Consider the following 68,179-nt stretch of genomic DNA (forward strand, 5'->3'; position numbering starts at 1 on the left):
CCAGAAAGAAGGGCCGGGGGGAGGTAACAGACTGTGCAGAGGGATGCCCCCGGGATGGTGGGGCCCAGAAGAGAGGTGAGCAGCGGCAGGAGTCAAGGGCCTGTCCCGTGGCCCTGGCAGGAGCTGACCTCCACTGGGGCCTGGTGGGGGGGGGGAGCGGGGGACTCCTGACCCTTGTCCCGCAACCGCCCATGGTGACAGGGCATGGAGCCTCAGGGGAAGCCCTGGACCGAACCGCCTGGCTGCCTTAGACCCCGGTCCGAGCCCCAGGCACTGCTGAGCGTGGACAGGAGGGCAGAGGGGGCACCAGGTGCCCGGCCTCACCCAAGGTCACTGCTTGAGCTCCAAGGAGGCCCGGAGGGGCAGCTGGAGGCCGGGAAGCAGTGAGCCCAGCATGGGACCCCAGGACAGGAGGCCGCTGTGGCTTCTCGCAGAAGCCTACCCCAGGCCTCAGTTTCCCATGAGCCCCAGGGGAACGGGCCGAGCCAGAAAGCACGCCGGGGCAGGTCCCACGTCTGCCGGAGCTGGGCCAAGCCGCTCCCGCCCTGGATCAGGAGCGCCCCTGACAGAGGCCAGCCTCCAGTGCGCGCAGGAAGGCTGAGGGGAGGCTGAGTGGCGGCAGGGAGCCAGCACCTGATCCCGCTAATTAATGGCTTCGAACTGCCCCGAGGAGCAGCCCCAGCCCAGGAGCGTCTGGCCTCCAGACAGTGGCGTCTCCTCTGAAGAACCCCTTTGTCTAACTTTGTTTTAATGTTTGGAAACCAGAGGCTAACCTCGCCTAATCTCTCCATCTCGTCCTCACGGGCAGTCCCTCAGCAGAGCTCAGTAACAGGTGGTCCGGGGTGGCAGGCAGTCACCCCCCCCCCGCTCCCGGGCCTCCCTCCCCTCGCCCCCGCCAGCCCCCCCTTCCGTTAGCGGCAGAGGCTTCCCCGAGTTGCCACAGGGTCGTTCTCAGCCGGCCTTGCGGGAACGCTCTCCACCCCACTGCTTCACCCTGGGCCCCGCCAGCCCTGGGGTCCCCACTCACACGGGGGTGTCTCCCCTGATCCCAGGAGGGCAGGGCGGGTGCCCTCAGCAGGCCCTCTCAAGCCCCGGAGAGGCCGAAGGCCCGAGGGAGTTGAACCCCAGGCTCAAGTTCAAAGTCTGAGTCCTCTGTGTATGAGACTTGGGGTCAGGTTCCTTTCTGAACCCGCACCCCACTTTTCCTCCCGCAAAACTGAGGTTGCTCATGGCTCCTGTCCCGAGGGGTGGCTGTGAGGGTCAGACACACGACGCGGCACTGGGATCCAAGCCACTCTAGCCGTTTTCCTTCAAGCCTGCCTTTTCGTTTACTGTGTGCTGATACCTGACTTTCCCCCTCAGCCAGTAGAAGCACAGTGCCAGACCCGTGGTAGGTGCTTAAGAGATGCTTGCTGGGGGGGGGGGGGGGGGCGCCTGGCTGGCTCAGTCGGTTGAGTGACTGACTCCGGCTCAGGTCATGAGCTCCCGGTTGGTGGGTTCGAGCCCCGCCTCGGGCTCTGTGCCGACTGCTCGGAGTCCGGAGCCTGCTTCCGATTCTGTGTCTCCCTCTGTCTCTGCCCCTCCCCTGCTCACACTCTGTCTCTCATTCTCTCAAAAATAAATAAATATTTTAAAAAATATATTAAAAAAAAAAGAAATGTTTGCTGGATAGATAGACGAATGGCAAATGGATGGAAGGATGTGGGTGGGCGGATGGACGGATGGACGGACGGAAGGGTGGACCGGTGGGTGGGCTGATGGGAAGGTGGATGGGTGGAGGGACCAATGCAAGGGACGCTCCCGAGGCAGTCCCTTTCTGATGTCTAATTGCAGCGCAGTCAGGGGCACCCGGCCTGGCAGGAGGCACGTCTCTTCCCCCCCACTGTGGAGTTTAGGGTGCCCTGGAGCACAGCTGTGCAGAGAAGGCTGTTCAGCCTGGGTTCCTGAGGGCCGGGGCGAAGGGAGCTCTGCCACGCCCCATCTCCCAGGCAAGGGGGAGGAGGTACAGATGGGGGCGGACGCTGGCAGAGTCCCCTGGGTGGGGACCGCCCTGCCTTAGGGAGGGGCATTTGCCTCTGCCGCCCCGGGTCGGGCCACTCAGGGTGAGTGCTGGTTGCCACAGGGCATCCTCCCTCGGCCTACAACCTGGTGCGCTTTGCGCCCCCCCCCCGGCCTCCACATCCCCCCCCCCCAGGATGCCCTTCACGCTGGAGTCACTCTTCACAGTTTTTGTGGAAAATCCGTCTATTGTCTTCATCGCTCGGAGAGCTATCATCTCGAGGCTGGGGCTTCCGAAGGCGTTGCCATGGAGACGAATTTTCTGTCATAAATAAAAGTATTCTGGGGTCAGGAGATCTCAAGCATAACTAGGACAGATTTTGAGGGGGAAAATGCCAGAATTCTTTAAGCACACGAGACGATGATTTGGGCTGCTTTTTTCCGGAGGGTGTTCTTTGGGCTGTTATGAATTGGCACGGGAGCCCAGCCTGCCTCGGAAAGGGGGGTCTGTCCCTCTGCTGTCCCCAGTCGGGCCCTCCCTCTTCCCACTGCTCGTGGACTGGAACCCCCACCCCGCCCCCGACCTGGTGTGAAACCCAGTTTACCTGTTCAGTGAGACCTGGGGAAGCCAAGAATGGGAGGGTCCCTGGGGGTCCCCCGGGCCTCCCTCTCCGGCCCTGAAGCTGTGACCGGCTCACCCTACGTTTCTTGGCACGTTCCTCAGCCGCCCTGAGGGGCCGGAGTCTGCTCAGGTGTTTCCCTGTGAGCTTGGGGCCAGAGAAGACGTGAGCGGGCGTGCTTCCCGAGGCCCCACAGACGAGCCCCCAGCCCACCAGCCCCGTGGAAGTTAGCTTTAGGGATTTCCTGTGTTCCGGGTCGCCGAAGGTCAGTGTTTCAGGAGGCAGGGGAGGCGGGAGCAGAGCGGGGGGGGGGGGGGGGGAGGGAGGGAAGGTATGCAGGGCTGAGGGGGTACAGACGCCACCCAGGCAGACAGACGGACGGTGCAGGCCCGCGGCCAAGGGCTGTTTGCCAACCCCCCCACAGCCCGTATTAGGTAAACAGAGTCTCCGCCCGGGCCCCAGCGCCATCCCTGCACAGGGCCCCCCATAATCCGGGAGCTGTGGCTGCTGCCCGAGGCTCCGGTCCCCAGGGTCTTCCCAAGGTAGCTCCAATCCCTAGGAAGGTGGCTTCCAAATAATGAAGGAGGAGGAAGGGAAAGGGGAGGAGGGTGAGAAGGAGGGAGGAGGGGGAAAGAGGGAGAAAGAGAGTAGAGGGGAGGGGAGGAGGGAGGAGGAGGGAGAAGGAGAGAGGAAGGAGAGTGAGGAGGGAGAGGGAGAAGGGAGAGGGAGGAGGGAGGGGAGGAGGCAAAGGGAGGAGGGAGAGGGAAGAGGAAGGGGGAGGAGGAAGGGGAGGAGGGAGAGGGAGAAGGGAGAGGGAGGAGGGAGGGGGAGGAGGGAAAGAGAGGAGGAAGGGGAGGAGGGAGGGCAGGAGGGAGGGGGCAGAGGGAGGAGGGAGAGGGAGAAGGGGGAGGGAGGAGGAAGGGGGACAAGGGAGGAGGACATAGGGAAGAGTCCTGTTCTGGTGGGTCATGTCCCCACTCCCCCAGCTGAGAGGGTCTGTGTCACAGTGGGATGCTTGGCTAAGATGTCTGAAGTGAAGTCCTGAAAAACGTTCTCCTTAACCTGCAAATATTCTGTAAAACACAGCCCCAGATAATCACCAGGACAATCCTCTCAGGGCCCAGGGGCTGAGATCCAGAGAGGGGAGGACCTGCCCAGGGTCACACGGCCAGTCCTGTGCCCTGCACCTGTCCGGTGTCCCCAGACCTGCTTTCAGCCTGGGGTTCTGCCTCCCGATGAAGTATGACACTTCATGGATTCAAACACAGCAGGCTTTCAGGCCCCTGTGCCGTCACAGGCAGGTCTGCTGAGGCTACTCCCTGCCCCTCGGGCCAAGTGGGGCCACCCTAGCGGCACTGCCCCCTCACTGCCACACGCCCATGGCATTTCATTAGTGCGGGCCATGGGTCCTGGCACTTGCTTTCTGTTCAGGAGGGCTGGGCGTCCACGTGCTTGTGCAGGCCACAGTGTCATCCAGAGAAGGATGCCGGGGTGTACCCTGTCAGGCCAGGGCATGGACGCCCACTGCTGGGCCGGGCTGGCAGGATAGGACACGGCCTTTACCTGTGCTCCCACTTCTGGAAAGGCCGCATGCCCGGGAACTCAGCTAGGTCCCACAGCAAATGGGAAACAGGGGGTCACCTACGTGGCCACAGAGGGCCACCATCAGGTGGTGGTCGGAGCCCGGTGCCCACCCTGGAAGCCAGCAGAAATCACGGTTTTGAAGAATATTTAATAATCGGGAAGGGACTCTTTTCAGGAGTGGAAAGAAACATGAAGTACATACAAGGAGTACTCAAGGGAAACTAGAAAATTCTTTGAGGTGAATGAAAACTAAAGCACACACACCAAAACTCATGGTGAGTGCTACAGCTGTGCGTGGAGAGAGATCCAGAACTTGGAAACTCCTAGTCTGTAAAAAAAAAAAAAAAAAAAAAAAAAAAAAATCTCAAATCAGTAATTTAATCTTCTATCTTAAGAAACTGGAACTGAAAAAGCAAACTCAACCCAAAACAAGCAGGAAAATGAAATAACAAAAATTAGAGGGGAATAATAACACAGAGATAAGAAAACAGTAGAGACTGTTAACAAAGCCAAAAGTTGAATCTCTGAAAACAGCAACAAAATTGATGAAACTTTAGCTTTACTCATAGAAAGAGAACTCAGACTACTAAAAGCAGAAATGAAAAAGAGAACATCACTACTAACCTTACAGAAATAAAAAGAATTAAAAGGGAGCACTCTCAACAGTTGTAAGCCAAGAAATTACATCACCTGGATGAGATGGATGAACTCTCAGAACCCTACAAATTATGGAAATTGACTCAAAAAGAAATGACTCCAAGAAAAATGAAGATCCATAATGAGCAGAGAGAATAAATTCATTAAAAAACAAACAAACTTCCTACAGAGACAAGGCCAGCCTTCATGGGTGAATTCTACCAGACATTAAAAAAAAAAAAAAAAAAATTAACACCACGGCTTCACAAACTCTTGCAAAAAATAGAAGGGGAAGGCATTCATTCTCATGGAATCATTATTTTTATGTACTGACACCAAAACCAAGTGATCACAAGCAAAGAAGACCATGGACAACTACCATTCGTGTATAGACATAAAAGTCTTCAGTCTTCAAGGAATTATTAGCAGACCAAATCCAGCAACACATAAAGTGATGATACTCCACGACCAGCTGGGGTTTATCCCAGGAATGCAAGGTTGGTTTAACATACAAGAAACATATAATATTGTGTGTGTGTATAACATATATATATATATATGTATATATATATATACACATATATATGCATATATATAACATTAAAAGAATAAAGAAAAAAAAACATGATCACCTCAACTGCAGAAAAAAGCATTTTGACCACAACCCAGCACCATCTCATGATAAAAAAAAAAAACAAACAAAACAAAACAAAACACTCAGCAAAGGAGAAACAGAAGGGACCTTCCTCATTGGATAAAGGGTGTTGACAGAACAACACCATATTTAATAGTGAAAGACTTAACACTTACCCCCCAAGACCAGGATCAATACAACACTGTGTGCTCTTTCCACCTGTACTCAATGCTATACCGGACATTCTGGCGAGTGCAATTAAACACACACACACACACACACACACACACACACACACAAGGAATAATGCATTGGGTTGAGAAGGAAGAAATAACTACTCCTATCCAAAGGTGATGTGGTCTTGCACATAAAAAATCCTATGAAATCCAAACACACACACTCACACATAGCAGAGCTGATAAACGAGTCAGCAAAGTTGCAGAATACAAGATCAATACCTAAAGCCAGTTGTCTGCTGATCAGTAAGCCCTAGCAATAAACAATCTAAAAATTAAAGAAAACAATTCCGTTTACAATAGCATTGAAAAGAGTAAAATAACTTAGGAATAAGTGTAACCAAAGAATTGTGAGACTTGCATGTTAAAAATCACAAAAATATCACTTAAGAAGTTAAAGATGCAGTATTACGGCGGCAAACCCCAAACTGATTGGCAGATTCAGTCCCCATCCAAAATCCCAGCTGCCTTTTTTGAGGAAATTGACAAAGCTGATCCTAAAATTCAAATGGAAGGACAGTAGACCCAAAATAGCCAAAACAACATTGGCCAGGAAGACCAAAGTTGGAGGGAGGACTCACACTTCCCTCCATCACCCTTCAGTCACAAGGAGGGACAAGTCAGTGGAACAGAACTGAGAGTCCAGAAATAAACCCTTACATTCATGGTTAGTTGATTTTCAAGAAGGGTGTCAAGCCAATTCAATGGGAGAAAAATAGTCTTTCCACGAATGGACAACTGGACGTCCATGGGGAAAAAAAAAAATTAAAGTAGACCCCTACCTCACACCATGTACAAAAATTAACTCAGAATGGGTTAAAGACCTAAATATAAAAGCTAAAACTATAAACTCTTAGGAGAAAACATGGCCATAAATCTTCACCACTGCATCCCCTAAAATCATCCTGTTCATACAATTTGGGGCAACTCTGGTGTACTATAATCTCGGGGCACAGGTGAGACAACCAAGGCCCAGAGAGGGGGCAGCCCTGTGTGTAACCTGTGACTTCTTCAAGGAACTCCCTTGGTGTGCACTCTCTCCAAGACAAGGACAGATGGGTGGGTGGATGGATAGACGGATGGACGGATGGATAGATGGATGGACGGATACATGGGTGGACAGATGGATGGATGGGTGGATAGATGGCTGGACAGACGGATGGACGGATGGATAGATGGATGGACGGATAGATGGATGGATGGATAGATGGCTGGACAGATGGATGGACGGATGGATAGATGGATGGACGGATACATGGACAGATAGATGGACGGATGGATAGATGGATGGACGGATACATGGACAGATAGATAGATGGCTGGACAGATGGATGGATGGATGGGTGGATGGATGGATGAAGAACTTCCAGAGATCTGGCGGCCACAGCCACGGCCCTCCAGCTCTCTAGAAGTTAGGGCTGGCCGGCCCTGAGGACGTCTGGGTGGGTGCTGTTCTGGGGGAGGGGGCAGTGGCAGCTGGCACCACCAGGCTGTGCTGGGGGACAGGGTGGAGGGCCCTGGACCAGCAGAGGATTGGAAGGCAGCCCCGGGGTCAGGCAGAGCTCATGGCGGGTGCCACAGTGCTGAGCTAGGAGACCCCGTGTCTTGGCAGCCGCCTCTCTGGGGGCACAGTTTCCAGTAGGTCTACAGCAGCCTCTTTCTCGCCAAAAATGCAGCTGTAGGGAAAGGCCCAGAGCCTCTGTCTGGGGTCCCCGAGGGCAGGCACCAGGGGATGTGGCGGGGACAGCTGCCTGCTCTCCCTGGGCAGGTGGGACTGAGCAGGGACCAGGAAGGAACTTGAGGGCAGCTGGACAGAAAGACCAGGGTCCCTGCGCCTGTCCCCAGCTATCCCGAGTGGAAGGCCCCTTCCAAGCACCTAGAGAAGATGCCTCTGTCCCCCGGGTCCCCTGGAACTGCCCCGGGGCCATGCCCACCCAGGCCCATGCACAGCCCAAGAGACCAGCAAGCTTCTCCGGTGCAGCAGGAAAGGTCAGAATGGGCGCCCCACCATCGCCCTCCGACGGGCACTCCCTGCGAAGGGCACGGCCGGCCCAGAGCCCAGAGCTGGTGATAAGCGCAGGACTGAGCCGCTGGCAGAGCTTTGGGGAAACTGTCCAAGGCCGGCCGAGCTCTGGGGTCCTCGTCCCCTGCCAGCCAGGATGAGGGGCAGTCTGGGAGGTACTCTTAAGGGCCTCGAGTCCCGCAGGTTAGGTGAGGGGACTCAGCCCATGTTCTGTGGCCAAGGACTGGGGCCGGCCCCCTCGGGGAGGCCGGGAGCCCCTGCCCACACCTGAAGCCTGCAATGGACGCCCCACCCGGGGACCGTCCAGGAGGAGCTCAGAGGGGAAGCAGTATTTCTGTCCGTCTGTCTGTCTGCTGTCCATCAGAACCACAAAGGGCCTTCTGGGCAGCACAGCGCCTGGTGGAACCCCCGTGTGGCATGGCTATGCCAGCAAGGGCCACAGGCCGCCAGCTCCAGCCCAGGAGCCAAAAGGGCCGGGCGGGGGTGCCTCAGCCCCCGGGGCTCCGGGCAGGGCCTCACTCGGGCGGCGGGGCGCAGGCCCCAACAGGGACCGCGTCTGCTCCCTGGTCCTCCCAGGAACACTGCCCACTGATCAGCAGGCTGGGGGCCAGATAGCGAATACTCCACATTTTTTGGCGGCTCAAGGGCCTGGTTGGAAACAGTCACTGTTTTATTCTGCAGAAACCACACGCTTTGCGCCCCGTGCCCTGCAGGGAGTGGGGGTGGGCACTGTGGGGCGGCAGGCCAGCTCCTGCACACTGCTGTCACCTCTGAGGCCAGGCTGAGCGCGGGCCCCCGGCCCGGGGGTGAATCCGAGGGCGCCTCCCTTGGTGCTGCGAGGACCATCTGAGACGGGGACCCTCAGGGGCACGAGGACGCGGGCTCTGCCTGGTGCCCCAGGGGCCACCAGGCCTCCCTTCACGGGCTGCTCAGGAACCTGGAAGCACGGACTCCTATTCCTGCCTCTGAGAGTCCCCGGCCGGTGAGGAGAGACAGCCTGGGACCCAGAAGCCACGTCAGCTGAAGAAGGTGTGAGCAGCGTGAGGTGGTCCCGCTCGGGAGGGGCAGGCAGAGAACCTTCCAGGCCCTCACACCTGGAGGCCACCTGGCCCAGCCTTCACCTCCTCCACACACTCTGTGCCTGCGGCGTGGGAAGGTGGACGGGTGCGTGAGTTTGTACCCTCCGCCCTCCCTGTGTGAGAAGCCGCCTGGGTGGGTGGAAGGCGGGTTGGACAGTTTTGGGGCCTGGGGCCACCCCCAATCATGCTCCCCTGGCCTGAGGGGGCAGCTCCTCCCCTATGCCTCCTTTGTGTTTCGAGGACCCCGTGACTCCACTCCGAGGGGCTGCTGCAGGCTGAGCCCCTTGGGTACATCGGGGCGACCCGCACAGACGGCCAGCAACGGTTTTCGAGAGCGAGAGGTGACTCGCCGGAGTCATCCGGTGAGGACACCCAGGGTCACACGGCTAGGTCGTCCGAGGTCACGTGGTGAGACACCCAAGGTCTCACTACCAGGTGGGTCCAGGGCACGGAGGAGCCCCACAGAGCCACATTCTCAAACCCCACCCTCGGCTGCCTCCAGCCCGTGGACACGAACGGTCCACAGATGGATAGAGCCGGGGAGGTCGGTGGAGAGCAGGGGGCAACGGGTCCCGGCCAGGCAGGGCCTCAGGCCCACCCCTGGGTGCATCCTTCACGTTAAGTGGCACGGAGGTGGGCACACTGGGAGGTCTGGGCCGCAGACGGCCGCGGCACGGAAACCCCAGATCAGCCCCGAAGCCGCGGAGACACGGCCCCACAGCCCCATGGTTTCCGTGGCCACCCACAGCTGGGCGCCCACTCCTTCCCTGCCAGCACCCCCACTCGGCCCCACGCAGGCGTCTTCTCGTGCCAGGAGGGAGCCCGTAGGACCATACGCTCACACGGGCGCCCCCTTTCCCGGGGGAACGACTCCCAGAGACGTTTGCAAGGCCCCCGGGGTCCCACGGGAAAGAGCAGAGGTGGGTGGTGCCCAGGGCGTCTCCCTGCTTCCAGCCCTGTGTCTCTTCTCCAAGGAGCTACCTGCCCACCAGCCCTCCTCAGGCTCTGCTCTGGGGAGCCCAGGTTAAGGCACCACAGTCTGAGAACACACGGCCGTCCACCATCCCCCGTGAGCGCGGCCTGCCCGGAAGCCGGGCCCGGCCCGGGAGTCCCCTTGGTCCTGCCACTCAGTCCCGCGGGCCAGGGCTCCGCTGCCGGGCACCCCTGCTCCACCTGAACAGTTAACTGAAATCAACAGTCTTTTAAAAAACTGAAGTGCACATCGCTGACAAAAATGAACAGTCGCGGCACCGGGGCCAACTGGATTCCTAGTGCATCGCTGCTCAGTGAGCACGGACCCTTCCGGGCCACACTGGCACATGCCGAGCCCCAGTCTGTGCCTCTACAAAATGGGCCACGCGGCAGGCAGGGTGGACCGAACCCAGAGGGCTTTGGGGGCGGGGCCTGGAGCACCCACCGCAACCTTGCCGGGTGCTGATACCCGGAGCCCCAGGACGAGACCCGTCGCGGAGCAGCCGGCAGGGGCGGGGCCGGGACAGCAGCGGGCGCCCCAAGGGAACTGCAGCTGGGACCCCAAGTGGACGTGAGCGGGGCGGGGCCAGCCTCAAATCCCACCTCCAGCTACTGCCTCGGGGGGGACGCCTGAGCATCGGAGCCTCTGTCCCCGTCCGTCCGCACAAGGACGCCACACGCCGTGCGGACGCCACACGCCGTGGCAGACCACAGAACGTGACACTCACCAGGGACCAGGCCCGGGGACCAGGCGTCTCTGTTCCACCCCGGGTGAAGCAAGACAGGTGGAGGACAGCCTAACTGGCCTGGAGCTTCAGCTTGGCTGGGAGCAGCTGGGACCAAGGGCCGGCCCTTCCCACGCGACGTGGTGAGGGCTGCGGTGACAGGGAGGAGGAGATAAAAACTCAGCGCTGCTGGGGGTGGGGGGCGGGTGAAACAGGGGAAGGGGATTCGGAGGCACAAACTCCCAGTTGGGACACAAGCAGGTCGCGGGGAGTGGGAAGGACAAGCGGAGGGAAGAGTCACCAATGTGATGATGTCGTGCAGGGACAGGCGGGGGACACGAGTAACGGAGAGAATGGTGCCACCGCTAACTACACTGTGCGCGTCACATCGCCGGCCAACCACACGCACTTGGGTAAAACGCACTCGGGCTGCACCAGCCGGCGGCACGTGGCAGGAAGGACTCGCCGTGGCGCCAGGTCACAGGTCAGGGCCTGGGGCCCGCCTCCACGGGGATGGGTTGTGGGTGGGGAGAGGACTATGGGAGGCCTTGTCCAAGCCCCTGACCTTCTGGGTCTTCTCCTCTCCTTCCTTCTCCTCTGACCCTGGGCATGTTGCACTCGCTGGGGGTCCGGGCGGCCGCCATCCCCAACCCTGTTCCACAGCACGTGAAGGCCCTCACCCAGGGCCCGGCCACAGCCACGGCACTGCAGAGAGAATCCCCTGGCTCACGTGTCCCAGGGAGGCCGAGGCCAGGCTGTCTGCTGTGCCCCGCCCCCGGAGAACGTGGCCCCCTCTTCCGAGGGCCAAGGGCATGTCAAGGGCGCAGCGCCCCATCCTTTGTCCTCACCCCCAGAACACAGTGGTCTGGGCCTGGCCCAGGCTGGAGAGCAGCGTGTGGAACCCCACCACACAAGCCAGGAGCACCCGCTTCATGGACCAGGGCGGCAAGTGTGGGCGGGGGGCGTGGGCTGCCCAAGCTGGGAGGAGGGGCCCTGGGCAAGGACAGGTGACTGTGGCTCTCCGGACAGTGCGTTCAGTGGAAGGGAAGCCACCCAAAGCTTTGCTCCGCTGCAGCGTCGGGCCCAGAAGCCGAAAGGACAAGCCAGGGGGCGGGGGCGCCGTGCTTCTGCACAGGGAGGTCCCTGCTGGGGTCCCCGCGCGCATTGTACAGAACCCTTGCCGTATGCCAAGCTGCGGTCCCCACGGTGCAGATGGACAGAGGCCCGTGGCTCAGGGACACAAGGCTTACAAGATTGCAGAGCACCAGCCCCGAGCAGACGCACCCAGGTACGGGCTAGGGTGACGGGCTGGGAGGGGCCCAGGCAGGCGCAGAAATGCCAAGAATTTAGGGCAAAGCCGCAACAAAGCCTGTGGGCCGCGTAGGCCTGCGATCCAGAAACAACCCAGCCACAGACCGCGGCCTCCGCCGGGTGTCAGCCCCTTCCTGGCTGGGTGTGGACGCCAGCCTGTCCGCCCCCGCTCCACCCAGCAGCACAGGCCCTCAGCAGGGAGACAGGCGGCCAGGTCTCCCCCCCCCCCCGCCCCCCGCAACCCTCCCCTGCTGCCCCGGGCCCTCTTCCCGCCTCACCCCCTCCCCAGGAGGGCACCAGCTTTTCTGCTCCAGCGCTAAGGGACAGATCCTTCGTCCGCCGGCTTTGGGCAAAGGGAAGAAACCGGGTGGTATCATCAGCATCTCACGGAGACATAAACACATAAATCACCATCGTCCATCTCCCGGCAGACCCACTGCCAGCGCACGGGGTAGTGAGCGGCGCGGGCTCGAGATGCCCGGCATGGGGCCCAGGACGGTGTCAGCTGCGCCTGGGGCTGGGCGCGAACAAGGGGCCCGTGGCCACCTGCCCCCTCCGCCCCCCCACCCCCACCCCAGCCTCCCTTCGCTCGTCCTGCTGACCAAAAACTACACCGTGGAGATGTGCTGCTGGAGAAATTCCTTTATAAAAGTCCTCCCACGAACACACAGATACCGGAGACACTCGCTCTCGCGCTGGAGTCCCTGCCCACAGCAAAGGGATCTTGACGGCCACGTAGCGTGTCCACTCTGGGGACACGGACGGCAGGCCACGGGCGACGTGGGGCTGCCTGCCTTCACTGGCTCGCGCACGCAGGGACAATCAAGTCAACTCACTTCCAGATTAAACCCATCGTCTGTTTGGCCGCGCCCCTGGCCCGATGGCTCCGTTGGCCCATCCCCGCGAGGCTCCGGAATCTCGAGCGCCGGCCTCGCTCCTCTTGTGGCGGGGAGGGCGCGGGGCTCCTCCAAGTGATCGTCCGCAGCTCCAGAAACCGCTCCGCGGACACGTGATGGGAGACGGGTCTAGACTCGGTTACGCAACCAGAAAAATGGACCACAAAGCACTTTTCCCGTGTATGGGTTTTGTTGGTGAGTTTTTCTTTTTCCTTTTGGTTCAAAAAAAAAAAAAAACATAGCAGGCTCTCAGGTATATAAAAGTGGTAATATTAGATAAAAATACAAACTTCACCTTTACAAAACAAAAACACAACACACACACACATTTCCGTTGAATACATGTAAAGCGTAACATCTTCCCAAAAATAAAGAATTTAGATTCTGTCCAAACACTGGCACAGGGGCGACCTGGCGGCGGCCAGGGCGGGGAGCCCGGGATCGGCAGGCCGGGACGGACTCGATTGGTTCACGCAACTGTTCTCTCGAAATGGCTTAAATTAAAAAGTAAGATGAAATGGGGCCGGGGAGAAACACGTAAAGCCAGAAACATTTAGGAAATGATGCATAGGTGGGTATACCATTTTATTTTAATACATCTCGTTTGTTTGCATCCTGCGAGGAGAAATACCGTCCCACTGTCCTGACTTACAGCAGCCTGGTGTTATAGGTGTCAATGCCATCCAAGAGATCATTTAAAAAAACAAAAACAAAAACAAAAACAAAAACACTAGCCAAAGAGTAAAAAGGAAAGCTTAATAATCACTTTATGGTGTAAAAAAAAAATCCACTTAAGGCTCTCGGGAAGGTTTCTGTATAGACTTAAACACTACGGCAAGGAGATGTGTTTCTAAGTCCCGTGGCGGTTCTGAGACACTCCTGGCTCCCGCGTGCCCCACAGGGCCCTCGGCGCCCGCCCGGAGTCCTCCGGAAAGCAGGCGCTGTGTCCCCGGCAGAAGCACCTGTGACCACCCTGGACAGAAATCCAGTCCACCGAGGCGCAACACGTCCGGCCCACGGGGCGTCCCTCCATTCCGACAACTGTGTAGATATTTGTGTGAGTCAGTTTTGTTTGTCATGTTTCGTGGTTGTTTGCTCGCTCTCTGTCTTTTTTGTTTGACGAGGAGGCTTCCTATTGTTTCACCGAGCGCTACAATACTTGCTTTGATGTCGCACTGAACAAACGTATACTGTCTCTTTGTTCTCCAGAGTGCGCGTGGAGACAGTTTTTCACGGAGGACAAAGACCACACACTGGCAGTAAGCACCGCACATAGTAGGTTCAGGAATGTAACACGCCATGTACATCCGTGTCCCGGAAAAGGGCCGCTGGCTTATTCTCACCTCACATCTGCAGGGAGAGAGGACACAGGCAGACACTGAGGGGGGGACCGAGCGCGCTCGTGGGTGGGGACCGCCGCGGAACGATGAACCTGAGCGAGGGTACGCACTCACTCACGCACGCACCACGACGAGTCTCGGGATTCGAGGGTTCGGTGGAATTTTTCAAATCAGATGCACCTCATTACCCTTGCCGTAACATCCTGACCAGGATTGGGGTTAGACTCTTGGGATCTCACAGAACATTCCTTAGAGCAAGCCCCCATTCTCCCATTGCACAGATGAGGGGAACTGAGGCCCAGAAAGTTGTGTTTTTGTTTCGCTGGGTTTTTTTTTTTTTTTTTTTTTTTTTTTTTTTTTTTTTTTTGCCTTTTTCCTCCGACCTAGGGCTTCCCGTGATTTCTGGAGCTCTGGCAGCCATCCTGGGCCATGAGACCACCCTAAAGCTGGACCCCACCAGGCATACAGGCAGGGTCTCTGTGTCCAGGCAGATACTACGCTGAGCTCTGAGCTAAGAGCCACTCTTCCCTACCCATGTTACCTGTTTGCCGCTCATCTCAACACCTTTACCGCCCACACGCTAGCAGGGCCTGGGGTGGCAGGGACACCCCCGGCCTCTCACTCGGGGTCCTGTCATCGCTGGCCCATGCAGGCCAAGCCCAACCAGCGGCGTGCCGACCGGATGCGCAGGGAAGCGTGGAACCGCACCCCTGGGGAAAGCAAAAGCCTCAGCCAGGCAGTTGTTTTGAGGCTGCTTCAGGAACCCCCACATGGACCTTTCCTCCCCAGAGGATTCTACCGAATGGCCCTGACCCTCGGGCCCCGGCACTCCTGACCTGGCAGCTTTCTGCGCTCACTCCACCAGAGCCCGGGCTCTTGGACACCACCTCTAAGAATTTCTCCCAGAGCCACCTGTTTTGGACGCTGCGGGCTCCCCCACGCCAGGGGGGTTCTCCAGAGCAGACAGGCCACCAACACGGAGCAGAAAGGCTGGAAACGGCCTCCGTGAGGGCTGTGCCTGCTCAAACCCCATCCTCCTCTGGGAAACGGTACACCTCTCTACAAGACTACACTTCCCGGGCCCCAGCAGCCGAAGGACAGCCAGGGTATGAGAGCACCAGTCCCCAGGGGGCACTTCTCCGAGAGGGTTTTTCTGCCCCTCTCCCCACCTTACTCTTCCAGCCTGGGGTGTAGATGTGATTTCCGGAGCTTCAGCAGCCATACTGAGGACACACACCACCAGTCCCAAACGGAAGGGGGTCCTTCCCGATGATACCCGGAGAAGGCCACGCCTACTCTTAAATGCCTATCTTATCTCAGCCCTGTTTTCGGTGTGGTTACTAGCAGCCAAACACAATTTCCAACACAGTAGCCCACAGCCCCGTACGTTTATGAAACGCTTTCAGGCAGGACCTACTCAGTCTTTGACTACCCTAACCTACCATCCTGTAAGCCTCAATTTCTCATCTGTCAAATGGGGCGGGTAACCTGCCGGACGTGGTGATCCCAGCTAACGAACGTCGGAGCTACCCCAGGGCTGTTCAGGAACCCAAATCACTCCAGTCACGTGATGCTGGGGCCTCCCCAATCAGCGGAAGAGGCCAAAGCCAGAGCAGGGGCTCCAGAGCAGAAGGGAGCCGTGGATCAGGCTCCGTGTGCGGCAGGAGGGGGGAGCCGGGGACGGGAGCGAGCAGACCCACAGCCCAGCCAGGCCCCGGAAGCTTGCAGCCGGATCAGGCCCAGTCAGGCCGCTGCGGGAGGGATTCGCCGTGTGATCAGCCAGCACACCTCCACCCGCAAGACCACAGTGTATCCACGGGCAGCTCCTACCTGGTTGGCTGCGTTAGGTGGGTTTTAACCTTTTTCTTTTCCGTTTTTTACCTGACTCCCTACGCCTTCCTGTTAACAGAAGGGCAGGGAGGGTGAGCGGGCCTAAGGGAGGGCTGCAAAGCTGCAGCAATAAATACCTCAGGTGTTTGTCTTTCTGGAAGAAAACTCGATTAGCTTTGGCACAGAGACACTTCCTGGTGCCCTGAGCCAGCCTGACACGGCGGGTCCCAACGCCACGCTGCTTCTGGGCAAAGTCTGCCCGGGACGGGGGAGGCCACCAGGTCCCCCGGCACACCCAGCGCCCACCTCCCGGGGGCAGGGCCTTTCTCGGCCACACGGCCCCCAACCCCCCGCGTGGAGGGGACGTCGAGCGTCTGCCCCTTCGCACTCCGGCGACGCCTGCGGGCAGCGGTGTCCCCAGCAGGTCCCCGGTCGGCCGCAGCACCAGACCCCACGGCAGAGGCAGCGCCTACCTGTCTCCTCCTCCCGGTGGTCCGGGGTCGGGCCGGTGGCCGTGCACGTGCACTCCAGATGCTCCTCCAGCCGCACCTGTACCTCCTTTAACTTTGGCTTCTTCCTGATGTACTCCACCTTGGCCACCTGCCGAGACAACCCCGCGTGAGCGCCTCGGCCGCGCCCCACACGAGTCACTGGGGGAGGGGGGATGTGCCCGGCCCCACCCGGGGCGGGCCGGGAAGGCGACCTCTGAACTCCACCCTCTGACCTCCTTCCTAGCGGAAGAGGCAGGAGTGCTGGCGGAAAAGGAGCCCTCGGCATCTGTGGTCTGGTCCACTTCACTCGGAACCCAAAGGCTCATTTGTGCCAGCCCGAAGGCGTGCAGGTGCCCCTTGAGGTAAGAGCTCTGAGGGACACAGGGCAGGGAAGGGGTTCGCTTCCAGGTCTTAAGGGCATCCGCGGCAATGGCCAGTTTCCAAACGCAAGCTAGCTTATTCAAGGGGAAAATCCCACGGCCGAGGAGCTGGCCTGCTGCACAGGGCTTGGGGGAGTCACTGTCCCCTCTGCCCATCCCGCCAAAGCCCCAGGAGGAGCGAAGCGAGCACAGCCCTAAGGGCCCACAGGAAGGCTGTCAGGTTTGGACGTGGATTCTGCTCTGCTTTGGACAGCAGATCAGGACACCACGGGCTCCAGGCCACACTGCCCACCCCACGGCCACCCCACGGCCTCAGTCCCAGCCTTGAGGCCTTCTCATGCCCCCCCCCCCAACACCCGCAGCCGCCCTGGGACTGGAGAAAGCCAGGCTTCCCGGAAACATGGGCAGGGACCCAGGGCCCTCCCGGAAGGGTCTAGAACTGAGCCAGCGCCTGCTCCATCCACAGGCCGTGTCGGCCCAAACCCTCGGCACGGAACCACAGCGCAGCAGGCCTGACGGTCCAGCCCGTGGGGCACAAGTCCGGGCAGCCAAGTGACCAAGTCCCCACGGGCCCCTTCTGTCATGGGAACACAGCTCCGCCCTCCACGTGGACACACACGTGCACTCGTAGCACACACACACGCACAAGCCGTGTCCTAGAAACAGAAACTGCTTACACACACACACACACACACAAGCACGCACGCACCTGGCATCAGAGGATCAGAGGGCACTTCGTACACACAGTGAGCAGGGTCAAGGTGGCCTCACTTCATCCCAGGGCACGGAGGAAATAGGTGACATGAGAAACAATCCTCCCCGCCCCTCTCTGCAGCCCCAACGGGCTCCCCCCACCACGTGCCTGAGCTCAATCCCCAGCAGGGGCAGGAGGGCCATCTCCCCGCCAGCCCTGAACCCTGCGGACCCGAGCACAGGACACACATTCCATCTGCACCAACACTGGGGCTGCGGTCTCAGGTCCTGGCAACGGCCCTCAGGGGTGTCCGTTCTATCCCCCTCTCTGTTGGCCTGGGGAAACTGAGGCAGAAAGGGAGCAGGGTCCACCCAGGCATGACTGACAGCAGAAACCCCCAGCCTGGGGACAGTCAGGAGGGGAGGAGGCAGGAGGGACAGTGTGGTGGTGGGGGGTGGGGGGGGGAGCGGGAGGGATGGCTCCTTTGCAGAGGCCTAGAGTCCAGAAGCCAGAGGACCCCAGGCAAGTGGGACAGCCCACCCCACAGGTCAGCTGGCCCCTGGCTTGTCCAGACCTGTGGCCGCGGGGCTGCATTAATGGTTAACCCGCAGCGCAAAGGGGGCTGGGTGCCCCGCGAGTGCAGGAAGAGGTGTGCAGCCTCAGGTGTGAATGTGGACGGCCAGGTGTGGGCTCACAGGTGGGGTGGGAGCCAGGCCACGTCTGGGGCCAGGCCTGGGAAGCCTCCTAAGTAGACAACAGAAAGAGAAAGGGGCTGGGGGCATGACCAACCACAGCCACAGGGCACGGTTAGCTCCACGGGCTGTTCTGGGAGCCAGGACCACACGGGAGGCAGGGAGGGAGGGAGAGAGAGGGAGAGAGAGGGAGGGAGGGAGAGGGAGGGAGGCAGGGAGAGGGAGGGAGGGAGACGGAGAGATCCTTGGACATGGGGCTCTTGGGCACAAGCGTCACAGCCCCCAGGACTTTGCACGCATAAAAGCACTGGGACTTGCAACGGGCACCTTCCGGAGCGAGCGGCCCCCTGTGCCTTCCCACAAGCGGCCCCCAGCCCTTAGGGCACCGGGAGGGTCCACCTCGCAGGGACCCCAGCCTGGCCCCCCTGCTTGCACAGCCTCTATTCAGCAAGCGCCTCACCTATTATGCCCCCTGGGGGGGGCAGATGCGGGGGGGGGGGCAGGCTTGTTCTCTCCACACGACAGACTGGCCACCACGGGGAGGGTGGGCACTCCACGAATCCACCCCCCATGGTCCCCTCGGCAAAGCACTCACAACCCCAGCCACTGCGGTCTGGGAACCCACTTTCTCCTCAGACGGGCCCGTCTTTATCAAAGAAAAACAAACAGTGATTTATGATTGCACCTGCTTCTGGGTATGTGAGGATTCCGGGCCGTTCCGCCACCTCTGTCTGGCCAGGAAATGGCTGCATTTTTTCCCCCCAAGAGCACACTGTCAGTGTTAAATTCTCAAAAGCGGCCTCCATGCTAGCCAATCCCCAGAACAAGACGGCTATGTCCTCGGGACCCTCATGGGGGCTGAGGCCCCCAGACCCATCCAGGAGCCCAAACGGGGCGCGGTGCCCCGCCCCTCCCTCCCTTCTCCTTCTGTCTGTCTCCTGGGGGCCTGAGCTGCACCTGATAAACAGGACACTCAGCTTTCCCACTGCAAGTCGGCCCGCCATGAACCGCCCCACACCCGCTCACTCCTGGGGCAAATCCACCCAAACACGTCACCCGGTGATGCCACGACCCCTTCCAGACGAAGGACGCTCAGCAATGACCTGAAGCTCCGTGCCCCCGCCCCCAGACTCCAGGGCGGGGCACCGTCGATGACAAACACCAGCATTTACTGGACCCCCGCTCACAGCTACCCCGTTGAGGGCACGGCTAGGGTCCGTTTACAGACAGGGAACCTGGGCGTCTCCTTTCGCTGGAAGGAGGCCTGGACTTGGAAACCGCAGAGGCCCTGAGCTCATCCCTTAACCGAGGGACTTTCTAAGTGGGGGAAACCTGTCCCGCTGGGCATGAGGACTCCAGAGCCCTGCTGTTCCAGACACGGGACTCCTGGTGTCCCTCTGCGTCCTCCACGTCCACTCCACGGGACTGAGCCCCAGGGTCACGGCACATGCTCTGACCGGGCTCAGCAGGCAGGTGGTGTGGAGCCCTCGTCCCCCCGCCGGCTGGAAAGGCCAGCACAGCCCAGGGGCAGTGGCTTCCTGAGGCCACGTCTAGGGCTCTCCCCAGGCAGGCAGGGGGCGGGAGCCTGGAGCCCCGCTCGCCGTGGGGAGGGGCTCGGAATCCCTTCACGGGAGACCCTCGCCGCTAGAGCCACTCATCTCTCCCCAAGGCCCCTGAACTGGACCCCCCAACTCCATCCGAGGCGCAGAGGCCTGTCCGGGGCACCCCAGCGAACACGCTCAGACCCCCTTCCGGAAGCCGGAGGTCTAGCAATGCAAAGCCACAGCCAGCTGCCCTGGACGTGGCCACAGAGCTGGGTCCTGGCCTCTGGACCCGGGGGCCTGACCGACTTAACGGAGCGACCAACTCAGCTGTAAGCCCGCGGGCTACCTGAAGAACACGGGAGCCCCCAACTCCCAAGGCCACCCCATAGCCGGCCCAACCAGCACGACACCACCAGAGTGGGGGCCGTGCTGTCTACACCACCTTCTCCTGGCCCACGAGGCCTGGGTGTGGGGGACAGAGTCAGATGCCTGCAGGGTCTGGGGTCAGCCCTCACTGGGGAGTAGAGGAAGGGCTCGTCCCTCCGGGATACCAGTCAGAGAGCATGCTTGGTGCCCCCCAAGAGCAGACCCCAAACACTGACCACGGCAAGCTGATGCAGGGACACGGCCCCCAGGACCACGTGCTCACCTCTCCCTGAGGTCTGATGGCAGCCGTCCCTAGCAAGCCCAGGGGGGCCCGCGGGGGAGCATGGGGTCCAGTCCCCCACCAAGGGCAGGTCCCGGAGAACGGACAAGGCCACGGCCCCAGAGAGTGAAGGCCCGCACCTGAAACCACGGTCGAGCTGGGGTCACAAGAACCCTCAGGCCACCCTCTATGGTGGTCACAGAAGAGAGCCACCCTCCAACGTCAGCGAGTCCTGACACTCAGGGCCTGGGGACCCCTGGCAGCCTCCAGCTGGGCACACTGGACAATTCACCGCCTGGGCTTCAAGGAGGTGGCCACTCCCGGCCTTCCCTTCCCTTCTCCACTCTGTGACCTTCAACTGTGATCAAAAGGCCATAAACCGGAAAACCAGGCACGTGCCAGCCCGGGGCAGGACCTCCCACCTGCCCGGCAACACGGTCCCCTGCTGGCCCCCAGCACCCCTCACGGACGCTCAGCCCGGGACTCTGCAGAGCCCAGGGCCACGAGCTCTGCCTCAAACCCCACGGACCAGGGACAGCTCGCTGGGCAGGCGTGGGGGCCAGGCTGGCCTCCACAATGGACCTCCTGTTCCCACTGACCTTTTGTCCCTTCTCGGCCAAAGCCCCCAGTGTCTGGGGCCGGATGTTTCCCTGCCAACCCTGTGATGGGGAGGCAGGGAGAGGGGAAGGAGGAAGGGGTCTGAGAGGAGCAGGACGCGGGACATGGAACCGGGCCACTGAGCTCCCGCTGCAGGACTAGCCCCTCTGTCCCCTTGGGTGGACCGCGACCCCATCAGAGCAGATGAAGGCCCATAGGGGGAGCCCTGGCCCAGTGCCACTCTGCCCAGCCCTTTGGGCCTGTGCCCAAGGCAGACATGGGCCGCACCCCCCACCCACCAACACACACCGTGCTGGAGGCCCCGCCGGAGCGTCTGGACCCCCACCCACCCACTCAGGTGGGCCAGGGAGAGGGCATCCCTGCCCGTCCCAGGACCAGACGCTCTGCAGTCCTTACCCCGTGGGAGGCAGGAGCCCATTTCATTCCCGCACCTCTGTATCTGCGAGAGCCCGACTGGGCACCGAAAGGCAGCCCCAGCGCCCACGCGTGGGGCTGTCCCATCAAGAGCACCATGGGGCACCCCGGTGGCTCGGCGGTTGAGCGTCCGACTTCAGCCAGGTCACGATCTCGCGGTCTGTGAGTTCGAGCCCCGCGTCGGGCTCTGTGCTGACAGCTCAGAGCCTGGAGCCTGCTTCGGATCCTGTGTCTCCCTCTCTCTCTGCCCCTCCCCTGCTCATGCTCTGTCTCACTCTGTTTCTCAAAACTAAATAAATGTCAAAAAAAAAAAGAGAGAGAGCACCACCATCCCCACGCCCAGGAAGGAAAGATCTCAGCACCTGGATTCTTGGGGCTCAGGCCCCCTCACAACATGGCACAGGTGAGGACACCGAGATCTGAGGGAGGCTGCACTGGCCACGGCCCCACAGCAGGTGCAGAATGCACAGGTCCCGTCCCCTCTGGCCTCTGTGTCCCCCTTTGACAAGGGTGCCGTGCTGGGCTCGGCACCCGGCTGGGGGCCCCGTCGGGGGTCAGGCCCGAGAGCCCCGTGGAGACAAGAGTCAGCATCCCGGGCCAGCGCCCTGCGAGCCCCGCTGCAGGGGAGCGTCCGCCTTGGGGATCACAGTGCAGCAAGCCGTGGAATCTGCTCACTCAAGGCCCCAGGTGCTCGAGGACCACAGCCCCAATTAAGGTCTGACGTGCCTTCCCAAGTGACGAACAAGTGGGGCCTGACCGAGAAAGTGCCCGGGGCCTGGCCTGGGAGCCCACAGAAAAGATCTAAAATACCTCCCATCAGGGAATGGCCTCTGACGCCCCCAGAGAGGAAGTTTGCAATCCGGGGAAAAGGGACCCGCCTGCCTCTTGGAGGCCCAGCCAGCCGGGCAGTGCCCGCTGCCCAAGTCCACACTCCAGGGTCACTCGGGACGGTAACCCGCCAGGCCAGAGCCAGCTTCCCAGGAAGGCAGCCCCCTCCCGTAGACAGGGACCACCCGGGACTCGCCTGGGTCCCGCACAGCCCCAGACAGACTCATCTCACAGATGCAGCAAATGAGGCCCGAGGGAAGCAGACCCAGGCCCCAGCAGAACCTTCCGGCCACTGGCCCCCCAAACAGACCCCCATCTGGCAGGCCAGAGTGACCCGAAGAGACACCTCCCCCAGTTCTGCCTCGGAGGTCACCACGGCCGGCACCCTGCCTGGGACAGTGAGCCCAGCGCCGATCCTGGGGGTCTCCGGGCAGAGCACGGCTTCCGAGAACGAGGGGAGGGGTTGGCCTTGCGGCCCCGGAGAGCGAGGCAACCCCGGGAGGGCCCTTCCGGAGAAGCACTCCACGGACACACACGCACCCCGTGGCACGGGGCTCGGAGAGGACACCAGGCAGTGCACGAGCAACGTGTCCTGAGGCTGCTTTCCTCACGGCCCTTCCCCGCGGCCACCTCGCGGGGGAGGCTGTGTGCAGTTGGGGTGGAAGGGAGCCAGACACCCCCCCCACTCCCCTCACCACCCTGGCAGCCGACCAAGCCCCAGTCCCGGCTCTGCCTGCCCCCGCTCTGCACCCAGAGCCTAGCAGTGTGGCCAAGGGAACAGGCGTGGCCTCGGGACTCGAGCAGGTCCCCGGCCGCAGGGCGCCCCCGGGGCTCACCTTGACACTCCGGTGGTGGACGCGGGAAGGCTGGCACTTGACGCTGCTGGTGTTGCAGCAGCCCGCACAGCGCTTCACCTCCACGCACGGGGGCCAGATCAGGAAGTTGGCAGACGTGGGGTCGACCTGACTCCGAGGTATCTCGTAAATGACCGTTCTGGTCTTGCAGACCGCGGGGATGGCTTCCTCTGCAGGGCAAGAGCCACGGTGAATGTGGAGGCCACGCCCCGGCTCCCACCAGCACCCAGGCCACCCCGTGACCCGCGCGGCCCTGGAGGGGCAACCGGGAGCCCAGCTCGGGCTGGTGCGCCCCCACCTGGCCGCGGCCTCTCCCAAGCGGAAAACGTCCCACGTTTGCTGGGCTCCCGGGCCCAGCAAAGGGGGAGAGACACCCCGGACCCGGACAGGTGCATCTGAGCGGGATCAAGGTGAGTGAGCAGCAGCGAGGGCCAGGCGGGGACCCCCCAGGAGAAAGGCCTTGCTGGCAAAGGGGACCACAAGACACAGGGAGCCCAGAGGCCCAGGGAAGCCCCAGGTGGCCCGCAGAGGGGGCGGGCGTGGGAACCGATGCTGAAAGGGGAGTGTCTCCATCGACGGTTAGGGCGCTCCCAGGGCCGGTGGAAAATGGGTAGAACAGGGAAGCTGAGGCTGGGACCCCCACAGCGACAGCCCTGCCTGCTGCCACCCCCACAAGGCCAGGCCCTGCCCCAGGAAGGGACACGGCCCTGCCTCCCCAGCCCACCAGCCACAGTTCTGCTCAGCAAAAGCCACCAAGAGACCACCCCGCCGGCCTCCGAGGAGAAGCTGGTGCTACCTCCTCTGCGCTCCTCAGCACAGGCCAGCCTGTCCACCCCGAAGCCCCGAAGTTCAGGGGGCGCCAGGGCATGCCCGCCAGATGAGGAATCCACCTGGGGACCCCAGTGCACATGCCGCCCTCTGGCAGCATCCGGCCGTGGCGCTGGCCCTGGCCCCGGCCCCCCACCGTGTGCCTGGAGAGCCCCGCCAGGCTCTGGTGCTGCCCACGGGAGCTGCTGCCTCCAGGGGCAAGCAGGGACCCCCGAGCCCAGAACTGGAGGGAGCCGCGCCTGGGCGCAGAGGGCTCGGCCTGACCCCCGTGGCCAGCTGGCATGAGGCAGGGCCTTGTCTTCTGCAGACAAGCTTGAGATGCGGGTGAAGCCAGGGAGGGGTGCCAGCCTCTCTCCTGCCCATCTGCCACTAGGGTGAGACCACCCCCCTTCCAGATCCTTGGGAGACTCGGGGTACTCGAATCCCCCGAGGTGCTCGGGGAGCACCTGGAGAGGGGGGGCACTGGGCCTCCAAGAACAGCCCCACCTACAGGGAAGGCTGGGTGCTGGGGGCGGGGGAGGGGGGGTCTCAGCTCCCAGCCCAGTGCCCACCACCTGGGAGGGGTCTGGGGAACCCGTCCAGGTGGGGCCGAGGGTGGAGCTGGGGAGAGAGGCCTGTGTCCAGGGCTCCTGGTCTGGAATAGGACAGGCCTCTGACACTGGTCTGCAGAACCTGAACCCTACAGTCAAACGGTAAACGTCTGCTGCTTTCGCGAGGAATCATCACCCACACGCTGCGCTCAATGACAGAAGCTAGGAAGTCTACCTCCTGGGAGTAAATCTAAGGCTCAGAGAAGGCAGGTGCTGCCCAATGGCACACAGCAGAGAGCAGCAGTGCGTGGTCACAACCAGGCAGTAAGGAAAAGTGGCAGGAACGAACCCCCAGGTGGCATCGCCTCCAACCCCGGAGCCCGAGTCCCAGCGCAAGAAAGCGCAGGCCGAGGCTGTGTCGCAGCCGACCCAGAGCCCCCACGCCCCCGCCCCCCCCCCCCCCCACAACGGCCAGTCCTTCCTCAGGGGCCAGCAGACACGGGGATGCCCTGCTAGGCGACAGGACAGAAACGCCACCCGAACCCAGGAGCCCAGGAGCCGAGGCCGAGCGGGGCGGGGGCCGAGGGCAGGGCCCAGCGCACACAGCTCGGCCGCATCTCAGGCTCCGCAGCCTGGAGGCTGAGCTCCAGCGCACCGCGCCACAGACTGGAAATGAAACACGACCACGTTTTCCAGCGAGGCCTCCTCCAGAACAGGCCCCAACAAGACCGGGCACTTAAGGAATTTATGATGGCTCTCCTCTCCTGGAAACTCTTGGCCCAGGCCAGGCTGCAGCAGGCAGCAGACGGGCCAGGGCAGGGAGACGCCCCCGGCAGAGGAGGGAGGCCTCCAGAGACGGCGGGCGGCCAGAGCTGAAGTCGCTGGGGCCCCTGCGCAGGCCGGGCCTTTGTTTCACGGAGGAGGGCGGGGGTGGTGGTCCTGAAGGCACGGTGGGGGCGAGCCCCCCAGCCCGGCACGCCCCCCCCCCCCCCACCCGGCAGGCCCGGGGCTCACCAATGCTTCTCTTCCTCCGAATGGGCACGGGCCGCTTCTCGGGCGCATGCTTGGAGGAGTGGCCCCCGTGGGCTCTCAGACTCGCCTCCAGAGCACCCTCGGGCCCTGCAGGGAGAAAGAGGAAATGGTGACCGGCGGGGCCCCCCATCTGCGTGGCGCCCGGGGACCTGTCCAGCAATGCTTCCTACCTGCCTCCCCCAGACAGACAGGGTCCCCTAGGAGACCCGCCACTCCCACAGGCGCAGAGGATTCGAGTTCTGACTGCCAAAACTCGGCCCCCCAACCTCTGCGCAGCATACACGGAGGGGCCCGGGCTGTGCCCTGGCCGTACCTTGAAGCAAAGCTGTGGACTTGGGGTAAAGGGGCCACGTGCGGTCTCCCCTGGGGCGCCTCCCCAAGTGAGGGCCAGAGCAGGGAAGGCCTTCCTTGTCCAAAAGACCCAGGCCCCCTGCTCACAGCCCCCTTTTCCCAGGCCCACCTCCGGGAAAAGGTGTCAGAAGGACCAGCACGGTGTGACTTTCCTGGGGTGTGTGTGTGTCTCCCTCTTTCTCACCAGACCGACTCTCGATGAAGCACCCTAACCTTTGAGGGGCACGGGAAGCCAGGCCCGACCGGACCGACAGCTGGACCCCGCCTGGCCCACCCTGAGTCCACAAGAAACGCACACAGAGAAGCAAAGGAGCAGGAATCCCAGTGCGCGGCCGAGAGGCCGGCTGGCAGGAAGGCAGGCGTGCTTGCTGCCCTTGGCCTCAGAGCAGTGGTCCCAGCGCTAAAATCAGAACCGGACCCTCGTCCCCCAGGCCCGCGACAGCCCCAGTACACACGCCACGGCCCTCTCCCACCCCAGTGCCCCTGGGCAGCCTAGGGGAGCCCCAGGTGGGGTAGGAGGGACACACAGTCCTGCCACCTGCCACCCACACCGACCAGGCCCCCTGACACTGCCTGTGCCCGGATGACTGCTGTGGGTCGCACCTGGCCTCCCTGCCTCGACCCCAGACCCAGCCACGGGGGGGAAGGGGGTCTCCTTCCACGTCGCCCTCCAGCCTCCCCCTGTAGATGAGCAGGGGCCCCGGGTCTGAGGAGCTCCAACAGACAGGGGCTCCAGCAGACCCCTTCTTCCGTGGTGTCCCGGCCACCAGCCCAGACCAGAGGCGCCCTCCTGGGCGCCCGGACCACCAAGGCCTCAGGGACTGTCTACAAACCCACAAACCTGAAAGCTCCACTCTTTTAAAACGAAAACCAAATACCAGGCGAAAGGTGCAATCGCCAGAAGATACGTTCTTTCAGAAAACTGAAGTCTGGGAAAAACCCAACTTTTCACTTAAAATGACTCAATGTTCCACTGCCACTAATTTTTTTGAGACCCGAAATAAGACCAGAACACAACTATTCATGCAGTAAGAATTTCCCATCAACCAACTGTTACAAGAGGCATTTTTTCGCAAAAAAAGTGACATTTATGAGTCACGTCCCGGTGGCGGCCATCTTGCCGTCCCCACACCAAAGAGCAGCTGGCCCGCTGTCAGCTTCCGGGGGCAAGCGTCACGGCACGCGGGCCACCAGCTTCCGAGACTTCCTAAAGCCAGGGGTCACCTATGGCTTTCCTGGAGACTCAGTCCTGACGTGTCCGCAGGGGCCGCCTCCACTTCCTGACATCTGAGGAAACTGAGGCCCAAGACGCGAACGCTGGGTAGGGGCATGGCCATAGGAGGACCCGGGAGCCCCGTCCGGGCCTCTCGCCTGAATAAACAGAGAAGACAAGGGCCCTGCCAGCTTATCAACGGCGCTGAAACCTGAACCCGCAGATTGCTTTCAAGACAAGAGGCGGGGTAGAAATAGCTCCTGGTCAAACACGCCCTCCGTTGCCCGCGGATCCAGATGGGTGGCCGCGCACTGCGCGCCCATCCACGCTCACGGGGGAGCGGCCTTCTGATTGATGCCGCTTGAGAAATGGCCCAGCAGCGACTTGGGGGAGAAGGCCCCGCCTGAACGATGCCCTAAAACGGCTCTCAGGACAGTTAATCAAGTGGGTTTCCCTTTTGTCTCTCGTGCACAAATGTCCGAGTGACAGCTCAGGATGGGGACAAGCCCCCTCCAGCCTTCAGTCCTAGAGCAGCATTAATGGCCCAGGACAGGGATGTTTATGCATCAGTCACTCAGTGACCACCTCCCCCCCCCAACCCCGGCTGCTGGGATAACAAAGCACCCCCGCTGTCCTGCTCAGTGGCTCTTTCTCATCCTGAACTCAGAGACCACACACTGGTCCCTCCACCCAAACGCCCCACGTGGAGAGTCAGCGACGCCCCAACTCCATTCGCCCTCCGGCAGCGCTCAGACTCAGGGCGGTTCCCATCGCCCCTGGGGTAGGAATCCTACCGGGACAGGCTTCATCTGTAAAATGGGGTTACACCCACCCGCCCACGGGGAAGAACCTGGGATCCTACAGGTCCCCCCAAAGCCCCGCCCATGCCAGGAGGGAGGAGTCAGCCTGTAAGAAAAAGCCTTTTCTGCCCCTGGGGCCGAATTCCCTTCGCACCCCGACCTCCGACCTGGGGTGGGGGTCGGGGACGCCTCACCCTTGAGTTACCAAGAGGGATAAAGACCCACCGGCTGGGTGTCTGGGTTTCTCCACACCCCAGCTCCTTCCTCCGGGATCCCAGACAGGCTCCAGGGCCTGGAGGGCAGCTCAGTCCACAGACAACTGACCCCTCGGCTGTTTACGACCTTCCCCGACAGCAAGATCTGTTTCAACTCATCCCTTTGGGCGGGAACAGGTGTTGGGGGGGGAAGACCCCAAAACAAGCTCCGGAAGCAGCCAGCAGCAACCCCTACGCTGAGGCCAGAGGCCACGCACTGCCGTGGTTCCCAGCTTCCACACCCCCGCGAAAGGGGCCAGACCTGGATGGAGGGCCACCCGAGGCTGTGTCACAAAGGGCCTCCTAGGCCCACTCCTGGCGAGCACCTTAAGGTCCCAGAAGCCCGGCTCCATTCTCGCCCCGGTATCCCCAGCAAGATGAGTCCTAACCCAGGATCCTAGCCGGACCCCAAACCGTGCGGCAGACGGGTGGGGGTGCAGGACGAGGAGGAGGGCCCGGGGCTTTTGGTAAGGGGGCAATTCGAGACCAGCCCAGGGAACTGGCTGGTGCATCCAGCTTCTCCAGTTTGGACCCTCCCAGAGAATCCCGGGCCCAAGCGCCCCCAGGTCAGGAATGCCATCAGCATAACCCACCCAGCGGCAAATGCAGAAAGTGTTAATGGGTGGGGGTTGGGGGCGGGGCTGCAGAGACCAGAATAAGAATGGTCCCAACAGAAAGCGAATGGCCCATTTCCCGGTGGCGTCCCAAAGCCGTCCCACAGGGAGGCCCAGCCCTTCACAGGCCTCGTTCCCGAAAGCTGAAGAAAAAAGGCCGTGAACCTTCTCAGGGAAGCGGTCTCCCCACTCGTACAAATCGGCCAGGGCCCAGCAGAACGCAGGCTTCTCCTCAGCTAACCAAAGCCAAATCCTTCTCCCCAGGGTTACACATCAAGGAACCAGACCAAAATCCCCCCCTGGCCCAACTCTGATCTCCGAGTGAAATTCTACCCCCTTCCTGATAAGGATCAGCCAAAGGACTTCCTGGGTCACGAAACTACAGAAACCATGGGCCTTGCTAGAAAATGGTCTTGGCATGAAATGAAAATAGTTCAGGCCTCTCCACCACCATAATTAGGTACAAATTTCCAAATGACTAGACCATGTGATTTTACTTAATTCCCCCTCGGCCCCCCTCTTTCAGGGTAGTCTGCAGGGAGAGAGAAATCTTCACTGAATCCTTCCACCGGCCTCCACCACTTGCCGTGGCTCTGTCTGACAAGTCCATCTTGGGCCTCTTTTCAACCAGACCCTAACAAATGTCCTCTGACAGATGTATTTCTGTAGCTGACCCTCCACATGCCTCGTTTCCCCCACCAAACACAGATTTCGAGCAGGACACCACGAAGATGTGGGTCAGAATCCCGGTCCTCTAGAAAAGGGCTCCCTCAGTTCACACCGCAGTGCAGCCACCAACAAACACCACCGACGACGACCTGGGTCCCAGGGGACCTGTGCGCGCCAGTCCCCTCCAATTCTGCAGCTGACGCTGAAGATCTTCAAAACTCTCCATTTACAGATAAACCGGAGTGGCTAGGCTCCAGGGCCTGGGGGTGAGCCCCAAAACAGTCCCCAAACACCAGATGTGTCCAAGACGTGCCTTTTTATTGGCCCGTGAAAAGAGAAAGGCACGGGTCTCCGGAAACCACAAAGGCCCCGCCGCCCCCCCCCCCAGGAGTGGGGCACCAGTTCCCCGCGAAGACAAGGGGGCAGCTCCTCCAGCACACGCCTGCCCGCGGGGCGCACGGCCAGGGCTCCGCGCCCAGGCCCCGGCCGGCTCTGCCGCTCCTCCGGCCGGAGGGCAGGCCCGGGGCCCGCACACCTGGCCCGGGCGCCGGCGCCCCCTATGCGGCTGAACTTTCAGTGACACACACGGCATTTTCCTTAAATGCAAAAACAATCCCCGGGCAAGCGAGCAAATCGCGGCCGCCTCCGGAGAGAAAGTGGGGATTGGAAGAGAAACTCCTGACTCATCCGCCTGGGCTTTTATGGCCCGGGATTGGATTCTGACCTTTCGGTTCGTTCCTGAGCGGCGCCCGGCCCGGCCCGAGCGCGGGAGGCGGCGCGGGGCGCATACCCCCGCACACCCACCCCGCGCGCCGAGGGAAGGGGCGCGATTTACCTACGGAGTCTATCTCCAGGAGTCGCTGGAGGTCCCGGATGCTGTGGATCTGACTGTGCGCCAGCCTCTCAATCACCTCGTGGGGGATCTCGGCTTCCTGCAAACAGACCCACACGGTCAGCGCCAGCGGCCGGGCTGTCTCGCGCCCTGCGCCCCCCCCACCCCACCCCACCCCCCGCGCCCACCCCACCCCCACCTCGCGCCCCCTCCTGCTCGAAGGCTGCCCGGCCCCTACCCGCGGGGCCCTGGAGTCCGAGGCCAGGGGTGGGGCTGGGTGAGACCCCAAATGCTCGGCTTCCATCCAGGTCCACCTTTGCAGAAAGAAAGCCCTCCCACCTTTAAATTTTCAAACAAAAGCCCGGCACTGCGGACCCTCCGCCCCGGGTGTCAGTTACAGTAGGTCTAGGGGCAGCGGAGAGCCCGAGGAGTTTCTGATTTAATAGTGAAATCGACATCCAGAAAGATCAAGTTGAAATGCGTCACGGATCGGCGACGAAAGTCACGGCAGCCTTAACACTTTAATCCTGCCAGCGGCTTAAATTTCACACCCCGGAATCCCCGGCCGAACCTGCGGGGTCGAGGGTCTCCGTCGCAAAAACACGCGCGCGCGCATTCACTCGTTCACACGCGCGCCCCACCCGCTACGGCCCGGCCGCGGCCCTAGCACCGCCCAAGACGCCCCAAATCCAGCCGCCGGCTGGGAGAGGCTGCATGGCAATGGGAGGGTTAAATCTCCACCTCTCGCAGCTCGCGGTCCCTGCCCAGACCACCCCCGCCTCGCGGGCTCCCCCCTCCTCCAGATTTTTAAAGGGAGTCGGGGGTCGCTGCTGGGGAGGGGGGGTGGGGAAGGGGTCTCAAGCACCAAGTTCCCACGACGGGGGCTGCAGAAAGTCATTCATCACAGGAGAGCTCCTGGGGATTCGGGATTCGACATTGGGGGGGTGGGGACGCCGGCGGTGGGAGGGCGCGGGCGCCTGGCCCGGCCCCGGCTCGCCTCACTCAGCCACCTGTAAGCAGGCCCCGGGCTGGCGGGACTGCGCCGGCCCAGCCGCCAGGGCTAGGCTCAGGGACAGGGACCGGGGGATGGGCGGGGGGGGGGGGGGCTGTGACCCGCCCCCCCCCCCTGCTGCCCACCCTGCCTGACGGGGACTGCCGCAGCAGCCGCCCCTGTTTATCCGCCGCTGGCTCCGCCAGGTCACACACACCCCCTTCCGCACTCCCCGCACCCCGATACTGCATTGTCCGCCGCCCCCCGGACGCCCCTTCCGGAGAGGGGCCCGCGCCCCCCGAAGTTTCTCCCCACTCGTCCACCCCGCGCCACTCCGTCCCTCCACGGCAGAGCGACGCAACACGCTGGAAACTCACCAGACACACTTCGGCTTGGCAGAAAATAAAACCCAGTTGGGAAAATCAAAAAATCGACCACCCTAGCAGAAATCAAAATGCGCTCCGCAAAGCCCCAGAGCCCGAGGCGCCCCGGCCCGCGGGCGGCTGCAGGAGGCGTGCGCCGGGGGAGTCGGAGAGGGGACGGGGCGCGGGGGTGGCACCCACCTCGGCCAGGGCATGGGCGAGGTATCCGCAGCCGAAGAGCAGCAGGCAAGCCCAGGTCCTCATCGCGTCCCGAGGCGCTGGCGGCTCGGCGGGGAGGCGAGGCCGCGGGGCGGGCGCTCCAGCCGGGCTCCTGTGGCGGCGAAATTCAGTACCATCCCTCAGGGAGCGCGGCCCGGAGGAGGGTGGCGCGGAGAGCAGGGAGCCGGCGGAGCGCGCCCGGCGCGAGCAGCGAGTGCGGAGAGGCGGGCAGCGCCAGCGAGGAGGAGGAGCAGGGAGTGCGCGCTCGCCGCGCCCGCCGCGCCGGGAGCCTCCTGGGCCGCCGGGTAGGGGGTGGGGACGGAAGGGGCGGAGGGCGGGGGCTGGGCCTCTTCCTTGGTGCGTTCCCGGTGCTGGCCGCCGCCGCGCTCGCTCCCCGGCGCTGGCTTTAGGAGCGACCCGGCCGGTAATTCTGCATATTTGCGGGCATCAGCCCCGAGAGGGACCCCGGAGCGAGGCTGGAGCCGCCGCCGCCGCACCACCCATCACCTGTCTGGACGCCCGGCCGGGCCCCGGCCGCGGGCTCGCGCTCTCCCTGCGGGCTGCGGGCGGCCCTGCGCGCCCACCGCCGGCCCCGCGCTCGCCTCCGGCCCTCCTCCTGCAGCCGCCGCCCGGCCGGGCACGGCGCGGCCCAGCACGGCGCGGCCCGGAGGCCTGCGTGCGCCCCTCCGCGGCGTGCCCTCGGCTCTGGCGCCGCGCTCCGCCCTCCGCCGGCCCGAGCCGAGCAGCGCCCGCGGCCGCGCCGCCCGGCAGCCGCCGCCCGCCCGGGGCCTCGCCGCGCCGGCCTGAGGAGGGCGGGCGCAGGGTCGAGCTGGAGCAGCCGCCGCCGCCGCCGCCGCCGCCGCCGCCGCCGGGAGAGGAGGAGGACGAGGAGGAGGCGCCGGCAGGCCCGGCTCGCCGGAGTTGTGCGGGCTCCGCAAGGCGCGCGTGTGGAGCCGGCCGGCGGCGGGGAGGGGGGTTATAGCGCCGCCGCCGCCGCGCCCCTCCCCCGCCCCCTCCCCCTCGCCTCCCCCGGATTCCGGGCCCCGGACCCGCACCTCGGAAGCGCGCGGGGGCCGCACGGGCCGGGCAGGGCCCGGCCGCCGCCGCCGCCGCCGCAGTGAGCACACGCCGGCGCTCACGCAGGCAGTAAAATCCATCAAAGCCCCGCGCCCGGCTCCGAGCACAGCCGCCGGGCTCCGCTCGCCCGGCGGGGCTCCCCGCGCGCCCCTCCCCGGAGCTTGCCCACCCTCCAGTGCCAGCTGCAATCCTGCGGCACCGGACGGGGAGGGGAGGAGGCCGCCGCGGAAGAGCCGCCGTCGTCGGCTCTCCTCCCTCGGCCCCAGCGGCGGCGGAGGGCAGCGCCCAGAGCTGCTACGCCGAAAAGGGCAAAAGCGAGCCGGCCCCCGCCTCCGGCCCCCCGCCCCGGCGCTCGGGCCTCTTTCCACCGCTAGGATCCAGGGCCCCTGCCTCCCCGTCTCCATAAAAGGAGGGGGAGTGAGTCTCTGGTGAGAGGTGGGGCGGGTTTAGGGGCGCGTCTGGGGCACTCACCTGGCGGCTGCCACGCGCCCCCGCCCAGAATCCGATGCCTGGGGCGCCTGAATGAGGAACCTCCACCCGCATTCCGAGATGGGAGAGCGCCCAGGTCGGAGGAGGGGGCTGCAGCGTGCCTGGTCCCCACCCTGGGACCCCGCGTCCCCACTCCCTCGTGGAAGGCTGGGCTGCGGCCTGAGCCGGGAACTCGAGGGGGCGGAAGGGAAGGAGGAGAAAGGATCCGCTCGGGGAGGAACCCCCGGAGTCTGAGCCTCCCACGCCGGGATCCGTTGGGCGTACAGAGCGCCACCTCCGGCCGAGGCGCGGCACAGAGCGCGATGCCGGGACCGGCGCGCGGGAGGCCCAGGCCTGAGCGGGCTGCACCGTTCCCCTGCCGCCGAAGGGCAGGTGCGCCCGAGCTGGGCAGGTTCCGCGCGCCTACACCAGGTGGGATCGGCCCCCCGGCTGGTCTCTCGAGGGGGCAGCCGAGCCTGGAACCCTGCCTGGGAGGGAAGGCGGGCCTCACCACGCCAACGCTAGACGGCGAGGCCCCCTGAGGGTTAGGGGACTCCCCGATGGGTGGGTGGGTGGGTGGGCGGCCGCCTGGAATTCCACCCGCCCCAGGCCTCCGCCCCCATCTGCCCCATCCTGTGGATTAGGCCCGCGCCCCGCCTCGGCCGCCCTCCCGCCAGACAAAGGCAGTAAAGGCGAAGCCTGCGGGCGGTCTTTCATCGAACGGCGGGCTCCGGCATTTCAAAGGCCAAGTCGGGAAGGCGCTTCGGGGGGTGCTCGCCTTCCCCCCCCCCCCCCCAGATACCTCGGGGTGAGGGTGAGGAGGGTGGAGGCAGGACCTCTCCTGCCCTTCCCCGAGGGCCCGGGTCTACCAGCGCCCTTCCACGTGCCTTCACACACCTGCAGCCTCCCCGATGCCCCTGCCTTCCCCTGGCGGCAGCCCCTCGCAGGGACCCCGCCACCAACCCCTCTCTCCAGGTGGTCAGGATGGAGAAAGCCCGAGGTAGAACCAGGGAAAACTTGGAAACGTTTAGAAGCACGTGAGGGCCAGTCCTTGTCCGTCCAGCTGGAACCTTCGATGGCTCCGAGAGGGGGACCACTGGCAGGCTTGGGGAGGGCAGCCGAACAGGCACCCCCAAGGACTCAGGCTGGACCGGGTCTGAGCCATCGCCTACGCGCCTCCCGAACTGACTGCATCGCGTCCGCTCGAGCCTGGGATTCCTCTCCGGCAGAGGGGCCCGAGGACAGTCCCTCGGGGCTAAAGGGCTGGGTCTGGTCGTGGGCGCGGGAATGGAGGAGGAACTCCGCCGCCCGTGCGGGGGCTGAGGTGGGTGCCTCCCTCCGCGCCCCTCCCTGGCGGCACTTCAGGGGTGCCCAGCTGGAGTTTGCGGCCAGCATGGCGGCCAAGGGGGCGCTTTCGATAGGAGTTGCAGGCCAGCCCCAGGGCGGAAAGCAAGGGCGAGGCCGGGGTGCATCCCGCCCCCGGACTGGAGAGCTTTTGGGGGCGCGGCGCAGGCGTCCCTATAATCGCCGGCGGCTATTAAAAATAAAAACCTCAGCGAGTCGTCATAGCGACCAGACAACAGCCGCTGCGGGAGGGCGGCAAAAACCGTGCCACCGGCGCCGCTGGGGGAGATTCGGGGCACGCCGCGCGTTCCAGCCGGGGCGGGGCTACGACCCCAGCCCCACGGGCCCCGCCCTCCCCCACCCCCGAAAAAACTGGCAGAAACAGAGCCAGGGGCCCGGCTTCCAAGAATGCGACGTAGAGATACAACTGACTTGACCAAGAGGTCAACAACTTGGGTGAGAACCCACGCGACGCGCTCCCTCCTCCCCGGCCCGTGCCGCGCGGCGCCCCGCCCACTCAGGTCCCAAGCGTCTCCCTTTCGGCCCGCGGAGAGGGGGGGGAGGGCACTGGGTGAGCAGGTGGGCTTCGGGGGCTCACCCCGGACAGGGAGCCGAAAGTCCGGAGGCCAGGCGCGTGGGGGGCTGCTGCACCTGCCCGGTGCGCCGGGTCCGCGCTCCTTGCGGATCAGGCGTGGTCACGTGCTTCTTTCTGCCCCGGATCGAGTTTCCCTTCCAGCCGCTATTAGGCGGTTCACACGGTTCATTGCAAATATTTGATAATGAGGCTAAATATACATCGGAATCGGAGGAGGCGTGGGCGGCCGTGCGGAGAGCGTGGGCGCGGCGTTCCCGGCTGGGCGGGCATCCCCACCCAGGCCCTGCGGAGGCGCCGGACCCCGGGACGGGCACCAGGCTGTGTGCTACAGGGAGACCCGCCCCGCGCGCCGCCCCCGGGCCATTCCGGCCCCAGGCTCGGGTACTGTCCCCAGAGGCCAGCTAGAGGGCCCCTGGCGGAAGGAGGGGGCGCCGCAGGGATCTCCAGGGTGGGGAGGTGCTGGCGGGAGGTGAAGGTGCACCTGGCCGCTGGGATGTCCGGTCGCCCCCGGAGCGGGTGCTTCCGGGCTATCTCGGGCGTCTCCGGCGCGCCCCGACGTGCCTGCAGGCCCATAATTAGAGTGAGTCAGGTGCTCTAAATAGGCGGAGAGAGGGGGTGCCGTGCAGCTGGGGTGACTGGTTGGGCGACAGCCACTGGTGCCTCACCATACTGCCCATGATCCCGCAGCAGGGAGGAGTGGGAAGGACCTTGGCCGTTCCTCGGAGCAAAGTAGGGGCCAGAGGGGCACCCGCTTCATTAAGCACCCGGTGAGCTGCGTAGCCTGCGTGTCACCCTAACCCCAGCTCACCTCATTCCCTCTCCACCCGCTGCCAGTACCTGCCTGGGGCCTGGCGCCAGCTGACAAGCCGCTACTGCTAGGATTGCTGTTACTTCCCGGTGGAAGTCACGACGAACATCCACTGACCACCTGGGTCCCTGTGTGACTTCATTTCCCTCACACGGACACAGACGAGAGCAGGTCTGTCCCACCTCTCCCCATTTTACAGATGGGACCACTGAGGCCCGGGAGCCAGACCCTTGGCCCGCAGGGCCGGAGCTGAGGCGTGGCTCCGCCCCAGGCAGGGGGCTCTGATGGCATGGGCTCCTCGGCTCAAGCTGAGCTGCTCAGGTGGCATTTGTCTGTCCCACGGGTCACAGACAGGATGGTGACGGATGCTGCGGCCGCCAGCGGTATATATAGGCAGCAAGACTGGAGTCCGTGTCCACTTGGCCCCCGCGCACGGGGGCAAGGAGGGGCTGGCTGCCCGCCGCCCCCCGTGGTGGGCCTCGGTGATGTGTCTGTCCTCACGCTGCCGTGTCTCCACTCTCTCGTGCGGGAAAGGGGGCCGGGAGTGAGCCTCCGCCCCCGCCCCACCAGGGAGAAGCAGTCTGCGCGCGCGCTCGCGCACACGCACAGGCACGCGCAGCACGCGCAGCTGCCCGGCGGCGGTGCCCCAGCTCGCTGGCGCGGGGGGCCCGCCGAGCGGCCGAGCCCAGGCCTCTGCCAGGAGCCAGACCAGATTTCAGAACAATTTGTAATGACGAGACACGACTCGCTTTATCTCTGGGCAAGGCTCTCTCGGCTCAGGGCAGCTGATCCAAAGGCCGAGCGGGCACGGGCACGGCTCCTTGAAGATCAAGAGGGCCCGTGCAGGCGTTAATGAGGTTATTACCTCGGCCGCCCCAGGCCTTTCCACACAGCCTCCCCAGAAAGGGTGATAAACCTGTCGGCAGGCCGGCAGGGCATTCCCAGTGTTGTTTTTTACTCCCTATTAAATGCTTTTATTTCCCTTTTTAAATTCACAAACAGAAACGGAGTTTGAAACAGCTGTGAGCCCGCAGTCATCTTGCGAGTATGCTGTGCGTCAAGACCCACGTTAAGGGACACTTGGCGGCTTGCAGGCTAGACTGTGTGGTTCGGGAGCCACCAGCCACCCTGTGGCCGCTGGCGTGTGAACCGTGGCTGCTTCACCCAGAGATACGCCGGACACGCACGGCCTCCGTGGCCGAGAGGGCTTCGTGTGCAGGCAAAGGGTGTGACATTTCTCATTGCCGATTTTTAAATTCGTTCCATGTTGAGATGATAGCATTTCGATGTATTGCTTAAATAAATTATATTACTGCAATTAGTTTCACCTGTTTTTCCTGTTTGACGCGGCCACTATAGAACATTTGAAATGTCCTAAAACGATACGTCCATTGGTCAAAGCTCGTCTAGACACATGCAGTTCAAACCTGCAGTGCAGAGCCAGCCAGGTGAGTGCTGGCAGGCCGCCTCCAGCCTTGAAGCCAGCAGAGGTCTGGACCCTCAGACACCCCAAGACCAGCGGAGCCAGGGGACGGGGACACCCCCGCTGGCCTCACCGGCTGTGTGATCTTGAGCAAAGTGTTGGGCATCTTGGAGCCTCGGTTTTCTCCTCTGGATAATGGCCAGCATAGAGGGTTGTTTTAAGGAATACTCATTCACCCCATTCAACAAATACTCACGTACTCCACTCTGTGGAGCACTAGGGGCGCAAAGCTAAAACAAAGCTCTCCTAGAACTCGGGGTCTCCGGATAAGCAAGTGACAAATAAGCATGTAGTGTTTCGGGAGTGGTCAGTAAGGTCTGTTGGAGAGGAAGCCAACCGGCCATCTAGAAAGTCTAGATCCAGTATTATAGGCAGAAACAACAATAGCACGTGCAAAGGCCCCGGGGCAGGAACTGGCTTGTCTTGTTCAAGGAACAACAAGGGGCAGGGGATGGTGGGAGAAGGTGAGCTGGGGGAGGCAGGCAGTGGGGCAGGTCACACAGGCCTTGAGACCAAAGTAAGGCATCTGGACTTTACTCTAGGGGTATGGAAGGCATTAGAGAGTTTGGGCAGGGAACACAAAATGTGGCAGCCTAGACGGGAAGTTTAGCTGCCAGCCTCCCCGGCCAAAGCAGCAACCCCTGTTCCCCTCGCTTGCCTGCTGGGGTCTTCAGGACTTGTGGCCAAGTTCCTGTGTTCTGGGTGTGAATTCCAAGGAGATGGGGCTGGCCACCCAGTCTGAACCCAGAGCCATCCCCCACCTCTTTCCCCAGGCACTGCCCACGGGCCCTGTCCCTCTCGGGTCTGTGACCATGGACGGGGCGGGAAAGGCCTGCAGCAGCCCTTGGCCATCAGACAGACAGGACTCACCCCTGCCGGGCAGAGGTCAGAGCTAGCGGCTGGACCCCGGGACGGCTGGGGATATAGTGCAGGGATGGCCTGCCAGGCCTCCCTGAGAGAGGACAGTGAGGTCACACCCTCCAGAGACATGGGCCCACCAGACGGAAAAGCCTCCCGACGTCAGAGAGGCCTGCACCTCCCCGGATGGTAACACAAATCTGACCAGAGCTGTGGGGTCAACTCGGGGGACCTCCCTCACCAGGGGGAGAAAGGTGCTCAAGTGGCCCGTAGAAGCTGGGCCAAGGGGCTAAAGGTGCATGCAGAAAGCAGAGACTTCTAGAAGGAAGAGGCAAATGGGTCACGGAGCTACCATAATCAGAACAGGGAGGCTCTCGTGTGACAAACGGACCGGAACCACAGAGCCCAGAAAAGAGTCCGTCCCAGAGGAAAAGCCGTGAGAGGTACCGGCCTGTTTATTCCATAGGACAGTCTGGAAGAGTGACCTGCTGAAACCACACTTTACCCCCAGCGCTAAATGCACTTCAGGGGGATCCGGCAACGGTTCAATGAATGTTCTGGCACACGGGTGGGGTGGGTGCCTCTCTGCAGGGGGGAAGCTCGCACCGCCGCCTGCCGCGCTCCTGCCAACGTCCGTGCTCTTGGCCAGCCTCGCGGGAGCAAGCAGCCCCCTCCGGGCGGAGGGGCGCTCCACAGGCCCCCGAGGCAGGTTGCTCTGGGGACAGCAGACGAGAGCGTCTGGACGGCTCCACCAAAACCCGGGCAGCCAGGGACGCCACCAGGACCAGGGAGAAAGGGACGGTCGTGCTGATGCCGCGCGCCTTGGGACCTGGGGTGAAAGGTCACGATGCCGGAGGCTTGCTTCCAGCGGCCGGGGTCCGGGTGTGAAGGTGACCGGTGGGTCGACAGCGGCCAGCGACACACAGGTGACTGCGGCTTCACAGAGCCAGCGGAGCGGGGGACGCGGGAGGCGGGTGAGCCGAGGTTCACTGTCAGTTCTCACGCCTGTTCTGGAAGGCCGACAGCGCTCAAATACAAGGCTGTGGGGGGACGCTGATTGCTGTTTCCCAGTTTTCCCACGGTTTGCCGAAGTCCAGAAGACAGGGAGCTTTCTCCGGAAGACAGCACGGACCACAGATCACTGTGGGCAGCAGGGCCGCCGCTCACAGTGTTCAGGTTCGACAAAGCCCAGCATAGAAATTTGAAACAGAGTAAACACTTGAAACCCCGAACGCAACCGCTGTCCCTTAGGATCGCGTGCCCGGCCTCCCCGTGTATCGATCCGCGTAGGAAACGCGTGTGCTGGTCACAGCCGTCTACCTGCCGGGTCTCCTTCGCGGATCCCTCCTCGGGAAAGCACGGACTGACACACACAGGGCAAGCAAGCCCTGGGGGCACCCGGCCACAAGGCCGGTGGACGGGCCCACGGACAGCGCGAGCAGCCCGAGCGGAGGGCGCCGGCAGGAGTGGGGGAGGGGCGCAGCGACGCTGACAGCGACTTGGCACCTCGAGCCCTGGCCGTGACCCAACCCTGCAGCCCCGCGTCTGGGCACCTGGCCTAAGGAAATGGCCCGACCACAGAGCGGCGGCGTGCGCGGGGGGCTCCGCGGGGGGGGCGCGACCGGTCCCACAAACACTGGAAACAACCTAAAATCCCAGGTGTGAGAGGCCTTGTTTTCCTGACCCTCTGGTTGGAAACTGTCCATCCCCGGGACGGCGGCGAAGACAGCTCTCCGAAGTGGAAACCACGGAGACGGGACGCTGTCCACGGCGGGGTCAGAGCATCCGCCGCTGGTCTGGCTTCCTTCCGCCCAGCGTCCAGGTGGCGTGGGGTGCGGGTGTCACTGGTGCGAGAGGTACAGTCCCGACTGTTTCGGAAGAGACACCCAGGCTCTAAAGAGGGCAGCACTCCCCCCTGCCCCGCCTCCCTTCCCTCCACACTGCAGGGATGGTGGCCCTTTTAGAGCAGGGACACTGACCGGCGGGGGGTGGGGACACGATGCCCCGAAGGGCCAGGCTGCCTGCGGCCCTCCTTGGGTGGTCCTCAGCCCTCCAGGCATCCCCCACCCCACCCTGCACCAGGCCGGCCTGGGAGGGGCCGCTCTGTCCCGGCCCGCTTGGCCCCTGACCCCTGCCGGCTGGTGCCCCCCCCCCCCACCGGGGAGGGAGCGCCGGAGCTCAGGGCTCACACCTGTGCTCTGAGTGACCCCGGCAGTGTCCTTCCTCCCTGGGGACAAGGGCTGTGGGCCCAGCAGAGGGAGAGCTTGACACCCCTCCCTGTCTGTGACTGCCGGGAGGCTATTTTCATCTGTGGCTGTTTTTCTCGACAGGAGAGAGCAAAGTACGGAGGATAATCTTATCCTTGTCCTGCGGTGACCCTTGGGAGACCTGGGGTGGGGGGAGGCCTGGTGACCTCTGCGGCCCAGGCTCCCCTCTGGGGGGACCAGGGGAGCGGCGTGTGGGTCCCCCGGCTTCCTGAGCTCCTACTATGCGCCTGCCGGCGGGACGTCGGAAGGACAGGAGAGAGACCAGGCCCGAGGCCCAGGGGAGCCAGCCCGGGGCTGCGGATGGCTTCACCTCTCTGAGTGCCTGTGGTCTCAGGTGACGGGGGTGATGCCTGGGAAGCAGTCAGCACAGAGCCGGCGAGTGTCTCACTGCCGGGGTGCGGAGAGGGCCGCGTGCGGTGACGCGGGCACACACCTTATGCCCGGCGCTCAGCTCGGGGCGTTTCTGCCTGCAGCTCAGAGCTCCCCGCCCCCCCAGCCACAGGAGCCCTGGGTGGGGGAGCACAGGCAGCGTGGCCCCACACGTGCGGGCGAGGGGTCCCTCCGCACCCCATGTCACCAGCTCCAGTCTCCCCGGGACGGCGCCGCGCTCCGCCCTTCAAGCCTTCACGTGCAGCTAAGATCACAGCGTGTGCCCTGTGAACGCAAAACAGAGCCACCCAGCCCCTACGACCCAAACTCTGGTCTACACTAGGGTTATCTCTGGATCCCCTGAAGCTGACATTCTGGAAGTGTTTTATCAGAGACAACCTCTCTGTCTCTAAGACAGACGCCCTGAGACGCGTTCCTTCCACAGCAGACATTCACCACGCACCTGCTATGTGTGATGCGTGAGGAGCACCATCCCTGCCCTCACAGAGTTGACCTCCCGGAAGGTGGAGACGGACAACACGGAGGAAGGGGTTTACCTGCCTGCTGATGGCCTTGGCCAGAAGCTCTCAGCTGCAGGGTGGGGGGACTCGACCCAACCTGGCTTGCCCGGTGGGCAGCCTTCAGGAGAGGTCTGGTCGAGGACGCGGCTCTGTGTGTTAGTGGCCCTCTCTCCCTCGGTGTCTTCCTTCAGCTGAGGCCTCACGGTGACGAGACGACTGCCAGAAGCAGCTGGGGCTCCCTCGTTCACACCGAGCAAGCTCCGTCTCAGAGCACTGCCCTTGCCCCGAAATGGTGCCATGGCGTTCTTGTGTCCCATGCTCCACGCGCCCCTCTGCCAAGACCTCGAGCCCAGAGCTCCCTCCTGAGCCCCAGACTCCACTCAGCACCTCTGCCTGGGTGTCCGACAGACAAGTCTAACTTAACACGGCCAAGACCAGCCCCTGGCTCGGCTGCGTGCTCTGTCCCTGGGGACACCGTCCTTCTGGCCGCTCAGACCACAGCCTGCGAGCCAACCCTGAAGCCCTCTGCCTGTACGTCCGTGTGTCAGGAAATATTGTTGACCCGGCCCTCAAAATGTCTCTGAAACCTGACCAGTGCCTCCCCGAGGTCACCTCCTGGCCCCAGCCCCCACCTTCCCACAGGAAAACTGTCCCGTGGTCCCAGGCACGCCCCTCCACCCCAGCCAGGGCATCTCCACTCTGCTGCTAGAGTGACACCCTCAGACGCGTCAGCCTGCCCTCGGCCCCAGCCTTGTCCCGGGGGCTCCAGGGGAAATTAAGTGTGCACTGGGCTCTGGCGGGAATGAAGTGCATGGCCCCTACTGCCCGTGCCCACTGCTGCCGCCGAACCCGCCTCGCTGAGCCTTGGGCCCTCCCCTGAGTTACAGAGCCTTGTCCCGACAGATAACAGGTTATAAATAATCCTCTCCTCGCCGTGCAGGCTCCCACTGGCAAAGCTGGTGTGTGGGCAGGAAGCAGCCACCCGGGATCTGCCCAGGCCAGGGGCCCACAGCCCCCCACCCCCCCACGAGATCCCGCAGTTGGGACCACCCAGCTGTCACCTTTCCAAGTGGCTGGTGCGGCCGGGCCGAGAGGCCCCCAAGTGTCTCTGAGGGTCTCTCAAGGACTATTGAGGACTGTGGGGTCTGGGGTGAGGGCACCTCAGCACCTGGAAAACCCAGGTCCAAGTCCACGCTCTTTCTAGCATGTTCTGTGGGTAAGTCATGGAGCCACTCTGGGCCTCGGCTTCTCGGGAGTCATAACAAGTCCCAAACCAGGAGGTTAGAACCACAAGGACCACGCACCCCACTGTCTCTGTGGGCCGGGCACCCGGGGCTGAACCAGCTAGACGGCTCTGGGCGCTTCGGTCCTTGCTCAGGCCGCATGTGTCCTCATGACCCGGCGCCAGGCTTCCCCCCACGGGGGGACCCCCCAGAGAAAGCGTCCTCAGCACCCCGTCCTCCACAGTACCCTCTGGGTGACCCACGTGGGTGGGGGACCCCAGGGCGCCCTGGGCTTAAGGGTGGTTTCCAGGGCTAGGCAAGCTCCCGCCACAGGCGCGTGGGGGACTCTTGGACCACGCACCCCTTGCCTCCCAGGAGAAGTTCAGGGGCCTCTCAACCAACTCAGCCTCCAGAGAACGGGTCCCTGGGTCTTCCAGACTCAGCGGGAAGCAGTGAACAGGGCCCAGCCAGGCGGGCGGGTTGGGGCCTTGTTTAGCAAAGGGGGTGCATCCCTTCTGCTGGTGGCTGTGCCTGGGGGCATGGCTTAGCACTTTCCTGAAGGGTCCCCCAAAACATCCACCCACTCAGCTCCCAGGATCCCCCCGGCCCCCCTGGACGCTGCCCGTGTCTGACAGGAGGCTGAATAAAGCCAGGCTCCCCAAGGGCACCCCTGGGTCCAGGAGCAGAGGAGGAATCCCAGAAGGCTTCCAGGAGGAGGCACCTGAGCAGAGCCTAGGGCAGCAGCCAGCAGCCAGCAGCAGAGCTGCCCAGGCCAGGGATTCTCCTTCCAGCCGGGCCCCACCCATCTTATCTCCTCTCCAGGGAGCGATCCCAGGGACCTTCCCGGGAGGGCAGCTGGGCCGCTCCCCTCCCCAGCCCGGCTGCAGTGCTGAGTCAACCGTCTGGAATGCACTTCCAATTCCCCCACCACCCCTCCCCCTCCTCGCTGTCCCCATCCTCCTCCTGCCCGTCCTGCGCCTCCAGTGCCAACCCATCCCTTCCTGACCCAGCCGCACCATTCCGGCCACCAGGCCGCGAGGATGAAGGATGGGCCAGGGACTCCCCAGGGCTCCCTGTCACCCTGGAGGCCAGGGCAGGAAGGAGGAGGTGCCTTCCCAGGGAGGGGGGGGGGGGGAGTGTCTCCTCAGGGACCTTCCCCAGACCCTCTGGCCCAAGGGGGACGTGCCAGCTCTCGGCATCCCGCTCAGCCAGACCCCAGTAGAGATCTGGCCAAACCCACAACGTCCCCACCCTGTCTCCTCTGCACCCCAAGCATTCGTTCTCTCTTCACAGGGCTCCGGCTTCTGGAAGCGGCTGAACAAGGGCCTCGTCCTTTCCTGGTGGCCTCCCTGGAGGAGGGGGCACCTGGAGGACGAGAAGCTCAGCGTGTCTCTCTGTGCCACCAGTGGCGGGGACTCGAAGGGACAGCATCCTGTGGGTCCTTACACCCTCTCGGCTCAGCAGCCCCTCTGAGCCTGTAGCTCGGGCCCGGCTTCTGTGGGCTCCCGTGTCTTGCTGTGGCCCCACAGGGGTTGAGAGCAGGACAGAGTCCAGACGAGGCCTTGCAGCCCTGCCCTGCCTGTGTGCTTCCCAAGGCAACCCCTCTCCTCTCCCAGCTCCCCTTCCTCCCCTTCCTTAGCTCACCTGCTGACCCCGGGAGGTGTCCTGAAGGTGGTCAGAGCCCTGCAAGGTTAATCTTGTGGAAGGGTGGCTGGGTGGAGTCAGCCCCCAGGGCCCGGCGGCGCCCTCCTCTCACGTGCTCAGACACCTGAGGGGCTGGTGGGTGCCTGCACCCCTGCGTCTGTGTTTGCGAGCTGGGCTCCTCCCAGCTGGAGGCGGGCACCCGTTCGAGCCCAAGCAGCCATGCCTGAGGGCCTCCAAATGTACCTGGGTGCCGGGCCGAACCTCCAGGCGAGGCGTCCACCTTGGTGGCCTGTTGGGGGCTGGCGCTCTGCTCGGTTCTGCACCTGTCCCAGGAGCAGGAGCGGGGTGCTGGGCTTACAGCAGGGGTGACCTGGAGGAGGAGGCTGGGCGGGGGCTTTGTTCCCAACAGTGACTCTGCCCTCAGTCTACATCTGCCCGAGCCCCCAGCAGGACCTCCCAGACACCCTCTACTACCATTCCCCTGTGCGTCCTGCCCCGCCCCCCTCCTCCCCAGCCCCCAGCCCTCTCAAAGCCCCGCCCCTCCTTCCTAATGCCCCCCCACGTCAAAGCCCCCCCTCCTTCCTTGTGCCCCCCGTCAAAGCCCCGCCCCCTCCTCCCCAGCCCTGTCAAAGCCCCGCAACTCCTTCCTTGTGCCCCCCCCCGTCAAAGCCCCGCCCCTCCTCCCCAGCCCCGTCAAAGCCCCGCCCCTCCTTCCTTATGCCCCCCCCACTCCACCCCCCGTCAAAACCCCGCCCCCTCCTCCCCAGCCCCGTCAAAGCCCCGCCCCTCCTCCCCAGCCCCGTCAAAGCCCCGCCCCTCCTTCCTAGCCCTGTCAAAGCCCCGCCCCTCCTTCCTTATGCCCCACCCACCACCGTCAAAACCCCGCCCCCTCCTCCCCAGCCCTGTCAAAGTCCCGCCCCTCCTTCCTAGCCACCCCCCTCCTCCCCCCTCCCCCAGCCCTATCAAAGCCGTGACCCGGCTACGTCTTCTTCATGGAACACAGGAATTCAATTGCCCGCCCATGTAGTGTCTCATGGCCCCACCAGGTTGGGGCTCCGGGGAGGACGTGGCCATTTGTCATGAGACCCCGGTCCTGACAATGTCTGTGGGACGTGCCAGGGCCCTTGCTTGGCCCACATTCTCCCTGGGTCTCAGCCTAGAAGCTGAGGTGCCTGGGCGGGTGGCCTCTGCTGTGCCCAGGGCCGTGCAGGGGCTGCGGAGGCCCGGAAGAGGGGGCTGGCCGTGAATCGTGGGGGCACTGCTCTCCGCACCCCACAGCCTCCCCTCACCAGCCCTGGTGTCGGCCCCGCATGGCGGCAAGGTGACCCCAGAGGAGGAAGCCGGCCGGCTCCCCTGGGGTGGCGGCCTGGCTGTGCACAGAGGGTCTGTGATCAGCGACAGGGAAAGGTGACAGGGGCGGGCTCAGATCCGGGCTCCAGGGTGGGGGAGACCACGCCTGAGTGGGAACGGAGGGGCCCCCAGGCGGCTGCCACAGACGTCAGCCCTTCTCCGAGCTCTGTTGCCTCAGTGGGACAGTGGGTCCTGCAGGCTGCTGGGGGGCTCTCTGTGCTGGGGACCTGGGCGCTCAGCACACGCCTGGCACACGCTCGGTCCTCGGCACACGGCAGTGGCTGTGAGGCTGGCGTGGTGGCTCTGTGCCAATGCAGCATCCGCCACGTCCGCCACAGGGCCAGCCCCTCCTCAAAGGCAAAAACACTTGGGAGTTGTTGGCTCCCAGGGCCCGGGGAGGCCTGGAGCAGGACTGTGGGGATGGGCGCCCACCCAGGAGCCCCCTCGGCCCTGGAGGGCACTGGCCTTCTGAGCGAATGAATGAACGAGTGAGGGACGGAGGGAGGGAGGGAGCCAGGCACGAAGCACCAGCCTCACCTGCTGTCGGCCCCCGTGAGGTGGGCTCCAAGGTCTCCCAGGACCGTCCCCAAGAGGCCTGGAGCCCCGTACCTCGTGGGTGGCGCTCAGACCTCTCCTGCTCCCCTGCGGCAGCGAGGGGGTCCCCAGCCCCCCAGGGTCAGTGTGAGGTCTGAAGCCAGGCGGTCTTGTCCACGTTGCCCCTTGGCCAGCCCACAGCCGACATCCCTTTCCCTCCCCAGCACCTCAAGGACCCTCTGGGGGCCCCGTAGTTCAACCCCCTAGTTCAGGAGCAGCGGCCACCTGAGGGACGGAGACCAGGACCGAAGCTTCCCGCACAGGAAGCTTCAACACCCGCGGGCGGCCTGCATTCCATTCCGGAAGGTTCTCTGTCTCCTACGGCTCTATCCGGGAGCTGGGAGTTGAGGAACTTCCCTTGGCCCCACGCAGCCCAGGCATCAGCACTTGGGAAGGTGATGGTGGGTGCCCCGAAGCCCGCGGAAGCTCGCTGGGGGTCCCAACTTGGGCCCCGCCCTGAGGCCAGACACTCCCCATTGGTTCTTGTCATGCCTCACAGATCTCTGGACCGGCCGCCGTGTGCAAGGCCCAAGTGGATTGTGAAGCAGGACCGACAGGGGTCCCTGGAATTGGAGGTGGGGGCGCAGGAGGAGTGTGAGGGGCAAGCCCTGGGGAGGGGTGTGGATCTGGGGCAGGTGAAGACCAGGGCTGCCCGGGTCTGGGGGTGGGAGCACCAGGAGAGGAAGGGCTCTGTGCTGGTCTCGGTCTGCAGGCTCCCTGGGGCCGGTCTGGGGCTGGAGCCTAAGCAGGGAAGCAGGGGGCCGGGAGCTGCTGGGAGGCTGGTGACGCATGAGAGAGGCCTGGACTGGGGGTGGCCTGGAATGTGTGGGGGTGGCGGGGCACAGCAGCGGGGGCAGCCCCGGCTGGGCGAGGCCCCCCTGCCCCTGGGGCTGCACCTCTCGTCCCCTGGGACCAAGGCTCACAGTCCCCAGGGTGTGGCCACAGTCTCAGGCCCGGGGCCCCCCGGGGGTCACTCCTGCCCCTCCTCCAGGCCCCGGATTGCTGAGACTGTCCCCCGCCACCCTCACCTCTCCAGAGAGGCCACTCACAGAGGCACACACCACAGACGGCAGCTGATGTGGAGAACTCACGCCTGAACTGCTAAATTCGTCGGGTTTTTCCTGGCAACCTATTTAGTCCTTAGAAAAATGAAACGTGGGTGTTCCTAGGAGTCTCCAGGTATGACCAGGGCTCTGTCCCTCAGAAACACGAACCATTTGCCGGAGCGCATTTGTAAATCAGCCAAAAGCCGAACACCACACGTTTCCACCTGAGCCGGCAGCTTGGGGGAACCACAGGGGGGTCCAGGGCCCGGGGGCTCCCGTCCCAGCTCTGGCATTTACTGGGGCTGGTGAAGCGCCCTCTCTCGACTCAGCCTCCCCGCCCCGTCTGAGGCTCCTCGGGGTCCTCGACTAGGCAGTTCAGTCCATTCGGATCCAGGCGGTCTCTGCAAGGGCTCACGTGTGGGTTCAGTCGATCATGCGTTCATCCGACAAACGTGTTTGCATGGGGCTATGTGGGGGACAGCTGTGGAGCAGACCGAGAGGGCCCCTGTGTGGGAAGACACACGGCCTGGTGTAGACTGATGAGCTGGCCCGCAGCCTCGGCCACCCCAAGACTGCCCCAGGAGGGCCCCTCCTGCCTCAGGAGGGCCCCCTCCTGAGGACCTGGAGAGACACGAGGCCCAGCACAACGTGGTCTGCCGACCCCCGGCCAGGGCCCAGTGTTCCTAGGAACTGGGGGAGAGCGGCAATTCAGAAACATGACTGCTTGTTCTTCAAACTCTCCCCCGCTGGGAAGTGGGGCCCGGGTCCCCTCCCTGAGTCCAGGTGGGCTGGACGGCAGAGAATACGCAGAGATGACGACCCCCAACCCTCACAGCAGGGCCTAAGAGCACCTCCGGCCGGGCGTTTCACCCCGCTCCTGGCCGTGCAGGGCCCACGGAGGGAGGCCGGCTGTGCAGAAGCTCAGGCCACCCCAGGGGCCGTGGGTTCCGTCCTCGGGGCCCAGCAGAGTACCCAGAACAAGGTCAGAGGAACGCCTCAGCAGCTGTCCCCTGCTCATGAGGTCCCCGAGCCCTGGCGTCGGGGAGATGAGACAAGCCACGCTCACCGGGCTCTGCCCCATGTCTTAACCTGCACATTCTATGGTGGGTGTTCAGGCCCCCGGGCCTCAGAGGGACACTACACGGAGGAGTCGCGTGTGCAAGGCCACGTCTGTGACCTCCACAAAGCTGGGTCCCAGAGCAGCTGCTGGGTGGGCGTTCCTCATCTGGGCATCCTCAGGGGCCAGCCCCAGGGAGACGGGGGGGGGGGGGGGGGGGCTCAACAAACAGAGGAAGGGGGAGGAAGGACACGTGTCCGGCTGGCATGTGCGGGTCGGGCCCCATAGCCGGGAGCCAGACCCATCGGAGCCACAAGCTCTGGGGTTCACACATCTGGGTAAAGCGGGAGAGCGTGACATCATCGTGAGTGCGTGCGACATGATCGGACGTCCCGTGTAGCAGTAACTCCACACTGGGGTCTCTCCAGACCGCCTGCTCAGTGGTGTCCACGCAAGGACCCCATTTCATGGCACATCTAATCACACCTCGTACCCCCACTTTGTACACCGAACAGTCGAGGCCCTGAACAGGGCAAGTGAAGAAATCTGCCTGGTGCCCCACGGCTCATAAGAAATGGGACCAGGACTCGAGGCAAATTGGATTATATTCTAATGACCGTGCGTTCGCAGCCCGACATAGGCTCCCCCGACGCCAGCACGGTGAGGTAGTTCCCCAGAACGTTCCCCAAACACACGCGCCTGATTTCTCCAATGTAAAGGGAAAAGGAACGTTTGACCGGGGAGGCTGAAAGGGAGGTGTCCAGGGGGATGACACAGGGCTCTGTCCTGGAGGCAGACCTGAGCCCCAGCTGCAGCAGACTCCCACTGGAGCAGCAGCTTCAACCCCGCGACCTGGGAGGCCGAGTGTGAGCTCTACGCGTGGACTTTAAAATCCTCTGCACCCGCGCAAGGTCTTTCTTTGTTGAACGATTCCCATGGAAAGGTTCTGAGGGCCTTGGTGGCCCCCAAGCCTGCCGTGGGTCTGAGGTTACTCGGCCCAGATGGAGAGACTAATTGAAGGTTTCCCTGCCCTTGGAGCTTAAGTTAGAACCAGACTAGCTGACCCCCAGAAGACAGGGGGTGCCCTGCCCAACTGGAGGTGAGGCTGGGGCAGAGAAGTGAGTCATTGACTTCCTAATTTGGTCACATCCCAGGAGGCAAGAGCCGTCCAAGAGGGGAGAGCGAGGTCAGTGCGGTCAGAGGCGTCAGGAAAGTCTTCCTGGAAGGGGGTGGGGTCGAGCCACACTCTGGGGAGGCGAGGCCAGACCCCAGGGACCCCGTCTGGATCTGAGTCTCAGAGACCAGAGCCCCCATGGCCTGCAGCAGCCACAGGAGCCTTTGAATGGCGGGGCCCAGGACCCCCAAGTCGGCCCGGACGGACAGGCTACCGCCAAGGGCGAGAGCCTCCCAGACGAGGAGTCACCCTCCCCCAGGCACGGCCCGGCAGCCCTGGCCCCGGGAGGGAAGTGCCCGACCTCAAAGTGAGTCACCGCCCGGCTGATTCAGCTGCCCAGCCGGGCGAGGTGAGGCCGGGCGGACCGCAGCCACGGGCGGCACGGAGGGCCCCCGCTGGCCCCAGCAGGGTGTGCAGGGCGGCCGGGACCTGCCAGGCTCCTCTCGCTTGTTGGGGTCTTCTCTTGCCACAGGGCTGTGGGGTTCATTACCCCCACTTCACAGGTGGGGACGCTGAGGCTCACAAGGCCCGCGTCTGGCCCGGAAAAGCCGCCACAGCCGCTCACGCGCAGCAAGAGGGGCTTCTGGACCCAAGGGGGGTCCCTCCTCTGAACCCTCAGGCCAGAGAGCCGGAAAGGGTGTCTGTGGGGGCGCTGAGCCACTCCCACTGCCGGGAACAGTGAAAGGGGCGCAGAAGGAATGAACTCCTGAAGGAACCTGCGTGGTCACTGCAGGGATGGCCTCTAACTCTGGCCCGGCCAGGCTGCCCAGCGGTCCCCGAGCCACCTGTCCCCAGCAACCCCCCCCCCCCCCCGAGCCCACCTCAGGTCAGGGAGGGGATTCTGGACCACTCTGGGCGGGGGATGCGTTCCCAGGCTACTCCAGAGAGGGGCAGGAAGGCCTGGAGAGGTCCAGGGACTGGCCTGTGGCCACACGAGTGGCTCTGGGGACTTTCCTCTGGGCGTGTGGGCAGAAGGGCTGGGGCAGGCTGGGGGTGCCGCTTCGAAGTGAAGACTCAGGGAGCTGACCCCCCCTGGGGCTCCTCTCCTGCTCTGCCTGAGGCCTCGGGAGGAGGCCGCGGGCTCGCGAGGCCGACCCTCCCCGGGCCCTGTCCTCCCTGCTGTCCCGCCAGACCCCGGGCCCTCTATATCACACGCCACACTTGAGGCTCCTGGGCTCCACGCTGTCCGGGGGCTTCCGACCGTGACCCAGGCCCCTCGGCAGGGTGTCCGGGGGTGTCTGTGCCCCTCCCCACCCCTGCCCCCACCTCGCCTTCCTCTGGCCTTCTCCTTCCTGCCCCTTAGGCGCCCAGCCTCCGTCTTTCCCTTTTAATCCAAATACCGGGGATCTGCGTATGCTTTACCCGGTTGCCTCCAGGGTTCACGTCTGGCAGAGCGCGAGCGCAGTCCCACGAGCAGGGTCCTGATGTGGGTGCAGCCAATGGGCCCGTCGCCCCCGCAGCGCCCGGGGGGGCCGTTTTTCGAGCGGCTCCCTCCCCGCCCCCCGCCAGTTCCTCGTTTTGTCCTTTCAAGGAGGCCACACAGGGCACGTGAGGGCCGCGCCTCTGCTCAGCGCCGTCCTCTGGAGACGCGCCCGGGGTCCTGCTGCCGCGTCAGTGCTCAGTCCCTTTCCGTGGCCGAGCGGAGTCCGTGGCTCGGTCCCCTGTGGACGGCCAGGTAGCTGGCCGAGCGGGGCCCCAGAGGGAGGCTGCGGGAGCCTCGGCGTGAGGCATCCCGCGAGCACACACCCGCCTCTCTCCGCCGTGTGACAGCTGTGCCACGTGCTGCTTGGTGCTGCGTGTGGTTCGTTCCTTTCTAAAGACGCCACCGTCGGGGCGCCTGGGTGGCTCGGTCGGTTGGGCGTCCGACTTCAGCTCGCGGTCCGTGGGTTTGAGCCCCGCGTCGGGCTCTGTGCCGACAGCTCAGAGCCTGGAGCCTGTTTCCGATTCTGGGTCTCCCTCTCTCTCTGCCCCTCCCCCACTCATGCTCTGTCTCTCTCTGTCTCAAAAATAAATAAACGTTTTTTAAAAAAAAAAAAAAGACGCCACCGTCTCCCGCACGGCCGCACCGTGGCCCCGCGTGCTGCCGGCACCGGCCGCTGTCGCCACCCTTCGCCCCGGCCGCCCCGATGGGTGTGCAGTGTGGTCCCCGAGGTCTGCACCCCGCTGGCCGTGCGGCTCTCTCCAGGGCGACGCCCCCTCACGCCCTCGCTGGGTGGCTGTGTCTTACCGTTGGGTGTCCGCATTTCTTCCCTTTGTGGGACGTGTGGCTGGAAGATTCTCTCCCGTCTGCAGGTTGCCTTTTGGTTTCCTTCACGGGGGCGGCTGGAGGACAAATGTTTTTAATTTTCAGGAATTCCAAGTAATCCAATTTCCCTTTTACGGATCGTGCTTTGGGTATCTGATCTCAGAGCAATTTCCTTGCTCGCTCGAGATCCCAGGATCTTCTCCTGTTTGTGTTTCTGGAAGTTTTAGCCTTCTCTGTTTACGTGGAAGTCTGTGAGCTGTGTCGAGCTAATTTTTGTAGAAGGCGTGAGACTCGGGTCGAAGTGTTTTTGGCCCACGGAAGCCAGAGACCGAATCTCCCAGCACCTCCCTCCCTCAGCCAACAGTTGGTGTGCTTTTGTGTATGTATCCCGGTGTTTATCGGGGCCGGGGGTCCACCCGGCTGGGCCCCAGCCACGCCCTGACCGCTTCCGTGCCTCGCGGGGTCCAAGTCAGCCCCCAGAGGAGCAGAGAGGACCGGGGCCACCGGGGACAGAGAGGCCACCACGGCCCCTGCACCTGGGGGCGGGGGGCGGTGTGGGGCTCCGTCTGCGTGGCCACAGTCCCCAGGCCACGGAGGGTGGGGGTGACCACACGAGCTCGGACCCCTTCCCGGCAGTGGATGCCGTACGGAGCCCCTGGCACCGCCCTGGGGGCCGCAAGGGGGCAGGAACAATCGCCCGGCTTGTTGTCTCAGGCACACAAAAGTACGCTTTCACGAGCCCACAAGCCCGGGTCTGTGCCCGCCTAGTGCCAGAGGGATCGGGCCCAGGGCCCAGCTGGGGAAGATGCTTCGGGGGCCTCGGCCCCGCGGCAGGCAGCAGGGCGCCCAGCCTCGGAGGAGGGGCCCGAGTGCCGGGCAGCTCAGGTGGTGGTCGACCCTCGCCTTGGAGATGGGCACAGGGCTCGGCCCCACACCCAGCCAGGCCTCGGTTCGAGTTTCCCGCGGCCGCTGTGACAAAACGCCAGACCTGGAGGCTCAAAGCCTGTGCCTTCCTTCGGTGGCTCAGTGTGGCCCCAGGCCCAGGCCAGGAAGCAGTCTCAGAGGACGGAGGGAGGATGCTGCTCGGTGCGGCCTTGCAGACGGGGGCGGAGGAGGGCTGGCGGCTACACAGCCACGAGCAGCAGCCGCCGTCCCCGGCCTCCAGCGGCTCATCTGCGCCACAGGGTCTCAGGGTTCTTCGCGCCCCTCTGCCTGCGGTGGTCAGGACACGCCCCGTGCCACGGCGCCCCTGACGCCCGTCACGGCCCCGGCCACCAGCGGGACCCAGCAGCCAGAGCCCTGACCTCGGGGCTGCGCGCTGGGCAGTGACACCCCGCGTCCCCACGAGTGGGAGTCACGTTTCTACTGAAGGTGACTTCAGGACGAGGTCCTGACAGGCTCACTCCCTCGGGCCACTCGCGGGGGGAGCCCAGGCGTCCCCGGGAGCCTTCCCGCACCAGGACCGAGGCCTCCCTGCACATGGGGCATGGGGGGCGGCCCCAGGGAGACAGACCCAGCCCCCCCCCGGCCTCCTCCTCTCGGGGGACCCAGGCCAGAACCACCCAGCTAAGCCGCTCCCCGAGGCCCCCGATGTCTGGGGCTGCCAAACTTGGGGAATTCATTCCGCGGCAGGAGGGAACAGAGAGGCTCTGGGACCCAATGCCCACCCTCTGAGGGGGGTCCCTCGACACGCACCTCCGCCCTGCCCAGGGTCCTTCCCCCAGTCTCCCTCGCTGTTTCCCCCCAAACCCAGCCCCCCAGGCCAGGTTGCTGCCAGCGTGGGGCCCCCAGGCCGCCTCCCTTGGGGACACTCTGACATCAAATCAGGGCCTTCACGTGCCGAGCCACAGGACGAGGAGGCATTCTAATGGATTTTGGAAGATAAGAGTTATTTATAGACCTACGTCTCACAGGGTCAGATGTGTGACTTTAACAGAATCAATCGCGGAGAACATTGGGGCCCTGCTGACACAGATAAACAGAGGTCCGGGGACGTGGATGAAGGTCACAGACATCCGGCCGATTCCCACAGGTCTGTTCCGAGCAGCGGGAGCCAGGGCCCAGGAGGAGGCCGTCCCCAGGTCCGCACCAGACCCACAGCCGTGCACACGTCGGCACTGCACCCGGAGCGTGCCGGGCAGACTGACAGCCACAGCAACACGCGGCCGGCGGGCGCCCCAGGTGTGCACCCGGAGCCGCGCCGCACGTGTAAATGCACGCCGGGGCCCAAGACTGCATCCCCAGAGGAGCACAGAATCTCTCAGGAGCCTTTTCTGATATTGAGAAGATGCTCAAATGGCAATACTTTGAGTACACACGAGGCCCCGGATCGTCAGACTCAGGAACACGGGAGGACACGCACTGGGACACACTCCCGCGAGGTCCCAGGGTCGTCACACTCAAGGACACGGGAGGACACGCACCGGGACCCACTCCCACGAGGTCCCGGGGTCGTCCAGACTCACGGACACAGGAGGACACGCACTGGGACCCACTCCCACGAGGTCCCGGGGTCGTCAGACTCGCGGACACGGGAGGACACGCACTGGGACCCACTCCCACGAGGTCCAGGGGTGGGTCGTCAGACTCAGGGACACGAGAGGACACGCACTGGGACCCACTCCCACGAGGTCCCGGGGTCGTCAGACTCACGGACACGGGAGGACGCGCACTGGGACGCACTCTCACGAGGTCCAGGGATCGTCAGACTCACAGACACGGGAGGACACGCACTGGGACCCACTCCCACGAGGTCCCGGGGTCGTCAGACTCGCGGACACGGGAGGACACGCACTGGGACCCACTCCCACGAGGCCCCGGGGTCGTCAGACTCGCGGACACGGGAGGACACGCACTGGGACCCACTCCCACGAGGCCCCGGTGTCGTCAGACTCATGGACACGGGAGGACCCACTCCCACGAGGTCCCGGGGTCGTCAGACTCACGGACATGGGAGGACACGCACTGGGACCCACTCCCACGAGGTCCCGGGGTCGTCAGACTCGCGGACACGGAGGAGACAGTGGGGCCGGGGCTGGGGGAGCACGTGGAGGTCTGTGTGTAACAGGACGGAGTCTCAGGGTGGGGACATGGAACGTTCCGGAGCCGGACGGTGGGGAGGGCTGCACAGCAGCATGAATGTGCTCAGTGGCCCTGTATTTTTTAAAATGGTTAAGATGGCAAAGCTCACGTTATGTATATTTTTGCACAATAAAAACAAAAGAAAAACCCTCCTCTGTTAAAGATTTCAGACCAAAGCCCAACGTGGGAAGAGGTACTTCGTGGCACATTTAATACACATGCAGCGTTGAAACTTCACGGTACGCATGGCGGCTCAGGCATCACAGAAAATCCACGGGCAAAGGCAGGGCTGGCCGGGGTCGCCTCACACTGGCGGCTTCCCAGACGTGCGTAGGAAGGGCAAAATCGGGCTAACTGCACGACCTCGTTCTCACGTCTGTCACCAGGGGCCACCGTGGCTCTCTGTCCTGCCCCCGGGCCTCTCTAGCTCCAGCTGACGCGGACCGAAAACACATTTAAGTGGGGTTTCAACCGATCGTCGACCCGGGCCGGTGTGGGGCCTGTTTGGTTTTTATCTTTCCTGCTCCGGGAGGATGGAAAGCACCTGTCTCCCGGGGCAAGGGCTCGTGTCCAGTGGGGCACCGCCGGACAAGTGAGAAGGAGCCCCTGGCCGTCACAACCGTACCCAGGGTGTGTCTGGAAAGCCCCTCCTCCCCCTCAGAAGGTCCCCAAGGAGCTGCTCTGCAAAGAAGCGAATACCATGCGGCCCCCAGCCTGACTCTGAGAGAACCGTGCTCCCTGGGTCGTGGAAAGCGTCCAACTCCTGATGTCTCCTTCCTGTCCTGCTGTCCGGCCCAGCGAGGGTGACTGTCTGGCACGCTGGCCATTCCGAGGGGCGAGTCTCTGGAAAGGTGGGGACGCACACTCGACCACATCTCTCCTCTAGGGGCTCCCGCGAGCCTGGGCCCCGGGGTGGGGGGGGCTCGCCTGCGGCCAGATGAGGCCCCCTCCTGTCTGAGGCAGGGGCCGCTTTCGGTCACTCTCCTGCCTGGCGTCTCCGACAGGACCCCCTGGAAACAGAGGATCCCCGGGGGACACCCCCTTTCACGTCACTGCACCCCACTCAGACTGCAGCCCTGGTGGCCTGGCCCCTGGGGCACAGGGGCGAGCGCACGTCCCGACCCGGCCAGCCCAGCACCCCCCTCCCACCCCGGGCTGGCCCGGACTCACAGCTGACTCCTGCACCCCCAAGACTCGGGGAGGAGTGAGGCTGGGTCCCACAAGCGGCAGAGGGGAAGGCCTGGGGGGTCTTGAGGGCCGTTTGTTTTTGAAACGCACGAGGTGACCGTTTTTTTCCAAACAGGAGTCCGGAGGAAGGGGCGGCTCCGCGGAGTTGGGGCGCCCGCCCCCACGGCCCGCGGACACGGGAACAGGCCAGCACACGGAAGCGGGGCTGCGGGGCCGCGGGGCTCAGACGGTGAGGGAGATGAAGCTGTTGTAGCGCTGGATGTTCCTCTTGAGGATCTCGGAGCAGGGGCCCAGCACGCGCTCGAAGCGGGGCCGGTCCAGCTTGACGCACTTGAGGGGCCCCCGGGCCACCACGGTGGCCGCCCGGGGCCGGTTCAGCAGCAGTGCAATCTCCCCTGCGGGCGAGCGGGCGGTCAGGGGCCGGGTCCCCAGGGCTTCTCCAGACGGCTGGCCCCCCCACTGGCCCCCAGCACGCGCACGTGCATGCACGCGAGGGCACACACATGCACACACACACACACACACACACACACACACTGACACGTCACCCTTGGAGCACAGCTGGGCACCGTCCTGCCTCCCCGCAGGGACTTGGGTCACTCGGGGCTCCAGGTCACACCCTCCCTGGGGACAGCCATGTCCGTTGAGGGGGTCCCGGCCTGCCCCCCACGGCCGCCCCCGCAGCTCTCCACCTCAGAGCCCTTCCAGGGCTCCCCTATGAGAGGCCGGGGAACCCACACTCACCAAAGTAGTCGGAGGGCCCCAGGCGCCCCACCTCCACGTACTCTTCGTTGGGGGACCGGCGCTGGAGGACGGAGGCCGTGCCCTGCAGATGCCAAGGGACAGGTGAGGGTCAGCAGTTGGGGGGGTCACAGGCGAGGGGGCATGCGCAACCCCCCCTCCAGCTCCCGTCCGCCTGCTCCCCGTCTAAACCGAAGTCAGGCGTTTCCTCCTTGGAGACAGAAGGGTGTGAGGTCAGAGGCCACCGCAGGCCGGGCAGTGGGGAGAATCTTTGGGGGCAACCCGGGCTGACCTCGGGCTAGCTCCCAAGGACTTGGCGCTCCAGTGGGATGGGCGTGGTCTAAGGTCATGCCCCCAGGGAGCAGCGGGGGCCCCTCCCGAGCGGGGGTGGGGGGTCTGCAGAGGCTCAATGATTAACACGGAGCCCACGGAGCCGCCTCACACGCGGGGAGCCGCAGACGGGCTCTGACCCCAGGCCCCCTCACCTGCCAAGCGCCTCAGGCCAGTCCCCTGTCTGGAGCCCCCCCGACTCTACACCTGTGAGGATCAGAAGTGAGGCTTTGTAAACTGCCGGGAGCATCCAGCCGGCGCTCAGCCCTGCTCAGTGGATGTGCATAAACAGCATCACTCCTGCAGCTGAGCCCCACGGCCGGGCTGAACGGCCTCCGGAATAACCGAGCCTCTGGGACAGGCTGCCGACTCCTTCACCGCTGCCGAGGGGGCTGAGGCCCGGGGTGGACGAGGGCCCCTGTACCCTCTGCTGCCCCGGGGCACCCGGGCCCTCAGCCTATCAGGCGCGTCCGCGGCCCCGTGCCCTGGCAGCACCGACAGACGTGATCCTGATCCAAGGGGGGGCTCAGTTTACCCAGCTCAGGTCGCCGGCCAGGCCGGCTACCGCCTCACCGCAGGCTGGGGGAGACGCCGTGAGAAGACCCTGCTGGTGCCGCCGTGCCTGGAATCTCCGGGCACCGATCGGCAGCCGCCCCCCCCCCCCCACCGCCGGCAGCTGGATCCCCGCGCTCACCCCTGCACCGGCCATGGGGCCGCTTGGCTCGTGGGCGTCTGGTGTGTTTATGAAGCCAGCTGATGGATGGAGCCAGACGTCTAAACAGCAGACCGATGCCGCCACTGCCCGGGAGGCGAGGGTGGCAGGGCCTGGAGCACACGTGCTCCCTGCCCAACCCCAGAAGGCACAGAGTCCTGGGCTGGGAGCAAGGCTGAGGGGACTCACAGGCTCTGACATCGTCAGGAGGCACAGGGAAGGTCACCCCAGCACCGCGTGCGGGCCCTCCGTGCCCTGGGCTGCTGAGACGGGCGTGATTTTTCTCAGAGCCCCGTTGTGCCCACCTAATTCTTTGACATTTATGTCCTATAATGATGACGTACGTGACCTACACGCCTTCCACTCCCGTTTACATAATTTCCATTTTACAACTGGGACTGTTTTCCTCTTTCAAAACCCCAGCAGTGGAACCGGATGTGTCCTGTGTGTACAATCAATGACACTCCAGGCCGAGAGCGTCCGTTCAGATGCAAAGCCAGCTGCAGGGGCCTGGGGGCTCCTGGAATATCTGTGAGGCAGTGGAACCAGAAGATGGGCAGCTGATTCAGTGGCCCAGACAGGTGTCAGGGCCCGAGGTTCACCCCTGCGTCCTGCTCTAGTGACCTCAGGCCCTCATGGTGGCACAGGAGCTGCCGCGGTTCCGGGAGTTGCCAAGTGTCTCCCCATGCTATCAGCAGGCACAGAACCCACTGCTTCCTCCTGCAGCTTCTCTCCTCAGCAGGAAAACCTTCCAGAAGCTCCCAGCAACCTTCCCTCACGCCACATTGGCCCAAACAGGTCGCACGCTCACAGAGGCCCAGCCGAGAGGACGGGCAGCAGTGGGAGGGGCTGAGGATCAGGTGGTGTTCCCAGGAAGGAGTAGGGATGGGTCTGGGTGGGCCAGCACTGGTCAGGAGACCACCATCCACCGAGAGACCAGCAGCATTTCCTTCCCGGGGGCGCACAGAGCAATGGCCACATGAGACGAGGCAGGCCACGACCGTGGACGCTGGGGAGCACGTGCACACAGGTATGTCACCGTCACAGCCAGACGGAAGCAAGGTCGTCACGCATGAAGCAGGGAGAGCCCACGGCAAACACACGGCAGGGGAGCACCACTGTCGCCGGCCGCAGCCCCTGCCTCCTTTGTGGGTAGACGTGACCACCCTCTCCCGGATGGACAGATGGACAGATGGACAGGGCGTGCGCTGCCCCCCGCGGCTGTGACGTTGACCGCGGGCGCCAAGGCAAGGGGGCCCCAGGGCCACGTGGAGCCACCTCCCGGCCCAGAACGTGCTCACGAGAACACGCTTCCTTGCGCTCTCGGGCGTGTGGTTTCGGGGTCTCCTGATCTGGCGGTGCCGGCAGACGCTGTGGGTGCAGACCCTGCGCCCGCGGGGCCGCGGTTCCCACGACTCGCTGCCCAGGCTGCCGACGGGGCTGCACAGACACCCCCGAGGGACCGCCAGCCGGAATGTTCTGGGCCGGAGAAACACTTGCCAGAAGGCTAGACCGCACTCGTCAAATTCCTCTCTCAGTGACTCTAGGCCCGGCCCGAAAATAATCGGGTCTCGCCGAACGCGGCCTGGGAGGGCCCAGGAGAAAAGCATTAGCACCGGCGGCAGGGGCGGGATTCCTAGATGACTCCCTCCTTCGGCGCCGTTTCAGTTTTAAAAACCGACGAGATTTCCGTGGCTCGGATTTTCTCCAGTGGGCGGTGCGATGCCCACAGCGAGGGGAACCTGTCAGGGTGGCACGCGGGGGGGCACTTGGGGGCGGCTTCTGCTCCAGGACCCCAGCCGCACACCCTTTTACTCATTCGTTCGGGGGCTCAGTGCCTGCAGGGCGACTCCCTGGACCCCTGGACCCACCACCCCGGGCGGACGACAGGCTCGTGCGGGACCCGCGTCCGTCAGACCCTGTACGCGCCCCTGAACAACTGAGCGCCGCCAGGCAGGGGCGGGAAAGCCGTGAGAGACGCACCAGCCCCACCTGAAGCCAGAGCCCGCCGACCTCAGCTCCGCGGAGCGCCGGCCACAGCCGCGGGGTCCCCCCACTTCCCAGCCTCAGCCTCCTCTTCCACAGAGTGGGTACAGGACCGTTCGGCCTCCCGGAGCAGCGGCCCGACCGTCTGCACTTCAGAAGTAGCTCCATCCCCGTCAGATGGGACAGGTGGCCGTGAGGGCAGTGGGCGCTTGAATAAGCGGAACAGAAAACACCCGTGGCTGCGGCGTTCACGAGACGTTCCTGCCCGTTCCTGCCTGACGCCCGGGGACCCCTGTGGACGCACCGCCGTCCGTGTTTGTGTGCTTATGCACAGGCAGCGTGCTGCACGTCTGCACGCGCACGGGAGTAACTGAGCCCGCGGGTGAGAGCACCTCGCAGACAGCCCCAGGCTCCCCCTGCATCGGCGAGTGGGCGCCCGTCGAGCTCCTCTCTGTTCCCCCCGAGGGGCCGGGCCGACTCTGCCAGAGCCCCGGTCCCCCCTCCCTGCGGCACGGCGGAGAGCCACGGGGCAAGGGCATCACACCCCGCGGCCGCCCACACCCTGGCCGGGTTCGCACTCGGGTCCAAATGTCAGCCGTGAGGCCGGGGCCCCAGAGCGTGCAGCGCCACAAGCCCTGGCTGCTGGCGGTCCTTCCTCCAAACCCACGGTCTGTCTCATCCTCCCCCAAGTCAGGCGACGTCTGTCAGGAGCAGGGGGAAGCGGCCGGTGACCGATGCTCCAGCGGGCACACACGATGTCCGGGCTGCACGCAGGTGGCCGCACCAAACGTGCCCTGGAGCATGACGGGAGGGGCCTGCGGGTCCCAGCCCACGGCTCCCTTCCCCCCGGGCTCTGCCCCCAATGTCTGGCCGGTTCCTCCCTGCCACCCGCAGCCTCAGAGGCACCAGGGAGTGGGTCCGAGGCTTCCTGGCCACACACGCCCTGCTTCGAGTGAGGGCAGGAGAGAGGGACCACCACCCAGGGCTCCTTCCAGGCTGGGGGGGGGGGGCGCGGGCAGCCCGCTGCAGTCCACTCTGGGGTCAAAGGTTCTGGTGCTCAGCCGAGCCCAACGGCCACCAGCCCCGTCCCCAGGAACCACCGTCTGCAGACTTCCTGTCTGTGCTGGCTGGCGGCCTCCACCCGGGGCACCAGAGCCACGGGTAGGCTCCTGTCCCAACGCCTCCCCGGGGGGTGGGCGACCCAACCCAGACCACACAGGGCACCGTGGCCAGCAACTACGCTCCAGCCCTGCGCCCGGGGTGAAGGCCTGAGCAAGAAACAGAGTCTGGACGTGCAGACCTTGGGGCGGGGGTCACGTTTTCTGTCTGGGAGAAACATCCCCCAGACTTTCACCACGTCTCTGACGCCGATAACAGAAGCCAGGAAGAACCCGTCAAGGAAAAGGCACTTAGGGACGCACACGAGCCGCCATGGGGACGGCGGTGAAGGGGGGGATGGCGGGTGGGGAGGAGGCAATGTTTTCCTAAAGACGTTTCTGTGTCACCAGACTTGTTCCAGGAAGTGACACTTCGGTGGCACGATTTTGTTAATGTTTTGTTTTTCTAAGGCTCCCATCGAGGTCTAGCCTCGGCTTCCAGCAAGCTGACTTGTGTGGTGATCCAGAATGTTCTGGGGCAGACAGTGCCAAGGCCCCGAGCCACACGACAATGCACTTAATCCACGGCGGCACAGAAGGTGACGTACGTGCCCTCACGTCCGTGTGCCGAGGCCGATCAGACACGAAGGCCTGGCCTGCCAGGTCCTGCCTGAGGGGTCGGCCAGGTGTGCAGGCAGGTGAGCTGGCGAGGGGGTCGTCGGGCCCTGACGAGGAAGGAGACATCACAGCGGCCTGCACGGGACGGGCCTGGGAGGCCCCCCTGGCGTCGGAGGGAGGCCGTCCAGGCACGGAGCGGGCACCAGTGTGGGTGGAAGCAAACCCCTTGCACCCGGCAACCGCGCCCCCGGGCCACACAAAAACCGGCGGCTAGGTGTTCAGGGCGGCTACGCCCACAGCAAGCATGCTGCCCTAAGCAAGCAAGCGGCTATGCGGGGTCAGGTCCAGACGAGGGGCCGCGATTCTGCACCACAAAGGACTGCATGCGATCACCGATAACCTGGACTGCACGCTGATTCCAACGACAGGACGTCCTGGAAGAGGCGGAGCTGCGCAGACAGAAGACGGGGGCTGCCTGGGCTCAGGGCGGAGGGAGGAGGGAGGAGCAGGGGGAGCACAGGGGACTTTTAGGGCGGCGAACAGCGCGAGGGACACGGGACGGTGGACACCTGCCGTCCCACGTTCGCCCAAACCCACAGAACGTGCACCCACCCAGAGGGACCCTCCCGTGACCCATGGACTCCGGGTGATGACAGCGTGTCAGTGTGGGGTCACCGGCTGTGACAAATCCACCATCTGGGGGACACCGATAATGGGGGAGTCGGGGGGGAGTGGGGAATTACGGGAAATCTCTGTCCATTCAGCTCAACGTTGCGGTGAATCTAAAACTACCCTAAAAAAATGAAGTCTCAGGGCACCTGGGGGCTTAGTCAGGTGAGCGTCTGACTCTTGAGCTCGGCTCAAGTCATGATCTCGTGGTTTGTGGGATCGAGCTGACAGCTCGGAGCCTGCTTGGGATTCTCTCTCCTTCTCTCCTGCCCGCCCCCCCTAGCCCCCAGCTCGTGAACACTCACGTGTGTGCGAGCGCTCTCTCCCTCTCAAAATAAATAAATAAACTTAAAAAAAATAAAATCTTAAAAATCAGAGAGAGAGAGAGAGAACTTCTCTGAACTCCTGCTCTCTCTTATTCTGGGGGTCTGGCCGACGAGCCAGCAAGCACCTGTGACCTCGGGCAGCCCCGCGCCAGGCCCGCAGAACAACGGTCTGGGCCAATCGCTATCCCCGGATGCAGACTGGAGGCCACTTCCCTCTGTTGGTTTCTGTCTGCAGAACGTTTCCTGCACCTCAGGCCCCGCCCCAACCTGCCCAGCACACCCTCTCCGGCGGGACCGTCCCTGCTACCTCGTGGCTCCAGGGCCCCCAGCTACAGGGCCCTCCTGCCGAGGCCCGGCCCTCCTCCACGCGGACCCAGGGCCAGTCTGTGCCAACAGACTGGGACCACTTCCCTCCTTGGCAAGTAAACACAGAAGCGCCCGTAGCTGCTGTCCCCACCCCGCCTCGGCCTGGCACGCAAGGGCATGGCACCAGCCCAGCCACGAATGGCCCTGGGCACAGCCCACGGGGGAGGTCTCCTCCCCATCCCCCAAGATCCCGGTGAATCGTGCATGCCCACCAGCCTGGTCTGTGTGTCTGAGGGGCCAACAGGGCCAGTCCCCGGACAGACCGTGGCCTCGGGAGCAGTGGTTATGCCTTTGCTCCAACACTGTGGACGTTTACAAAATTAACTTACTAAGAGAGCAGATAAACCAAATCTGGAGTTTCCGTGACAGTGTCTCCCCAGCTGCCAGCCGGTGGGCCTCAGGGGGTCCTCCTGGGCATGCAAAGTCAGGCCCGCCCACCTCCTTGCCAGTTCTGGAGACCAGGAGCCGGGAGTCTCAGGGCCTGGAACAGCTGGGGGCCTGGCCAGTTCTGCACCCGCTCGCCCTCTCTCTGCCCGGAGCCCAATCCCTGAGGAGGCCTGGACGTGGTAGGTCCCACCTGGTGCGCCTGCCGGCTCTTTGGGAGGGAAGTGGTCTAGAGAACACGGGGCCACGCCCACCCCACCGGCAGCCACGGGTCAGGCCCTGGGAGGACCCAGGGGCTTTGCACTCTCCGGGTCTGTCGGCCGGGTTTACCAGGCCGACCTCGCTCATCCACTGAGGATGTTTTCAAGAGCTCTGGGGGTCTGGTGTCGTGGGGATTCAGACATAGCAGGTGCACGCACAGAGCCGGGAGACCACCTTGCCCAGGAGGGGCACTGCTCCGGCACAGAGACCCTCAGGGCTCAGGCGAGGCCCCCGGTCTTGCAGCCCAGCCCTGCCTTCCCGGCTGGGCTCCCACCGGACGGCAGACGTTCATGACTCACCAAGTGTCTGTAGGGCCATTTCCCGCACCTGTGCAGGGCAGGGGGTCTCCACCAGCCTTGGCCACACCTCGGGGACCAGCAGAGAGAAGACGAATAAGCAAACCCCACGACCATCTTCCAAAACGGAGCGGAGACACTCAGCCAGGCAAAGGCATGAGGGCGGGGACCCGGCCCCACTTACTGACTGGAGGAAAGGAGGCCAGCCACGCAGAGCCCCCAGCCAGGGCCCCCCAGCCCATGCTCCCTACGGCAGCCGCGTCTGCAGGCGCCCAGGGCCCTGCACCTGCCCGGCACCCGGGCCTGGGCCTCAGGGGCCCCACACCCCCCGCACAGACACCTGTCTATTCCAGAAAAGCCGACAAGGCACGTCAGTCGGGGTTCTCCAGACAGACAACCAATGGGACGTATATGTGTAGAGAGACGTCAAGTCCAGGAATTGGCTCACGGGACAGTGGGGACCGGGAGTCCAGAATCTATAGGGCTGGCCGGCAGGGGGTGTCTCCCCCGGGGGGACACGCGGGTCTTTCTTCTCTCAAGAAAAGCCTTCAACTGACTGGCTGAGGCCCACCCCTTCACTCAACATCAGCTCATGTCCATGCTAGTCCCATCTGAAAAATACCTTTGCAGAAACATCTAGACACCCGGGGACCGCGACTTGCTCAAGCCGACCCATCAAACTGACCCTGATGGCAGGGAGCCTCGGGGCCCGGGCCCCTTTCCCACCATCTCCCTGTGCGCAGACCAGCCCCGCTGTGCGGGGGAGCTCACAGGCGGCCCAGGAACCGGGGGTTAACCCACTCCACTGTGTGCGTGTGCTGTTCACCAGCTGAAAGAGGACAGCTCAAACCAGACTGGCCACGCGCCCGAAAGCTTCTGCAAGAACATGGGCCACCCGTGCCTCGCCTCGCCCCAGGCCTGGCCTGGGGGGGTGGGAGGGGGTCTCTTCTCGTAAGGAAACATCGGCCACAGGATGGTCACTGGGGTTTCCAGAAGTCTCCAACCAACGGAACAGCCGTCGGAGGGAGAACGGCCGACCCAACAAAACACACGAGTAACACTACTGCTTCGTCCCACAACAGTCTGGGTCGGCTCGGGTCAGATGGAGGCTGGCTTCCCCACCCGAGGCACCACTCAGACCAGGGAGCCACCAGGCAGCTCGCTGGGTGCTGTGGGGGAGCGAGGCTGGCAGGCTCGACCCAGGTGTGGCAGCTGTAGCCAGCGGGCCGCCTCTGGCCGTGTAGCAAACACCCAGGAAGCTGCATTTCAGGCCGAGAGCCTCGATTCCCGTGAACCCTGGGATCCCACCAGGCCCTACCGGACTTGGTTGATCACAGAGGAAAAGGGGAAAAAAATCCAAGTTGCCAAGGAGACAACTTCAAATACATTTCCAGGAGGGTCGGGTTACATTCCAGAGCCGGTGCACGAGCCCCTGCCCCCATCCACAGGGAGGACGTGCAGGCACGGGGCCCCAGGCCCAGGGCGGGGCCCAGTGTCACTGTCACCCCACCGCCCTCCCTCGCACCTTCTCCTGGAGACCCCGCAGGGAGCCACACAGGCCCGCCCCGGGCACAGCACGAGACCCAGAAAGGTCCCTCTGCATCGTCGCCCATCACCCTGTGTGAATCACAGAGGGCAGTGCCATTCCAGAAAAGAATGAGGGGTGCCCGGACCCTCTTGTGGGACGCACACATGTGCACACATCACGCGGGAGCAAGGAGCAGGACCCCGGCCACTGGGATGCAGGGCGCACGCTTGCTGGCTGTGTGGCCTGGGGCAGAGGCCCAGCCCTCCCTTGCCCCAGGAGGGACGCTGGCCCCTGACCAGGCCTCCCTGACAGGTGCCTGGGGGCTCACACAACGCCCGGCGCATCCTGGGCTCAGAAAGTCCCAGCTCACAACATCGGATTAACAAACCAGGTGACCACTCCCCTCCCTGGAGCTGTGTGAGGGCCCCCCACCCCCTCGCCAATCTGTGCCCATCACACGCGTTTAATGCTTTTTTTACCCGTGTCCTTGGACCCGGCTGGGAGGTCCAAGCCTTAGTCCACAGCAAATGATGGACAATTGTGTGGGCTGGCCACAGTTACTCCCTCAGCTCGGAGACCACGACCCCTGAGACCATGAACCTCAAAGCCTGCGAGGCCGGCAGACCAGACGCAAGGGCCGGGTGGGGACTGTGGCTAACAGGGGTCCTTTCCCACCCCTCCAGTCTGCCGATTGTGGCTAGGTGCCACACGTTTACAGAGAAGTTAGATTCCCACTGCGATGAGAAAAGACCTTGATTTTTAAACACTGGTAATTAATTCAAATGTTTTAAAAAACCACCACGCAGATGAATACAAACGCACCTCTGAGCCAAAGTGGCCCCGTGAGCACCAGCTTCTTATTAGTGAGTTGAAACCTAGGGCAAGAAAGGATTTGTGCCTTCGAGCCGGCACCACACCCTCCCCTTGGTCCCAGGTCATCAGAGGAGGGGCTCCACACGTGCACCCCTCGCGGGGACACACAGGCGGTTTCAGGGGTTGGTGGCTTAGAGCCACGGTCTGTCCCCCTCTCACCGGCCGCTCTCACCTAGGCACCCGCTAACGCCCGGGGACCACGGCTGCTCTCTGGAGGTGCAGTGGGCCGGACACCCAAGGTGGGGCGTCCAGTGCCCGGAGCTCAGGGCCCCACCGATGAGCTGAGCCGTGTGGGTGTCTCAGCACGGCCGCTGGTGCCAGGAAGGAGGCGCCCCCACGACCAGCCTGGGTGTCCCGGCGAGTCAGACCCCGCTTGTCCAGGAAGCAGCGAGGACCCTGCGGTTGGTCACATCCAATGCAGATTTGGGGGTGGGGTCCAACGAAGTGGTGGCTGGAGCGACCCCCTCCACCCCCTCCTGGACCTCATGTTCTTAACCGGGAAATGCCAGGCCCACACAGACCCAGAGAGGGTGTCACGTCCGAGGCCACAGCAGAGGGGACATCACACACCAGCTCCTTTGAGGAGCAGGACAGGACCTCAAGGGTCTCCCCACCCCCCAAGCTTGTCACGGGAGGAAGAAGCCAGCGGGCACTCCCCTGGGACCGGCTCCACTCCCTGTCGACCTAGAATCAGAATTCATTCCGTTTTCTCCTTCCTTCCCTCTCCCTTTAGAAGGACTCATGACTCACGCAGCCGAGAACTGCTGGGGCTGGGGTCCTCCAGAAAGATTCACACGGCTGCCAGGGAGCCTGGGGCGAAGGAGCCACACGTGCCCCCCACCCACAGGCACCATGTGTCCCCGGTGGGTGGGTGTGGGGCTGGGACGGGCGCAGGGCGGGGGGCGGGGGTGGGTTGTGCCTCCGGTGCCCTGGCAGACCCACCTTCCAGAAATTTCAGGCGGGTGGCGGAAAGGAACCCTGACACGCCCTCCCGGGAGTCACAAACCAGATTTGTGTTTCCTGTCCAGGTCTCACCGGTGCTGTTCGTGCTTCCTGTGCCGGCAGAGAGGGCTCCGCATCTCACCGGCACCGACGACCCGGCAAGGTCCCCTCTTGTTTTGTTTTTATTTTTAAAAACGTTTATTTTTGGGCGAGAGCGTGAGAGTGTGTGAGCAGGGGAAGGGCGGAGAGAGAGGGGGAGGGAGGGTCCCAAGCAAACTCTGCACCGTGAGCACGGAGCCTGGCACGGGGCTCGATCCCACAAACCAGGAGACCGTGACCAGCCCCGAATGGCTGTCGAGAGTCAGACGTACCGACGGAGCCCCCAGGTGCCCCTCCTTCGTTTGTTTTGGACCCAGAAAGTGGCCACTGGTGCCGAGCAGGGCGTACTTTGCTGGCCGTGCAGAAACTCCAGCGTGGACGGCCTGCTCCGGACAGCGCCGGGCCCCCACGCTGCCCTGCCGAGGCCTCCCTCTCTCCGGCGGCAAGATGCACAGCTGAAGAATGTGTTTTAATGAGCATGAACGTGAAATCCTTCCGCCCCTGAGCGCCACGGGAGGAGGAAGCGAGCCCAACAGGCGGCGGCATAGTTGTGGCCCCGCGTAATCGGTGCTGCCCCCCGCGAGGCGGGCCCCCCATTCATTCCGGGCAGCGTCTGGGTGGGGGCTCACCCCGGGGGTCCCAGCCCAGCACAGCCCTGGGGACGGGCAGCCACAGCAGCTGCTTGCCTCTGTCAGTGACAGGCGCGAGTGTGGCCGACACGGATTACGGCCCCAGCGCCAGCTGTCGCCGGGCCTCGTAAAAATGACTCACGCGCCTCCAGCCTGGGAACCGGGAGCCTCTTTTAAAAACCAACGTCTT

At 63.7% G+C, this 68,179-nt stretch overlaps 3 protein-coding genes and 1 long non-coding RNA gene across 11 annotated transcripts in view; 1 reads left to right on the plus strand and 3 right to left on the minus strand.

Moving 5' to 3' along the window:
- Window positions 1-12,963: 12,963 nt before the first annotated feature.
- Window positions 12,964-33,497, minus strand: PDGFA (platelet derived growth factor subunit A). 5 transcript variants are annotated; one of them, XM_023246418.2, is made up of 8 exons: window positions 33,289-33,419; window positions 31,723-31,852; window positions 30,172-30,268; window positions 25,418-25,522; window positions 23,028-23,215; window positions 16,358-16,484; window positions 15,885-15,953; window positions 12,964-14,064 (listed from the first exon to the last, which is right to left on the minus strand). In XM_023246418.2, the coding sequence occupies exons 2-7, from the start codon at window positions 31,783-31,785 to the stop codon at window positions 15,898-15,900; spliced, it is 636 nt and encodes a 211-aa protein (XP_023102186.1). In that variant the 5' UTR covers window positions 31,786-31,852; window positions 33,289-33,419; the 3' UTR covers window positions 12,964-14,064; window positions 15,885-15,897. The 5 variants fall into 5 exon arrangements, with proteins under 5 accessions (XP_023102186.1, XP_044903584.1, XP_044903582.1 ...); XM_045047649.1 differs by lacking the exon at window positions 33,289-33,419 and adding an exon at window positions 32,796-32,937; XM_045047647.1 differs by lacking the exon at window positions 31,723-31,852 and having other exon boundaries at window positions 33,289-33,497.
- A 244-nt stretch (window positions 33,498-33,741) lies between these two features.
- On the plus strand, window positions 33,742-37,350 carry LOC109495067. The gene is made up of 2 exons (XR_002738836.2): window positions 33,742-36,203; window positions 37,035-37,350. It is a non-coding gene; the product is annotated as an uncharacterized LOC109495067 (long non-coding RNA).
- Window positions 37,351-55,128: 17,778 nt separating this feature from the next.
- Window positions 55,129-68,179, minus strand: part of PRKAR1B (protein kinase cAMP-dependent type I regulatory subunit beta) — a 119,401-nt gene continuing 106,350 nt past the window's right edge. For all 4 annotated transcript variants that reach the window (XM_045048065.1, XM_019820308.3, XM_023246635.2 and 1 more), the window contains exons 10-11: window positions 56,877-56,958; window positions 55,129-56,527 (exon numbers count right to left, since the gene is read on the minus strand). In XM_045048065.1, the coding sequence (XP_044904000.1) occupies window positions 56,355-56,527; window positions 56,877-56,958 (255 nt within the window). In that variant the 3' untranslated portion in view covers window positions 55,129-56,354. The remainder of the gene's footprint in view (window positions 56,528-56,876; window positions 56,959-68,179) is intronic.
- Window positions 56,875-68,179, minus strand: part of LOC123382631 — an 11,652-nt gene continuing 347 nt past the window's right edge. Inside the window, exons 1-2 of the mRNA XM_045048066.1 lie at window positions 66,492-68,179; window positions 56,875-66,321 (exon numbers count right to left, since the gene is read on the minus strand). The exon at window positions 66,492-68,179 is cut by the window's right edge and continues 347 nt beyond it. Coding sequence (XP_044904001.1) covers window positions 58,500-59,525 — 1,026 coding nt within the window. The 5' untranslated portion in view covers window positions 59,526-66,321; window positions 66,492-68,179 and the 3' untranslated portion in view covers window positions 56,875-58,499. The remainder of the gene's footprint in view (window positions 66,322-66,491) is intronic.

Source organism: Felis catus, chromosome E3 (genome assembly GCF_018350175.1).
Source record: "Felis catus isolate Fca126 chromosome E3, F.catus_Fca126_mat1.0, whole genome shotgun sequence".
NCBI lineage: Eukaryota > Metazoa > Chordata > Mammalia > Carnivora > Felidae > Felis > Felis catus.

Excerpts from the sequence above, each read along its gene's own strand:
- PDGFA (XM_045047647.1), bottom strand. The coding sequence starts at position 33,360 with ATGCGGGTGGAGGTTCCTCATTCAGGCGCCCCAGGCATCGGATTCTGG. Across the intron at positions 30,269-33,288 it reads GGGCGCGTGGCAGCCGCCAG|GAAGCCGAGATCCCCCACGA; the intron begins GTGAGTGCCCCA and ends GTCTGTTTGCAG. Across the intron at positions 23,216-25,417 it reads TCGGAGGAAGAGAAGCATTG|AGGAAGCCATCCCCGCGGTC; the intron begins GTGAGCCCCGGG and ends CTTGCCCTGCAG.